Genomic DNA, 70,849 nt, shown 5'->3' with positions numbered 1-70,849 from the left:
GCAGCCCAGATGCTCTGAATCCTGGAGCCCAGTTAAGATGCGGGAAGAAAGGAGCTCCTGCTGTGGCTCAGCAGGTTGGGAACCCAACTGGTATCCATGAGGATGTGGGTTGGATCCCTGGCCTCGCTCAGTGGGTTAAGGATCCAGCGTGGCCGTGAGCTGTGGTGTAGGTTGCAGATAAAACTCCGATCTGGCACTGGTGTAGCGGCTGGCAGCTGCACCTCTGATTCGACCCCTCGTCCAGGGACTTCCATATGCCGCAGGTGTGGCCCTAAAAAAAAAATGTAGGAAGACAGAGGCCCAGCCACAGAGGCTTCCACTGAGTAGACACAAGCCAGAGGGACAGGTGTCCTTAGACCTACTGCTGGGAGTCAGGCCCACTCAAGGCCTTTCTTTCCCTCCCACTTGGCCTAGTTAAGACGTGGGAAGACAGGGGAGTTCCTGTCGTGGCTCAGGGGTTAAAGAACCAGACTAGTATCCATGAGGCCTCGGGTTCAATCCCTTGCCTCACTCAGTGGATCAAGGATCCGGCATTGCCGTGAGCTGTGGTGTAGGTCACAGATGCAGCTCGGAACCTGTGTTGCTGTGGCTGTAGTGTAGGCCAGCAGCTGTAGCTCCAATTCAACCCCTAGCCTGGAAACTTCCATATGCTGCAGGTGCGGCCCTAAAAAGACAAAAGTTCAAAAAAAAAAAAAAAAAGATGTGGGAAGACAGGCAGGGGCCCAGACTCCCTGGGTCTCCCTGCCTCATGTCTGGATCCTGTCCACAGTGAGATATTTCTTGGGTACCATCTCATCACCACTGCTGTCCTAGTTCTGAAATCGTCAACAGAGAGTTCCCTTTGGCTCGGTGGTTAAGAACCAGACTAGGATCCATGAGGATGAGGGTTTGATCCCTGGCCTCACTCAGTGGATTAAGGAGCCAGTGTTGCTGCAAGTTGTGATGAAGGTTGTGGATGTGGCTCGGATCTGGCTTTGCTGTGGCTGTGGTGTAGGCCAGCAGCTACGGCTCTGATTTGAACCCTAGCCTGGGAATCTCCATATGCCATGGGTTTGACCCTAAAAAAAGAAAAGATTGAGGGGCATGCACACAAGGCTCTCAACAGCTCATACAGCAACCTTCAAGATGTGTGCCAACATTTGGCCCATTTTACAGCAGGGGAAACAGAGGCTGTGTAAGAGTGATGGGTGCCATCCAAGCCTGGCCCTTCCCTCTGTGCCTGCTCTGCTCTCTACAGCTAAAGAAGAAAGTCCCCAGGGTTGAATCATCATATTCGTGTGCCCCCCATGCAAGCTCAAGGCTTGGGACTCTGGAGGTGTCGGAAAATGGGTGTTAAACTGGGATGAATGGAGCTTTTTTATTTTAGACTCATTTATACTCCATCCCCGCCCTCTGAGGTCCAGAGGCAGATTTTGGGCAATCAGGGAAGACAAACTCATCTGAAGACCAGTTAAATAAGGTGCAGTTACAATGAAGCAGAAATATGTTGCTCTGGAAGCCCAGTAAGTCAGAAGTTGTATTTATTCTGGAGGCTTCTAGACACCCCAGAATCTTGGGTCATCATGTAGTTATTTTAATTACGTAAACATGTAATGCCCACTCACTGGCTGGACCTGGAACTTGGGGCATTGCATAAGGGGGTGTCAAGTCCTGCAGAGTCAGCTGGGCCCTGGTAACTTCCAGTCCTGGAGACTTCAGATAAGGGCTAAGTTCAACCAACACCTACTGAGAACTTGCACTGTATCAGCTCTGTCTGAGCACTGAGAAGCTGAAGAAGACCCAGCTAATTCCCACCCCCAAGATGCTGATGTTTTCAAGCAAGCCTGGCACCTCCATGTGCCCAGGCCATGCCATGAGATGTCAGCCAGCCAGAGTTAAATGATGCAAATCCCTTCACCATGGGATTTCAAGAAAAACCTCACCTCCTTGCTCTCCAGCTTGTCAGAATATCCTCTTCTTCCACCCAGCTCTCACCAGCCCACTGTGTCTGGTTTGCCTGGTTCTCTATGTCCCCACCATGAACTGGGAGGCTACACTTTTCCATGCCCAGAAGTGGGGCTTCAAACGTCTGGTGAGCAGAGAAGTGCTTTCTTCAGATGAGACCTTAGACAGGAATCAAATTTAGAAGCCAGCAAACAGAGTTTCAGGTACAGCTCCACCACAGAGAAAACTGGGAAGTAAACGCCCTTGCCATTACAGACAGAAAGTCAGCAGTTTTCTGGCAACTGAGATTGCAAGGCAAACTGTCACCCTGCAATCTGGAGAGACAGGGGTGGAATGTGCTCTGGAGAATCACAGCTGAGATCGGTTCATTGGAACAGAGTCGCTGGCACCCCAAACTGTTAGGAACATTGAATTGGTAATTCTGGTCAATTGCTGGAGGCTGAGTGAGAATTGCCAGCAGCATGTGAAACTCCTGGGGTCCCCGCTGCTGGGAAGGCTCACACTTTCATGGTTTTACCTCTAGGAACCCCACCAGCTTTTCCAGGAGAAGACCTGGGAAGACCCCCTAGTGTCCCTGGCAGGGGTTGGGAGAGAAATCCTGGTGAAGTTCACCCAGAGTCTTATCCCACATGGGGGAAGGGAATTCCTCTCCCTCCAGCCCCCTCCTGATATCCTGTCTCGTCCGAGAGAAAGAAACAGACAAGCAAACATAGTCAACTCGGGGACAGTAATTTGCTTGGAATTGCAGTCAAAGGAGGTAGTGGGAGGTGGGGGTGGGGGCATCTCTACTACTGGAGAATCAACCTGAGACACAGGCCAACTAAAAGGCTGACATTTAACTGCAAGATTATAGGATACCTCCCATCCACCCCATGCCCCCCAATGGCACCAGGACCCCAGTACTCTAACGGTGCATCACAGCTAAAAGAGCTGCAGGTCTCAGACTCTATATGAGGAGGAGCACATAGGGAAACCCAAAGTCAAGAGAGTAGACAAAAAAAAAAAAAAAAAAGGCTCAAGAATTTGAAGCTTCTGGCACCTATAGCCACTAAAATGTTACATGGCCCCTAACTCCTAGGTGGATTTTAACACACATCCTCACACTAAAAGCCTATTTATGCCAGTTCCCAATCATCTCTTACAACATATTCAGCTTTCAACCAAAAATTACAAGGCATGCCAAAAGGCAACAAAAAAACATGATCTGAGGAGACCAAGCAGTGGTCAGAACCAGGCTCAGATAGGACACCAAGGCTGGAATGATCAGATAGGGAATTTATTTATTTATTTATTTATTTAGTCTTTTTGCTATTTCTTGGGCCGCTCCTGCGGCATATGGAGGTTCCCAGGCTAGGGGTCTAATCGGAGCTGTAGCTGCCGGCCTACACCAGAGCCACAGCAATGCAGGATCCGAGCCTTGTCTGCAACCTACACCACAGCTCACGGCAACGCCGGATCGTTAACCCACTGAGCAAGGGCAGGGACCGAACCCGCAACCTCATGGTTCCTAGTCGGATTCGTTAACCACTGCGCCACAACGGGAACTCCAGATAGGGAATTTAAAATAACTATGGTTAATATGGGAAGGGCTCTGATAGGAAGAGTTGATGACATTCAAGAACAGAGAGATGGATAATATGGGCAGAGAGGTGGAAACTCAAAGAATCAAAAGGAAATGCTGGAGGAGTTCCCTGGCGCCTCAGCAGGTTAAGGATTCAGCATTATCATTGCTGTGGGGAGGGTTTGAACCCTGGCCCTGGAACTTCCACATGTCTCAAGTGTGGTAAAAAAAAAAAAAAAAAGGACATGCTAGAATAAAAGCAGTACAACAGAGATAAAGGACAACATTGCTGTGCTTATCAATGGACTGGATAAAGGTGAGGAAAGAATCGGCGAGCTTGAATAGATGTCAATAAAAACATCCCAAGCTGAAGTGCCAAGAGGACAAAGAATGAAAGAAACAACAGGACAGGTGCCAAGAGCTGTGGGGCAGTCAAAACATGCAACATCTGTGAAGCAGGACACCACGAGGAGAAGAAAGAGAGAGTAGAGTATTTGAAGTAACGATGGCTGCAAACTTTAAAAAATCAGTGGCAGGCATCTAATTTATTCTTCCTAATGGAGTAGTTGGGATTAACAGAACACACTGCTGTATATAAAACAGGTAAATAGCAAGGTCACACTGTGTCGCACAGGGAACTATACTCAACATCTTGAAACAATCTAAAATGGGAAAGAATCTGAAGTGTTTTATATGTATAACTGAATCCCTTCGCTGTCCACCTGAAACTATCACGACAATATAAATCAATCGTACTTCAGTTAAAAAAAATTAATGACAGGCGGTCAACCACAGATCCAGGAAGCTCAGAGAACACCAAGCAGAATATTAACCATTTTTAAAAAGCCCCCCAGGGGAGTTCCCTGGTGGCCTAGTTGTTAAGGATCACTTCTGTAGCTTAGGTAGCTGCTGTGGTGTGAGTTCAGTCCCTGGCCTGGGAACTTCCTTATGCTGAGGGTACAACCAAAAAAAAAAAAAAAATCTCCCACACCTCAGCATAACATATTCAAACTGCAGAAAATCAAAGAAAACAGATATAAGTGGCATTTAAATAGAAAAGAAGGTTAAGTTCTCATTTAACTATTTGCTTGCTAGTCAGTCCATGACAGCAGTGAGGCTGGTGATAGATTCCAAATAAAGAGTTTGGGGACATTATTTCTGAATTGGTTGCACAGTGTGGGTATGACTCTGATTCGGACAAATAGGCAGTTGTTAATTACAACTGTTTTTGAACTGCTTACCTTGTTATTGTAGATGTATTTTTTTTTTTTTTTGGCCATGCCCATGTCATGTGGAAATTCCCAGGCCAGGGATCGAATTCAAGCCTCAGAAATGACAATATCATAGCCTTAATTGCTAGGGTGCCAGGGAACTCCCTAGATACTTTTAAATAAAATGGATTCATGGAGTTCCCGTTGTGGCTCAGCAGTTAACAAACCCAACTAGTATCCATGAGGATGCAGGTTCCATTCCTGGCCCTGCTCAGTGGGTTAACAATCTGGCATTGCCATGAGCTCTGGTGTGGTTCGCAGACATGGCTCAGATCCCTTGTGGCTGTGGCTGTGGCTGTGGCGGGCAGCTGCTGCTCTGATTTGACCCCTAGCCTGGGAACCTCCACATGCCTCAGGTGCAGCCCTAAAAAGCAAAAAAGATTCAGAAGATTCAAAGAGAAGCTGTAAGAAGACCATTTTGTTTCAGAGTTGAGTTGTTAAGTAACCACCTCCAGGCATGAACCAGCCCCTGTACTGGATGGCATGCTCTGTGAGGTGCGAAGTGGCTTTTCTTTATCCTCTGGGGCCAAGCATAGTGCCTTGAGTATGGCTGGTGCTCTAGTAATATTAGTTATGCCTGTTAACTGCACCATGACTACTAGCCATGGTGAGATGATCTGCTTGCTAGAGTTTTGCCTGGCTTCTAACTGAGCATGGAACTCAGTAATCAACTAATGAAGTTTTGGTGTGGTTTTTTTGCTGGAGCAGATACCTGTAGGCTTGAGTTCAAAGACCAGCCCAGAGTGGGGACATTCCTCATCAGGAATGTGAACTATAGTGTCATCAGCCAGATGGAAGTGAGTTAAGCTAGGAGCATGAATAGGTAAGTTTCTGGTCTTCAGTGGGTTAAATTATGGTATAAATTATAGACAGATTAGTCTCATAAATAGACACACAAAAATCCTGGTCAAAAATATTAGCAAATCAATCCAATGATTGATTGGATACAAGAAAGATAGATACTACTTTGTGACCAAGTGAAGTTTATTCTAGGAATGCAAGGCTGGTTTAACATTTGAAAATCAATCAGTGTGATTCACTAGATCAAAATTAAAAAGGATATAATTCACGTGATCTTGTCTGTAGATGCAGAAAATGCATTTGAAAAATTCCACATCCATTTGTGACAAAACTTTTGGCAAACTAGAAACAGAAGGGAAGTACCTTGCCTGACAAAAGGTATGTACAACAAATGTACAGCAAACATAATTAATGGTGAATTATTGAAAGTGTTTCCTCAGACTGCAAAGACCAAGATGCCCACTCTCACTACTTTCAGTCAACAATATCCTAGCAGTCTTGGTCATGAGCAATTAAAAGAAAACAAATGGTATAAATATTGGAATGCAAAAAATGACACCATTGTAATTTATAAACAACACAATTCTGAACACTGAAAAGACAAATGAATCTACAAATTGTTAGAACTAATATGGAGTTTAAGGAAGGTCATTGGAATCAAAGTCAATGTGTAAAAATAAAATATATTTCTTTCTTTAAAAAAAATTTTTTTGGTCTTTTTAGGTCTGCACCCACAACATACGGAAGTTCCCAGGCTAGGGGTTGAATCGGAGCTGTGGCCACTGGCCTACACCACAGCCACAACAATGCCAGATCCAAGCTGTGTCTGCCAGATACACCACAGCTCACAGCAAGGCTGGATCCTTAACCCACTGAGCAAGGCCAGGGATTGAACTTGCTACTTCATGGATGGTAGTCAGATTCATTTCCTCTGAACCATGACAGGAACTCCTCTTTTTTAAATTTAATTTAATTTTTATTAGAGTTGATTTGCAGTGTTGTGTCTATTTCTGCTGTACAGCATAGTGACCCAGTCATACATGTACATGCATATTTTCTTTTTCTTATGTTATCTTCTATCATGTTCTATCGCAAGAGATTGGGTATAGTTCCTTGTGCTGCACAGTTGGAAATTTTATTTCTATAACCAACAACAAAGCAGTTAAAAATGAAATTGGAAAAAACCCCACCATTTTTGGTAAAAGCAAAACATCAAAAACCCAAATCAATGGAAAAAAAGATGTGCAAGACCTCTGTACTGAAAACTACTAAAGTTATAGAGAGAAATCAAAGAACTAAATGAAAGACGAGGTAAGGATATACCATGTTCATGGAGTCGAAGACTCAATATTGTCAGGTTTTCAGTTCTTCCCGTAGATTCAATGTGAGCCCAGTCAAAATCTCAGCAATTTTTAAGTATATTTTGGGGGGAGTAGGGGACTGATAAACTGATTCTAAAATTTTTATGGACATGCAAAGGGCTGAGAACAGCCAGGGCAATCTTGAAGAACAGGAAAGTTCAAGGGTTCACTGCAGAGATACAGTAGTTGAGATAGGGGTTGATAGATAGACAAGCAGATAGAACAAATGGCAATGCCCCATATAACATACTTGAGTGTGTGGTGTTTAAAAAGCTTATAATGGAAAACATTTAGAGCCGTTTAATGTACTTTATTGGAATTTGAATGAAACAACTGTGGAACCTTACCATAAATAGAAAACCACAGTTCCTGAGGAAGGGCAATTGCCATGAGGAGATGTGATCTGCTCAAGTCACAGAGCAAGACAGCCATCCAAGCAGGAAACAAAAGCCAGGTCTCTGGCTGCCCCAGTTGGTAATTATCTCCCCTTGACTGAGGAAAAGGCAGCTTTGGGGAAGAAACTTTCAGCAGGGACACCCAGACAGGTGACCTAATGGCATGATAGCAAGCCCCAGAATAAAACCATGACCCCTGTCCTGTCTGCACCCCAATCTTGATCACCATCCTTCTCTTAAACACCATCCTTCTCTTAATCACACATCCTTCTCTGTAGCTTCACGAGCTGAGTGCACCCTTGTGAATGAAAATGCGTCATTTTCAGGGGGCTTGGTCTGAATGCAGCAGAGTGTCTGGCAGTGAGTGACAGTTGGGACATGTGGGGGGCGCAGGCCCTTGCTTCCTAGAAAAGTCAAAATTAGATTAGAGAATCCGGGAGTTCCCTGGTAGCCTTGTGGTTAAAGGATCTGATATTGACATGGCTGTGGTAAGGGTTGGATCCCTGGCCCCGGGGATTTCCTCATGCCATGGGTACACTCCCCACAAAAAATTAGAGAATTGGATGCAGGAGACCAAAGGATCACAACACATATTCCTTTCTGATGTGCTTGAAAGGGATTTCCTTAAACATCAGCTCGTGGACAAACTGCCTCGACTCACCCAATGGCTGGCCAGTGCTGTCACCCACACATCTATGCATATTGAGGTTGGTCCTGACTCCTCCCCTGCCCTTTAAGGGCTGCTCTTTCCTAATGGTCTAGCTGCGAGGATTCAAGGGACAAACAAGCTAGACCTGGGATCATGTGTCCTGGGGAGACCAAGAGAGCCCAGGAGAAGCTTTTAAAGGGGCCGTGTGGAAGCTGGAATTTTTTTTTTTTTTTCAGATTCCAGGGTCTCTCCTGGTCTCCTAGGGAAGCAGAAAAACCTTCAAAGCCGTCAGAAGCCCTGGACTCAGTTTTCACTATCAGCTGCCATCATTCTTTTCTTTTCTTTTTTGGCTGCTGGGCTTGATGTGTCTGGGATCTGTTTTCAGACCAGGGACTGAGCCCAGCTGCAGCAGCGAAAGCCCCAAGCCCTAGCCACTATGCCACCAGAGAACTCCTGAGCTGCTGTCTTCCGAGAGCTCATGATAGGCCAGGTGTCAAGGGCTTTCCCTATGTGTGGCTGAAGCCCAGGTCAGCCCTGTCATCAGGGAAGAACCGCTGAGTGGTGGAAAGTGAAGCTTGAGTTTGCACCTTTACACCTTCCACTCTGTGCCCCAGGTGGGCTGAATTCATCGGTTCCCTCTAGAACCAAGTTAGGCATCCCTTGCGTACACGTCCCTTTCTGTCCCCGGGGTGGCAATGTGGGCAGGTGTTGCAGTTGGACTCGGGTGTCACTCACAGAGCCATGGTGTGACTGTTTCCTCAGCTCCAGTTGGGGTCCCCAGAGCAGAGGGGCTCTCATGGGAAAGCTAGGTACAGGCTGTTCTCGTTACACACTTGCAGTGTGATGCTCTGTAAAGTCGCAGAGAACCTGGACCAGCAAATACTGAACTTTTGCTCCTCGGGGAAACACGGGTGCCCACATTTTCGCCAATCCCTCAGCACCTAACTTTGCTTTCTGTGTGTCTCTGTTTAAATACACCTTACTTAATGTCTATTGTTGAGTCATGGAGTTCCCTGGTGGTTCAGCAGGTTAGGGATCCCGTGTTGTCACTGCCGTGGGGCATGGGATTTGATCCCTGGACAGGAACTTCTGCGTGCTATGGGCACAGCCCCCAAAACAGACAGGACTATTGATTCATTAACATTGAACTCATGGCCAAGAGCACCATAACTCAAGCTTGAACAAAGCTTGTCTAACTTACTTGTGTTTTCTCTGTAGAGCCCATCATTAGAGAGCACCGTGCTTTGGGGCCATTTGTATTTTATTTTATTTTGTTATTTTATTTTTTATTCATTTATTTTTTTGCCTTTTCTAGGGCTGCTTCTGCGGCACATGGAGGTTCCCAGGCTAGGGGTCTAATCGGAGCTGTAGCCACTAGCCTACGCCACAGCCACAGCAGCGCCAGATCCCAGCTGCATCTGTGACCGACGCCACAGCTCACGGCAACACAGGATCCTTAACCTACCGAGCAGGGCCAGGGATCAAACGCACATCCTCGTGGATCCTAGTCGGATTCGTTAACCACTGAGCCACGACGGGAACTCCTTAGGGGCCATTTTTCAACGCAGGATCACCAAGAGAAAGCGCAAAAAATGCAAAATCTGTGACGCTAAATGGACTGCCGGCAAGACCCTTGCTTCCTGGCTGAGCTGGATCAGGAAGGCAGACTGCCTGGTTCATCTCGGCTGGGAAAACAAGTGTTGGGCAACTCGATTTTTATTTATTCATTTATTTATTTATTCATTTATTTTTTGGTGGGACTGTCCACAAAAGTGTGGTGAGTATTGCTTTTGAAGGGTACAAATACATTTTGGTGAGGAGATGAATTTGCAAACATGGAATCGGAGATAATGATGGACTGTAATGCCCTGGCAGGGCCTGGCCCAAGGTTGGCATGAAGCGCTAAATTCCAGGGCCGCTTCCTTATCCTGTCAACTCCCTCACTTGGTGGCCACTGCAGTGTCCCCCTACTTGACCACTAGCTCCCTGCGGGCCGCCAGGACGTTCTTGATGGAGGCCCTGCTGAAGTTCAATCACCTAGAGCTTCGTGGAACTTGGCACAGAACAGGCCCCATGCACTTGGGTGGATAAGGGCAGCTGACTTAGCTTCTGACTTGGAGCGCTCATCTGTAAAATGGAAGAATAGACCTGCCTACCTCCTTGGAGTCCCCAGCAAAGGAGAAGCTTGGAAAGGGCCAGAACATCCTTGGTAGATGCTACTCAAAAGCCCTCAAGACAAAGGCCAGCAAAGATTCCCATTGTTTCAGGCCCGTCCTCACTTCCCCTTCCACCCACCCAAGACGTGGTCCCAGGACCAGCGCCCCCCACGGAATTGAGTGTCAAGCCACTTTCTGGCCATTAATCTCGAAGAGTCTATCAGGACCATTTGCATTAGCCCATCTTAAAAACCCCAGCTGGGCCCCAGTGGGCCAGAAGCGGAGCTTGAGAAACAGTGCCTGCAGTCAGCTCTAAGCTGAGGCTCCAGGGTGTCCAACCCACGCCCACCCCCGGACCAAGCCCTGCAACCTGCCATCTGTACCCCAGCCAACCCGAGTGCCAGGGCTGTGGGACATCCTGGATGGTCACCCCTTGAGACAGACTCTGGAAAGACCATGCCTCCTACCTGGGGAGAGCCCCATGGGTATTGACGGAGGCACGCACCCCGCCCCAGGCCAAGCCCTCCACCCCCAGCCCAAACTCTTGGATGGGTTGGAAACAGCCCAGCTGGGTCCCTGGATGCTGAGCTTGGGCAGCTGGCAGAGACCAAGTGTGCATGTGTGCTGGAGTCTGGGAGGTGGGGCAAGAGTTCTGAAGACGGCCTGGGCACCCTGCCCCGCTCCCCCGCCTCCCTCCACACACAGGCTGTCCTCTCAATGATGACCATGCAGCTTTCTTAATGGAACCCAATCGCTGAACTTGGTACATTTCGAGCACTTTAGCCTTCCAGGACACCAGACTGCTGATGAAAGCCATCTTGCGTGGGCGCCATGTTAATGAGAGGCCAAATTTCATATGCTTGCAAACTTTCCCCTGCCTCCTGCTGTCCTGCACTAGCCTCCCCATCCCCCTGCCCCCCATAAAAGGTTGCATCAGAGAGAGAGAGAGAGAGAGAGGGAGAGATTTCCATAATTTATAGTATGGGCATTTCACTGGGGACAAGTGCTAATCTGTACTTACCGATACATTTAAGAAAATGCATATCCTCCTGCAAGCCTGCACCATTTATGACTCTTGGCACAAACCGCAATGCTCAGTCTTCAATTAAGGGACACCTTAGGGTTCATTATCACACAATCGCTCCCTGTGAACCATGCCAAATGCTGTTTTGGCACAGAGCTTGGAAGATGAATTAGAAGGAAGTCTTCTCCTTAATGCCCCCTCGCTAATTCCCATCCCATCATCAGCATTTATGCCCTCCTCTGGCTCGACCCCCTCCTTCTTTCCAAGTGGCTTTTACTCTTCAATTTCTCAACGTCAAACTTGATTCTCTAGAGGTGTAGTTAAAGATGCCACATCTCCTTTTTGTCTTCCGGCTCCCGACAGGCCTCCGAATGGCTGCAGATGGGCTGTGCTCTCCGCATCCCTTTTGGGCCTAAAGGAGCCACAGATGCTTTTTTCCCTCTCCTTAGAGCCCGGGGTAGAGAAAGGGGACCAGAACTGGAAACACACATGAGAATGAGCCACGTGGGGGGTCCTCAACGGGACTGACACTCCCAACAGCACTGTGACGAGGTGACGCGTGGCACAGCTCACAGCCAAGGCCCGGCAGGTTCTGGCCCACAGGGAGAGAGCTGGGTTCAAAGCCAGTTGCTTCCATCAACAGGACCAGAAGCAGGGGAAAAGGAGGCAGATGTTGACCTCTGTTCCTCCCCAGTGACCGCCCCCCCCACCGCCTCCCGGCAGTCCAGGGCCCACACTGGCCCTGTGTGTCCTGCAACTGCGGGACCCTCTGTGGTTTCAACCTATGGGTCAGGGCACTCCCTTTTTGTTCCCTTAATGTAAACAGTGAAACAGAATGAGCACGTCTGCTGGCACTTTCCAGCTCTCCCAGCAACCCAGTGTCCTGCAGCAGGTCCGGGGCGGCGAGAATAAACAGCCCAAACACACAGGGAGGGGGCGGCGAGAATAAACAGCCCAAACACACAGGGAGGGCGCGGCCCTGCAGCTCAGCTGGCGAACGGGGACCTGGCCGCCGTGTCAGGAAGCGGCAGGCAGTGCATCAGGCCAAGGTTTCAGGTGCTTGTAGGCCCAGGGGAGGGAGAGGCGGGCCAGGCGGCCCAGGTGCACGGACCCCCACCTCCTGCTGGGGACTCCCTTCAGTGAAGCCTCCAGCTCCACCTACGAGACAGCACAGCCCCTCCGCAAGCGGCAACGTGTCACTGGCTTCTTGGTGTCATGCTCATATCGAGGGATGCTCAGATGTGACAGGTAAGAGGCGCTGACGGTCAGCAGGGCTCTCAAGTCCAACTGTCAGATTCGACAGAGCCATTAAAATAAAATTCGCTTAATGAAGTAGCTGCGAACGCAGGCTGTGCACCGACGAGGTCGGGTCGCAGGGGCTCAGGACAGTCGGCTAGAACTGCAAGACTCCTCGCCTTGGTCTCAGGTGGCCGCGGGCAGGGGCGGAGGGAGGGACGCGAAGGTCGAAAGCAGACAGACTACAAATACTTTGCCCACAAGAGGTCTTGTGGAAATTTTATTACGTAGAGTGTAAAATGAATTGTCAGTCAAATAAAAAGAACACTTTTTTTTTTTAAAAACAACATGCATAACATCTTCCAATTGCCTTTTTTAATAGTTAGACATTTCAAGCATTGTAAGGAAACTAAAGAAAAAAAACCCCAGAAATTATAACTTCAGTACATCTCAAACGGAATGTCCCTCAGGTCAATTGAAAAATGCAAGAAAAAATAGCTTCAATTCCGTTTTTCTTTCTTTTAAAAATACATGTTATCTGTACAAGATACACTACAGTAAACACTGGAAATCATATTATCCCTTTCATTAAATCAAAATTATTTAATTCATACTGTGGTTAATACTAGATTTATTTATCCATCTAGTTAATTTGACAAATATTAAGAAAATATTTAAAAGAAAAAAGCAAAAAACACCTTGGAATTAAAAAATAGTTAACTACATTTTTATGCGGTTTAATGTTCCACAGTGTTTGTTAAAAGTTATACTGAATTTATTTTTAATATTAAAAATAACAGTATTTATACTTCTGAGAGAACAGAGAAAGGTTTTTTGTTTTGTTTTTAAAACAAGCTTGGAGGTCTTAGATACACAATTGCAACCGGTAGGTAATGGAGACATGAAAAAAACGTCTAAACACATGAACACATTTTTATATTATTACCCCTTTAGAACTCTAGAAATTATACAAACCCTATAAAATGCCCCCTCCCGATCCCTGTTGGACAGCAATACAATTATCTGTCTCAATTCAGAATTCACATCATTAATTACAATACATAATAGTTCAGTTTTTTTAAAAATGCAATAAAACCAGACAGCCAAGGTACAAGAAATTAAAAGTAAAACATTTAATGAATTTACACATTTAAGAATATTTAAATACTGTTTAAAAATTTTTTTAAAGAATTTGTTACAAACCACCTAAGACTTCCAAGCCACTTTCTGTTGCAACAGAAAAAACTGTAAATAAAAAGACACGCAAAAACAAAAAACAAAACAAAACAAAACAAAACACACCATGTTGAAATGTCACTGCTCTGAGGCACATTCTGGTGCCTGAATTTGCAGGTATTGCTCCAAAAGGAATCCCAGAGCTTACACATTTGAAGTAACAAACAAAAATTATCAGCAATTTTTTAGTAACTATTTTTTCCAATTTTTAGAAAAATTCTGTTAATCTAAATATAGTGTTTCACAGAAAACAAAGGTTCTTCATCAAAAGGTTTGCAAATCTAAAAACCTCTGTTACAAATAGGTTTTTGCTCACAATGATTTCGGGGTGGAGGGAGCCGGGGGTCAATGTCCTACTGTTCCTGCGGAAGGAAGGGGGAGAGACGTCAGTCTGACGGCTGCTTCTCAAGTGCTGCTCTTGTGCCTGGGGCTCTGTCTGCAGGGAGGTGACAGGCGTGTGCACACACACGCGCGCACGCGCGCGCACACACACACACACACACACACACACCCCAACCTCTAGTGCTCGTGCTCCCCGGCCTCGCGTCGGGATCTGGCTCAGATAAAACCCCTCTTGCACAGGAGGCCCTGGGCGGGGAAAGAGGGGTGCGCGGGTGACACCCTTTCTTGGCCACCTACTGCCCTGACACCTGCTCCCCCCAGGCCCAGGCCGGAGGCCAAGCTGGCAGTGAGATGACCAACTGGGCTTGGCAACGGAGGTGCTGTCCCCAGGGACCTGACCGGCTCAGGTCGCCTGAAAGACAGCCTGCGGGAGCCCTTGGTCCTCGTCCCTGCGTTTATAAGCAACGGCTTGGGGCCTCTGACTGGACAGAGCCCTCCAGGTTTCCACGCAGGACTCAGCCCCCAGAGGGCGCCCTCCCCCTGCTGCCCCCACCGCTGAATGGGGATGAGGGTGACAGACTGGCTACCCCACCCTCCTCAAGAACAGCGTCAGGGAGTGACCTCCACGGTCCCCAGCCAGTGCTGCGCCTGCCCGGGGGCGGTGAGCTTGGCCCTCTGGTTCCCGGCTGGGGAACCGAGACCCAGGAGAGATCCACACGTAGCCCCGCGGCCGAGGTCCGGCCTGAAGGGGCGAGTGGGCTCGGTCTGTTCTCACAGGCTGCCCAATGCACTCTTTTCTCACTTGGCTCAGACTTGCCCCCCCCCTGGGGCGAGGAGGGGCAGGGCGGCTGCAGGGGGCGCTCCGTGGACGGCGGCCCTGCGGAGCCCTCTCCTGGGGAGCCCGGGATCAGGCGCGCCGGGGACTAGGGTTGGTCTGGATGTGCCGGCGGAGCTGGTGGCGGGCTACAGACCTGGCTGTGGGCCTGAGCTTGCCCTAATGTCTGCCCGTAGAAAGCGACCTGCTGTCTGTAATATTCCGCCCAGGCCATTGTGTAGTCCGGCGGGGAGCTGGCCTGAGGAGCGGCGCTGGCCGCGTGACCTGATGCGCAAAGGAAAGAAGAGGTTATGGTTATGGGGGAGGCGAGGGGCAGGGCCGGCTTTAGAGCTCCCTCCCTCAACTTGGGGGCATCTGGACCAAGGGCCAGAAGCACGCCCCCTCCCCAGGGCGTCGGGAGATGACAGAGGAGTGACCTGCTCAAGCGCTGGCTGCAAACAGCCTGGCTGGCCTCTTGGGGCCTGGTCCCCACGCTGCTCCCACGAGACCTTTGTGCTTCTCCTCTCTGCATCCACCTGCCTGCCCCGTGCTCCCAGTTGGTGCCCGAGTGAGCGGGAGCGGGAGCGCAAGCGGGCTCCCCGGCCCAGGTGTGTCTGCACCTGCGCCGGCCGCCCCGTCCCGGGGAGGGCTGGGGACACGGCCCACGCGTGTCTGGGCCTCCCGGGGACGGTGGCCTTCCGGACCCCCACCCTGGCCCCACAAGGGCTCTTGACCTGCTAATGACCCCAAACAGCAGGGTGGACGCTTCTCTGACAGCCTTTGACCTGAGCTTGTCCAACCAGCAAGTCACGTCTTCCAGGCTCGAGACCGAGGGACAGCTCTTCCAGCGTCAGCTGGACGCACTGGTTCCGCAGCGGTTTAGGGACACACAGGAGGCTTGGTACTAATTTTACATGATTCATTTGGGGTGCTTTTTTTTTTTGGTTTTGTTATTAGGTTTCCTTTTTTTTTTTTTTTTTCTTTTTAGGGCTGCACACATGGCACAGGGAGGTTCCCAGGCTAGGGGTCAAATTAGAGCTACAGCTGCCGGCCTACACCACAGGCACAGCAACGCAGGATCCGAGCCGCATCTGCAAGCTACACCACTGCTCATGGCAATGCCAGATCCTTAAGCCACTGAGTGAGGCCAGGGATTGAACCTGCATCCTCATGGTTCCTAGTCGGATTCGTTCCCACTGCGCCCTAACAGGAACTCCTCCTCCTCCTTGGTTACTAAAATGGCCAGTTAAGAGAAGGAGCTTACTTAAGGGAAAAAACCAAACACTTAGGCTCCCATTCCAACCTTGGCCTCCCCATCCCTCTCCTTTCCACCCATCCTGAGGTGGCCAGAAGGAGCCCGGCGGTGGCGGCGGCGGCAGGAGAGCAGGACAGCAGGAGAGCCAGGACACAGAACTCCCGGCGGTGCCGAGTCCTGCCCAAGTGATTCTAGAGTGGACGGCCAAGGCCAGGGCTGTCCCCGAGTGTAAGAGCCAGGCCCTTCCAGGCCCGGGAGAGGGAGAAGGGCAAGGAGGAGGAGCAGAGACGGCAAGGACGACCGCACTTGCCTGACAGGCACGGGACGGGGGACAGGGGACGGAGGCAGACTCACACTGGGAAAGCGGCAAAGAAGAAAAGGTGACGGGACCCGTGGACGACTAAGTCTAAGGCCCGGGGGCTCTGTGGTGGGGCCCTGCTTGTTAAGAAGGCCAACGCACTCACTCTGCTTTTTGTAATAGTCTTCCCAGGCCTTGCTGTAGTCGGGCTGGCTGCTCTGCGGCTGGCTCTGCTGGCCTGTGCGAAGAACACAAAAGCAGTCAGGCCTTCGGGCTCCCTCGGCCTCAGCCTCAGGCCGCAGGCTCCAGCCCTGCTCTCTGCACTTGCTGGCTCACTCTCTGGCCCCTGGGCCCTTGGCCTGAGGGGCAGCGGCTGGCTCCGCTGGCCTGGCAGATCAACCTCCTCCAGACGGGAGGGGAGTCAGTGAGCTGAGCCCCAAGGGCCAGGGTGTTGCCCGCGGCTGCCCGGATTGGCCTTCAATTGGGACAAGGAATTCAAAGGTGGGGATGGCTCCTGTCACCTGGCCCTTCCGCGCAGGGACTGAGGCTCTGCCTCTGGATAGACAGAACGCAAGGGACGCGCAGGGAGAGTGCTCGAGATGACGACAGAAGACGAGGCACACACAGCGAGGGGCGGACGCCACACACAACCCGACCCCGCCTGGCCTTGAGCCTTGAGCCCGTCAGGGGCGGGGGCCTGTTTGCACCCTCCTCCCTCGGAGCAGAGCACCGAAAGACGCGCCCTCGGGGTGGGTCCTTCTTCTGCTGCCCTGCTGTCCCCCACCCAGGCCCCACCCGTCTTGGGTTAGCAGCACAGGCTCAGCAGGCAGGAAGCACGTGCTCCCAAACACATTCCAAGGCGGAAGGCTTTTCTCAAGCATTCTTCCACCGGAGACCGAGGAGGGGTGTGGGTCCGGGAGAGACCCCTCTTCCCCCGCCGGGGCAGGAAGGGGCTCGGACCTGGACACCGACGGCAGCCAGCCCTGGTCTTGCAGAGCGCAGAGTGGGGCAGCAGGAACTGGCCCCTCAGACACGGAGGGGTGGGCAAGCTGGGTTTCTCTTCCAGACAAGACTTCACTGCCCACACCCCATTCTCAACAGCCTCCAAATGAAGGAAGCTGGACACCCAGACAAGGCTGATCGGAGCAAGAAAGCAGGCGTCTTCCTCGACGAAGCACGTGCCTTCTTTGCCGGCTCCGCGCCCGCCTGCACTTGAGGCAGTGGCAGCAGCGGGGCTCTGCAGACACTCCCGCCCCTGGAGATGGACGTGGCCCCGGGGGCTCCAATGTAAAGCTGCCTCACGGTCTGGGGCTTCTCCCAGTCCTCTGCCCTGGGCCACGGGCACGTGGGAGCCTGACCCGGGTCCCTTCCCACCCTGGGGTGCCCTCAGACCGGGCAGGAGGGAACAAAACACGCCTGGGCTTCAGGATAAGTGAGCACAGGGCCAGGGGGAAGGCAGGTCTAGGGGGCCTGTAGGTGTTCCTGGTGAGGACTTGACAACATTCTGCGTGTTTAAGGTGTTTCATAAGGAAACACCGGGAAAGAAAACACAGCCATAGAGTTTCAGAGCTCACAGGTACTCGAGAAATCAAACCCAGACCCTTTGTCTCACAGAGGACAGAAGGGGAGCCCCAGGGAAGGGGCACCTGCCTGAGGCCGCCCAATACTGGCTCCAGACTCCCGGGGGCTCATCCAGCTGTGCACCTGACAGGCGCCCTGGAGTAGGGGTTCAGAGCCAGCCCTCTGCTCAAGGGGAAAGGGGGGAACCTGAGGCCTGGGCTCAGCCCCTGGTGAGTGAAGCTGTGGCAGCACGCCGGGCCTGGCACGCTCCGAGGGAGGCTGCAGGTGCACCGGAGAGCGCTTCCCAAACAGCTCTGTGCTGGCCCTTCCCATGTTGAAGGAACCCGAGGCAAGGTTTTCGTTTTGTTACTGCTTTTGGAAGGCTGTGCAACGTGGGTTCTCCACCGATAAAACTCAAGAATGATGCCTGAAGCTCATGTGGGGGCCGGAGGGTGGGAGTGGGTTTGATTCCACCCAGACCTTCCTCTTCTAGAGTCAGTTTTCCTGGAGCGGCGCCACTCGGCAGAGGGCATCCTCTAGGGTGCGCTGTCTCCAGGTGCAGGAGACAGGAAGCTCCCTCCCTGGGGTGGTGCTGGACAGAGGAGAGGGAGAAGGCCACCTCGAGGGCACCCAATAGGCGGGGCTGCTTGAGGAGAGGAAGGGGAGGAGGGGAGGGGCTCAGGTCCATCCTCGCCCTCGGGGCCGCAGGCCTCCTGGACCCATCTGTGGGAACAAGGGTGAGGAGGACGGCACAGAAGGAAAGACAGGTCTGAGGAGGCCAGCTGGACACCGCCTGCCCCCCCAGGAGGCGCTGGGGCCCCCCTGGGGATGGGCGCCCATGGCCGGTCTGCGGGGCTGCGGGCCCACACCCCCAGGCACTTACTTGGGACCTGCTGTGCGGGCTGCTGCCATGCCTGGTAGGTGCTGCCCCAGCCCTGGGTCAGAAAGGCTGGAGGACCGCTGCGGAGGACGAGAAGCACTCATTCCCGTGCGGGACACCCCCCCATCCTCTCCTCTCACTCCCTGCGCCCCACTCCCCCCGCCCGGGCCAGCACCACGGTGGGCACCGGCCACGCCAGGTCCCGTGCCCCCCCCCCCCCAGAGAAGCCATGGGCAGAGGAAAGGTAGGCCTCCTACCTCACAGGGGCGCCATGGGGGTTTCCGTTCACTTTAGCAGCAATGTTGGGGAAGCACCCTGAGCTCCTTGGAGGAAAGGTGCTGGAACAAAGTGGAAAACCCAGCCAAGGGCTGAGGACCCCACGAGGTCCCTCTGTAAAAACTGCCTCCCCCAACCCAGCCCCGGGCAGGGAGCGCTCCCTGGGGACGCTGGCTCTGCCCTCGGGGCCGGCTGTCACCCCCACTGGTCCGTGAGCAACGGACAGGCCAGAGGACCCAGGACGGGAGGCAAGCGGCAGAGTCCTGCCCACACCCAGAGCCCCGGAGGCAGCCGGCACGGAGGACGTCTCGGGAGGGAGTGACCGCTGCGGTCAAGGCCGAGGCGAGACTCACTTTTGATGAGGGGTGGCGGGTGGCTGGCTGAAGGGGCTCTGTCCAAAGGCTCCAGGCGCTCCGAGACCGCTACCCTGTCACGGCACAGAGGGAACGCTCAGCCCCTGTGGGCTGCGCCCTGGGCCCAGGCCGCCCGAGGCAAACCACCGCTTCGGGGGAGCCAGACGGGGCGGGACGCTACGCTGGGGCGCTCACGCTAGCCCTGCTTCCCACGGGCTTTCCTGGCAGGAGTGGCTTCTGCCCCCGAGTGACCGATATACCGCACGGCCAATGCGGCACCACCACGAGTGCCTAGCGCGTCACCCTGGGGTAGGGACCAACCTGCTTGACTGGCCCGTCAATTAGGCTGGCCCATGGCTCTTTCTGCCATTCTACGTCCCCTCTGAGGTGAGCAGAGGCCAATCTGTCTCCATCAACACTCCCTCTCTTTATCTGCTTTGAGGCGCCTGAAACTAAAGCCAGAGTCAATGAGCGACGCCTGCAGGGCTGGCCGCCAGGGCGACGCCCGTGGGGGCGCGGGGGGGGCCCCCCCTGCTCATCTACGCCTGTGGGGCCAGGGCTCTGGGGCCTGAGCTGCGGGGCCTGGCCCTGGATCCCTGTGGCCACCCCGCCCCCTTAGCAGAGACGGAGGGGCTGCGGCCCTCCCGGCCCTCGTGTCCCGTCCTGTCCCGTCCCCTGAGGAGCGGAAGGCACAGGAAGTACAGGGTTCCGGGGAGAAGCAGGTGCCTGGGCCACCCCAAAGAAAGGCCCGCCGTCCTCAAGCTGGTGTGGGGGGTTGGGGGAGGGCCGGGTACGTACGCCAACTTTCTCGTCTATGAGATGTCTGGCCACCTCGATCTGCTGCGGGACGCCCCGGATGGTGAATACCCGCAGGCCAGGGTCCGTGTTGGGCGGGGGGTTCCGCTGCAGCTCCACATGCGCTCCCGACTGCTGGTTTATGCTCTTGATGTTCTCGCCCCCTGTGGACACAGAGAGAAGAGCGAGTGGCAGCTGCAGCAAACCCAAAGGCCTCGCTCCGGTCCGGAGGCGGGCGGGCGTATCTTTCGTGCCCTGGCGCTGTCCTCAGAGTAGATGAGCACTTCCCATTTATTTATTTTGGGGGCTGTGCCCGCGGCAGGCAGAAGTTCCTGGGCCAGGGACTGAACCTGTGCCACAGCAGCGACCCAAGCCACGGCCGTAACGAGGCTGGGTCCTTAACCTGCCGAGCCACCAGGGAACTCCTCCATTTACTTTAAAATGGTTCTAACAAAGACCAGGGCTGTCTAGTTTGTAAAACCAAGCCTTTTCTGTCTGAGCTGGGCTGAGGCCACAGAAATCACAGGGCACCAGCTCATCTCCATCTGTGTCCTGTGTAGAGGCCTGGAGTGGCCCAGAAACCAGGTCCGGGCCAAGGCCCCCAGATTTGCACACAATGGAGCTCAGCTCCAGGGCTCCCTCCCCAGCCAGAGGCCTGGCCTGGGGAAGGCGCGCCCTCCATTCTTCTCTGCACAAGAATGGCCACCTGAGGGCCCCTCCACGGGACAGCGGGGGGGGGGGGGCCTTCAGCCTGGGGCGGGGCCACAGCACTGCAGTCCCTCCTCCACAGGTCAGACAGACGGCCACAGGCCCCACCGGTGCCCAGGGCCCACTCGGACCTTTAACACCCATCGTGTCACTTCTCAAGTCCCTGCCTCCTCCGTGGGCAGAGGATGGGGTCACAGGGCCCTGGGTGGAGTGGGGCTAATGAAAATGCAGTTGGACTCTGAAAAACCTGTGAGTCCCAGTCTCTTAATGAAATTTGCGTAACAAAGGCTCCACCCATTTGACAATGGTTTGATTCTTCTTTTCAAATTTCACAGAACTTACAGATCGGCTCTGCTCCACTGGGGTGGGGAGCCAGGATACAAGGCAAACTTGGAGCACAGAGTTTTGCAAAACTGGAAAAAGACCATCGGTAGGAAATCTGGCGCAGGCGACCTGCCTCAAGGGATCAAGGCAGAGACTAAACTCTAAAGGCGCGTCTCTGAGTCACCCCTACCCACCCAGAGTCAAAACTAACCTCCAATGACAGGCCTGTAAATGACATAAATGACAGGCTCCACCTGCCCCCTGCCCGTGCTGCTGGAGAACCACGCCCCAACAAGCGTCAAAGTAAGTTTGGGGCACCAAGAGCAGGCACGGCCTACATCTCATCTCACCCCAAAGCTCAAGGCCGTCCTTCCTGAAGGCAGTGTGAGTGGAAGGAAACCAGGAGACTGTCGCAGTCCCAAAAGCTTGGTTCGAGGTCAATTTGGGTAGCACACTGTAGTTTAGTTTAGCGCAGTTTTAAATTTAAAAGCAAATTAAAAAAAAAAGAAACTCAGCAGACCCAAGTGGTGTGCACGTGACTTCCTTAAAGATGAGCTACGGGAGTTCCCGTCGTGGCGCAGTGGTTAACGAATCCGACTAGGAACCATGAGGTTGCGGGTTCGGTCCCTGCCCTTGCTCAGTGGGTTAACGATCCGGCGTTGCCGTGAGCTGTGGTGTAGGTTGCAGACGCGGCTCGGATCCCGCGTTGCTGTGGCTCTGGCGTAGGCCGGTGGCTACAGCTCCGATTGGACCCCTAGCCTGGGAATCTCCATATGCCGCGGGAGCGGCCCAAGAAATAGCAAAAAGACAAAAAAAAAAAAAAAAAAGAGCTACGGTTTAAGGAGAGTGCCCGTTTCCTACCTGGAGAGAACATGATCTCAGGGGCAGCACCGGCCAAGCAGAAAGTCAGCAGCTTTGCTCTGCTTCCAGGTCGGCGCAAGCCCCTCCCGGCCCTGTAACTACTGCCCTTCACCCACAGATCATGAGTTTTATCTGCTTTGTACCATGAAGAGCAAGCAGCTCTGCTCCTAGGCAGCAGGTTTGGGGGGAGCAACGAGGAGCTAAGAACAAGCGGAGGCCCTTCCTCTCCTCTCACCTGCACCAGCCTCTGCCCGAACCACTGGGTCCTGGAGGCAAGAGGACGAAAGGGCGGCGCGTGTGTCTGGGACAGAGAAGCCCACGGGCCCAGAAGAGCCCCCTCCACTGACAAACTCGCACCGAGGCCCCCCCGGACCCTTTCCCGAGGCCTCGGGCGCATGCTAATGAGACAGGAGGCACCGCCAAACTGAGCGGCGCCGGAAGGAGTTAATTGAAGTTCATCTTCCTTCAAAATGAGGTCACCAGCTTGGCACATGGTGGCTGTCTACAGGCTCATTCGGCAGCCTGCTCCATTCTTCCACCTGATGGGGGGCAGAAGCGACCCACCAGTGGCCCCCTGGCTGGATGTGAAATCGTAAAGTAATTAATCAAACCTGCTAAAAGGCTTGGCTGACAAGAGCAGGGCTGGCCGCACTGTCTGTCACAACTGCTGCATTTATCATGGAAATCCAGCAGGGGCCCAGGGAGGCGCAGCGTCTGTCCAAGGGCTGGAGCAGGGGCGCTGGGCCTGCCTGCGTGTGGCTCCCGCGCCCACGCGCCTTCCCTCACGCCCAGCCCTCGGGGGAGGAGTGCCAGAAAGCCCCCCACCCTCGCCCAACACCACCTGTCCTGGGCTTCCCGAGGCTGCCGCCGCCACCGAAGCCCCAGGACACAATTTCCGTTACTGCTGCATTCTGCTGTGACTTTCCTCTGGAAGACCCTGCAGAGGACACACTACGAGGGGCTGTCCTGCAAGCACCGAGGTGTCACTGACTACGAGGAATTGTCACAGTGAAGACAGCACGGCTCTGCCAGGCCTCGAGGAGACACGTCACAGGAAAACTCCGCTGACAAAACAGTTCTCAAGAAGCACAGGAACCCAGACGTGTTCTCGAGCTACAGGCATCAACCAGATTTCACCTCACGGCAGCAGCCCAGCTGACGGTCTGGGTAGCACGTCTGACTTATCACAGCATCTGGGCAGCTGACAACATCCATGAAACACCTCCCTGCGTGCACTCCCGGCCAGAAAACGACAACAAGCCCACAGTGTTCCCAGCGCCTCCGCGAGGTTGACACTCCCAGAGACAACACCGATTCAGGAGATAAACTCCGTCCGAGAATGGGCCCCGGTGCAGATGCTGGGAGGGCGGGGGAGGGACAGGAGGGATTCCCGCCCCAGGCCAGCGGGGGACGACGGGCACGGCGGCCTCGGCTTTCTGCGGGGCAGACGTTCCCGAATCACGTTCCGCGGAATGCCAGCAGCCCTCCCACAGCTAAGAGGTGCCTGCGGGGCGCAGAACCGGGGGCGACTCCAGGGAGAAAACTGTGTGTCCTCCGTCTGTGGACGGAGACACACGGAGGACGGAGTAGACGGAGAGGCAAACAGACACAAAGCCCAGGGCCAAACGCCAGTTTCCCGCCGGCACAGACGGCACCGCTGAGCGCGCTGCTCTGTGAGCCACAGGCCTGCTCTCAGCCGCCTCTCTCGGTCAAGGCCAGTGCAGCTGGACCGCAGTGGCCTAGAAATCTGCCTGCTCACCCTGCTGCTTTTCACCCAAGGACGAACAGAAGCCACATCAGCCGTGAACGAGGGTTCCTGGCTGATGTGCTCTGAAATGCGCAAAAACAACCAACAGATCGGTTTTTATTTCCCTCCACAGGGTGTCTGCTACTCATGGAAAATGTGTGGAAAAGATAAAAAACCACCCTCACACGTCACGTCAACAAAGACCAAATACCCACGTCCAGTGAGGAAAAGGGGGACGTGCTTGTCAGGAAGCCGTCTTTGCTGGAGGAAACTATCTGGACAGCTCCTCGAAGTTCCTCGGAGGTGAGTTCATCACTAGTTGGTGAAGGGCAAACATTCAGAGGCCCCTCGCCGCGGGCAGGGCAGGCAGCGGGTCCCCACTGACCCCTGTTTACCTGCGGCCGAGCGCTTGCTCTGCCCCGTTCGCCGGAAGACCCCTGAAAAGGAGGTTCCTGCAGGTGGCAGCCGTGCTGCCGCTGGGGCCCCTTCAGTCAAGGGCAGCAAACAGAGAACCTCACGCTTCGGGGGTGGTACACGTGGCCCGACTGCTCCCAGGTCAAACAGCAGGAGGGGGACACCAAACCCCGGCAGCCGCCTCCTACCTTTGCCTATGACGAGGCCACACTTATCGGCTGGCACCGTGTAGGTTATCTCCTGGATGCCCCCAGGGGTTCCCACGCTCCAGTCGCCACGGCCACGGCCTCTTCCTCTGGCTACTGCCAGGCCTCCGAAGCCATCTCTTTCCTGGGAAGGAAGCAAACTCAAGTGACGCTTTCTGCCACGGGCCCCAGCACTGGTTTCCGTCCCCGGGGGAGGAGGTTCAGTGAGAGGATGTAATCAAGGTCACAGGCTGGAACCGGAGCACCTTTCCACCTTCCAGATTCTGAAGAGTTCTTTCAAACCAGATTAACACAAAGGAGGCATGTGCAGATAAACACCTGTGGTTACATGAACAGCACAAACACCCACTAGAACAGGTGGGCAGATACCAGTTTCTAAGTCTGAAGCCCAACGCCCTCATCCGCTGGGTTTTAATCATGGGGCCCCTGTCCACAGGCATCAGGAGCTGGTTCTCTTCTCAAGGCTAGCCTGTCCCTTCCTGTGGCAAACATGGGCTGGACCCACCAGAAGCCAGAAGCCGGATATCAGATGCCCAAGAGCCACGGGCTTTTGAAAGGGACACGTTGTATGGCAGGGACGATCGCTTAGCCTCCCCTACAAGGCCGCCATAAATGTAGCAATTCAGACACGGCTCTTAAGAGTCTGAATATCTTGCAACTCCAAAAGAAAAGGATTTCAGAGAAAAACCACACCGCAAAAGAGGGAGGATCAAGCCAGAAGCTTTGGCCCATGGGCTGGGCCTGGAGAAGTCTCTGACTCATTCTCCTACTGTTTCCCCAGCAGTAAGAGGGAGCAAAACCCACACAACAGGGGAAGATTCCTTTCCTTTGAGGGCAAAACACCCCACTGCAGCCTCTGTGCCTTGAGTCACTTGGGACCTGCAGCAATTACAATCTTTTAAATGTTGAGGCCCAACCTGGTCAAGCTGAGAGCACCTGCAGGCAGGGAGAAGCTGAAAAGATGTTCAACGCAGCAAAGGGCTATTTGGTCGATTCGAACCTGCTTCTGTCGACTGAGAGTGAACTGAACATTTACCCAGAACCTAACCCAGCGGAAAGCAGCTGCTGCGCTCTGCTTTTATGAGAGACAAATGACAAGTAAACAAGGTAATTTTAGGGATTCATGTTAAAATGCACAAAACAGACAACCTTCTGGGTATGCCACACGTTCTCAAAGACATCTCTTCAAACCCTCGCAGCCTCTGCAGTTCTGTGGTCACCAGTTTTTTTTTTTTTTTTTGGTCTTTTCAGAGCCACACCCACAGCATATGGAGGTTCCCAGGCGAGGGGTCTAATTGGAGCTGTAGCCGCCGGCCCACAGCACAGCCATAGCAACGTGGGATCCGAGCCACTCTGTGACTTACACCACAGCTCATAGCAACACGGGATCCTTAACCCACTGAGCAAGGCCAGGGACCGAACCCGCAACCTCATGGTTCCTAGTCGGATTCGTTAACCACTGCGCCACGACGGGAACTCCAGTGTTCACCAGTTCTTGCCACTAGAAAGGATGTTAGAGATCAACTAGTGACTCTTTTCGGAACTTGTCTAACCCTAACTCCTAGGGCTGCAGGTGAAACGCAGGCCACTCTCTTGGATATTGGGATTCAGGGGGCCTGCGGGGGCGGTGTGTAAACCTGAAACTTCAGCAGGTGCCCCCAGATGACTTATGGGATCACGTGGGTGTGTCACCAGGTACAAAGCCCTGGGTCTGCCACTGAGAAAACTGTGCCTGAAACAGGGTTCAAGGTTCACCTAAGGTCTCATGAAAAATGGTAGAGCTGGGATGACAATTTCTGATCAGTGCTTTCTTCAGCTCCCATCGTACTCAGACTGTCCTATAAACCTGTGGGACGTGACATGTCCACCTGCCACCAGCTATGGTGGTTCCCCAGAGCAGTTTACAATGGTGGCAGGTGGACCCTAACAGCGTCCCACAAGCCCATGCACACAGCAGAGCAGATGTGCATGAAAACAGCTTTCACATTCTGGCAGATCGTGAAGTGCTTTCTAAAGCTCAGACTAGATATTGGTTTTTTGTTTGTTCGTTTTTTGGCTTTTTAGGGCTGCACCCTTGGCATATAGAATTTCCCAGGCGAAGGGTCAAATTGGAGCTGTGGCTGCCGGCCTATGGCACAGCCACAGCAACGCAGGATCCAAGCCATGTCTGCAACCTACACTACAGCTCAGGGCAACGCCGGATCCTTAACCCACTGAGCGAGGCCAAGGATTGAACCCGCTTCCTCATGGGTACTAGTCGGATTTGTTTCCACTGAGCCCCGATAGGAATGCCAAGATTTTACTTATCGTTTCGTACTAAGTACCCTCAACTGTTCAAAACCTAGCAATAGGCACTGCAAATCCCCCAAACAGTTTAAATAAACAGGAAATTACTGTGTAAAGAAAATCTAGATCCTAGGGTAATAAAGGGAGAATAATGATAAACTAGCAAGAGAAAGAAAAGAAGGCAGGAAAGAAAGAGATGGATGGAGGCCGCTGGCTGTCGTCCTAGAGGGAGAACTGGTTCCCAAGAATGTGACCGGGGAGGAGTGCCTGCTGCGCGGTGCTGCCCCGAGAGCCAGACCCACCTGGGCGGTAAGAATCAGCTCGCTGATGACGTGGGCTGCATGCTGGCATCGGTCTGGGGGTCCCATGACCTGGGCAGCTCTCTCCGGACTAATGCCATCATCTGTGGAACAAGGTGAGAGACGGAATGAGGAAAAGCCCAAATTCAGAAGGAACCAAGGCCAATCTGATTTGCCAGACAGTCCTACCAGCAGAGGGTAAAAGAGGGACACTAGATTCAGGGACCCTTGGGACAGGGAAGGGTCTGCGGGTGCATCTTTTTGCATGGTCCATGGCGATACTCACTTCTCATGCAGCTACCGCCATTTAAAAAAGACGTCATTATAGAAACTAAAGTGACCTTAAAAAAAAATGTGTCAAAAAAAAAAAGAGTTCCCGTCGTGGCGCAGTGGTTAACGAATCTGACTAGGATCCATGAGGACGCCGGTTCCATCCCTGGCCTCGCTCAGTGGGTTAAGGATCCAGCGTTGCCATGAGCTGTGGTGTAGGTTGCAGATGCGGCTCGGATCCCACATTGCTGTGGCCGTGGCATAGGCCGGCGGCTACAGCTCCGATTAGACCCCTAGCCTGGGAACCTCTGTATGCCTTGGGAGCGGCCCAAGAAATAGCTAAAAAGACAAAAAAAAAAAAAAAAGGGTGTCAAGGAAAACAGAATTGAAACTATTTTCCAAACAGTATTCCATCATGATGTTTTCTCATCTCCAGAGAAATGAGGAAAATACAAACATTGTAGACAATTCTGCTGATAAAAGTAAATTTATAAAATTTAAAGAATTATCCTTTATTCTAAGATTTCTGGAAAATGGCTTTAGGTTATTTTTAATTTTATGAAATCAAAATAGCAGATTTTTTTCTCCTTTTTTTGGGGAGCTGCACCCGCAGCACATGAAGGTTCCCAGAGTAGGGGTCGAATCGGAGCTGTAGCCACTTGCCTACACGAGAGCCACAGCAACATGGGATCTGAGCCTCATCTGCGACTACACCACAGCTCACGGTAACACTGGATCCTTAACCCACTGAGTGAGGCCAGGGATCAAACCCACATCGTCATGGGTGCCAGTTGGGTTTGTTAACCGCTGAGCCATGACGGGAAAGCCCAGTTTTTTGCTTTTTTTTTTTTTTAAACAAGTTCTCAAATGGCAAAATGAAAAACTAGAAATGCTATGATGAGTCCTCCAATCTTACAGCCTAAGGAGGAAAAGGCCTGGAAACTCCTGGGGCTAGAGTGCTCTGGCACAAGAAACGTGATCTGGCCAAGAAATCCACAGACAGAAATGAGGGCCTGGAGGAGACACCTGGATTGGAACTCTGGTAATGGTGTGCTGCTGCAAGAGAGAGCGAGCGAGAGCGCGAGCGAGCACGGAACACACGGTGGGCTAGTTACCACGTGCTTATTCTGTGCGGTGCTCTGTAATTCTTCACAGTGCTGAGGCTTTCCAGAATCACTGAGACCAACCTGGTTTGAACTGAATCCTCACACCGGCATCATTCTGGATCTTTTTGATCATCTCCCCATTTCTTCCTATCACAATCCCCACAGCAAACCTAGGCACAGACACCTAAGCACAGAGAAACAGAACCTCAGCAGAGCATTCCTGCAAACCCGTGCGTGCGCACACACCCACACCCACACCCAATCACAGTGCATTCCTGGAAATGATATCATAAAGCATGTCTTTTAGGAAAAATACCGTGGTTGACGACAACATTCCTATCGATTAAATGCATCTAGTAGGTCTAAGACCTGATCAAAAATAGTTTATAAAAATGAAGTAAAACAAGAATAAACCTGATAGATAAGATGTAATTTTTTTTTTTTTTTTTTTAGGGCTGCGTGCATGGCACATGGAGGTTCCCAGGCTGGGAGTCAAATCGGAGCTGCAGCCGCCGGCCTACACCACAGCCACAGGGATGCAGGATCCGAGCCTCGTCTGTGACCTACACCACAGCTCACGGCAATGCCAGATCCTAACCCACTGAGTAAGGCCAGGGACTGAACTCGCATCCTCATGGATACTAGTTGGATTAGTTTCCTCTGTGCCACAAGGGGAACTCCCTAAAAAAATTTTTTTAATTAAAAATTTATCTTCCAAATTCTATGAACTAAGAAGCATAATATGCCATATACAGTGATTATACTGTGGTCTTTTAAAATGTTGTGTTTTTTTTCCTTCACTTTTTCATGGTGGTAAAATGTAGAAAAGGCAGTATTTATTATCATCTTAGCCATGTGTAAATAAGCCTCTCAGGGGCCTTAAGTACATCTGCGATGTCGTGTAACAATCACCAATATCTATACCCCAATAAAAACTCAGTATCCGTTAAACTGCAAGGCCTCCTTCCGCAGCCCCGGGAACCTCTATTCTACTTTCCGTCTCTAGGAATGTGCCTGTCCTGGGCCCCTCATGTCAGTGGAATCATACAGCGTCTGTCCTTCTGTATCCGGCTCACTTCACCAAGCACGGCGTCTGCCCGGCCCGCCCACGCGGCAGCGTGTGTCGAGGATGTGTTTCCATCCCAGTCCGCCTCATCAATAAAAGCTTCCGAGTTTGATGCAATCACCACCCAGACCGCCCTGAGACCCGGGGCGCTGGGGTGAGCCCTGACGCCTACCCCAAGCAGGGGACGCCCCCAGTCCCGAAGCGCACGCGGCCAGCGCCCCTCGTGGCGGCGGACCGACCCGCTCCTTCCTCACGCCCACCCTGGGGACCTGCGTCCTCGTGGGCCTTGCAGCGGAGACAAGAGTTAAGTAACTTGCTCAAGGTCAAAACGCTAAAAGCACCACGACCTACAACCTGAAACTCGCCTCCTGACCCGTGAAGCGCATACCTCTATGCTGCCTCCTCCCATCCGGGAGCTGAAATCGCCGCGAACGCCTCGGAAGTCGGCTTGGTCTTTTTCTCGGATGATCTCTAACACCATTTCTCGAGCTTGCTGCACAAACACGGAGGGAAGGCGTTATGGAAAACAAAATCCCCCAGAAGACACGACGCCAGGTGAAATTTCACGATCGAACCCTGTTAACCTGGGCTCACAGTCTCGGGAGGTGCTCAGCCGTGGAGACCTCACTACCCTCCCCCGGCAGCATGGTCGTGTGGTGCGGGCAGGCTGCCGCTGAGCACTGTGTCACACGTATCACATCTTAGGTGACATGTTCTTTACACTGTACAAAAATCTGCACGCAGAGAAGGACTCACTGTCCTTTAAGCCCCAGCTGGGTTGGCACATTGGTGCGGGGTCACAACTGGATCATGGCGCCCCCTGACCTATCTCTGACATGCCCTTTCTTTCCAGCGAGGGGAGGGCGTTCTGCGAGCCCTGGCTGTGGGCAGCTTCCGGAGGAAGACGAGATCTCCACGCCACCCCACGGCAGAGGCGCTCCAGGGAGGCCAGGGGACAAGGCCGGCCTGGGAGCCCGAAAATACCTGCCGGCACTCAGAGCTGGACCATCTCAACAACCCCCCCAGCCCCGACCGTCTGCGAGGCACCTTCAGAGTCCTCTCCGCCAAGAATGGCCTTGCGTCCACGCCGCCCACGCCAGCCCCAGCCCCACAGGACTAGGGCTAAGGAGCAGACACGCATGACAGTTCAAGGGCATGTGTGAACCCAGACTGAGTCCCAGTTCTAGAAAAATCAAAACAAGAAAGCCCAGAGCAGCAATGTCTCAGGATATGGGGAGAAATACCCTGAGAGATTCTTAGTTCTGGTCTTAGAGAAGGAAGACATGTGCTGCAGGATTTAGAGGTGGGAAATCAGAGCATCTGCCGTTCACTTAACAAATGGTAAGTAAATACACATGCCTGCATTCAAACAAGATGCTAAGTACGTTGAGGGTATACAGATGTTTGCTGTACCATCTTTTCAACTTTTCTATATATTGGAAGTTTTTCATAATAGAAAGCTGTGAAGAGGAAACAAAACGAAACAAAAACAAAAACGCAAACAACGATTTATCCTAAATATAGCAGATAGCTTCTCCCAAATAAAACATAGAGAATACACACAGTTCCAAAATAAAAAGAATACTAAAACCCTTTTGTGATAATTATTTTCCTGCCAATTCATCAAACAGCGGTGAAACAAGCTCCTTGTCCAGGTCTTTTCCTACAAAAGGCCCCAGAGAGAAGGCAGGGCCCTGCTCTGGGTCAGAGAGCACCACGACCACAGCAGGGGGCCCACACGCTGGGCCGGAGGAGCCGAGGGAGGAAGGAGGAGGTGCGGCCTCACTTTTCTAAAAGCCCAGCTGCTTACACTGAAAGCCCAGACCCTCGGGGGGACCTGCCAGGACAGGAGGGGCATAAGGGCTACGTTGCTGATGGCAAGCCAAGCAGAGCAGCCCCTGGAATCACCAGCCCTCAATCCTGTTTTAAAATCATTTTATATATAGACCTTGATGAAACAAAACAAGAAAACCACCAACGACATTTGAGTTCAGCTGAACAAGAGTGTTAAGACGGGCCGGTAACCTCCACTGGCTCCAAGCCCCAGAGCGGTTACAGAGGGCTGGCTGTCGCTGACGGGCTGGTCACCCAGGTGCATCTCTGGAGCTACTCTAAATGCAGTAAAGGCAAGGCAGGCAGCAGCGAGCAAGAAGAAGAGGACAGAGACAACTCCACACCCAGAGCCCACCCATATCCCTGCCAAGAGCCCAAGAGCTGGAGGGTGGAAGCACCCAGGTGATGGGCACCTGCCGTCCCCTCCCTCCTCAGCTGGAGGTCTTGAAAAATGGGAGAGAGGGAGGGAGAGGGGGGGACAAAGAGATAAAGCCACAGGGAGCCTGCATGTGCGCTGGCCACAGGTCAACAGGGAAAACTGTGTGTGACCAGGGCTGTGCCAGCCAATGTGTTTATGGAAAGGTCTGCAGCGGGCTGTCCCTGACGGCAGCCACCAGCCACCAGCCATGTGCGGCTCTGAGCGCTCAAAACACGGCCGGTGTGACAGAGGAACTCACTTTTTACTCAACCGGATGAGTTCCAGCAGCCCCGTGTGGCCAGCAGTGCTGGTACTGGGGGCACAGCCCTGGTTCCTTTCATCATCGAACTCGGTCTGGGAAGACAGCTTGCCTTAAGCTGAGAAACACCCGGTTCTATAATTTCCTGACGGACATGAAAGCGCTCCAGGTCCCACCCAGTGACGCTGCTGCACCCGCGGCGCGCCCCGCGCACCCCCTGGTTTCTCTCCTACCTGCACTTTAAAGGGGTCTCCGGTGATGCGAAGAGGCTTGTCGGCGCCCGTAGGCAGCGGGCCGTCCTGGATCATGACCATCTTCACGCCCGTCCGCTCCTGTGGGGCACACACACCGTCACCACGAGGGACACGGGATGGCACATGCCACAGGCGGCCGGGCTCCGTCTTGGTGAGACATGTCTCCCTCCCACACCGCCCTGGCCCCTGGCCCCCGAGAAGGCTGTCATACAGGCCATGCTGGAGAGCTTCCCAGCCTGACTCGGAAACCACTCTCCTCCCGTCCGGCCCCTGGAGTGTCCCGGCACGGACGAGCTCTTTCTGCAAAGCGCCAGGCACTGGCCAGCTAGGCGCTCTGCCGGCCGTCGCCTCGTCAGCGCTCCCGCAGGGCAGGGGTGATGCCGTTTCCCCATCTCAGGCGGAGGGGCTCTGGGCAAGCTGCCCAAGGCTCCAGAGCTGAGGCCGGGCACCTCAATCTGGATTCTGGGCTCCTAACGCCTAAACCTTAGGAGCCCACAGTGCAACGCCTTTCGCAATCCAAGGATGGGGCTACGCCACAGAAAACAGGCAGGTCTCAAGCCCAACCTGCAACTTCAAAAACCCAAAAGCTCCGAGATAAAAAAGTCTGACCCTGGATAAATCTGCTTGGTCCAGAACTAACCTGAACCCACGGGAGTGCCTTTCCAGCCCTCCTCGCCCGAGTGCGACTACTGATGCGTTTAGCCGTGCTTACGGGTGCAGCCCCGGGACTTGCCGGGGGTTGAATTCGAAATCACGTTTGGGCCCCTGGGTCTCGGGTGAGGGATTCTGGAGCTCGGCGCGGCACCTGCTCACGGAGCGTTACTTGCTAGTGGGCTCTGTGCTAAGGGCCTCGAGTAAGTGCAAAACGACGGCTGCTATTTCAGCTCATTCCAACAGCGAGGCTGGCACGGCCCCGCTCTCACGGATGAGGCCCTGAGCCCTAGAAAAGCCCACACAGCTCACGAGGGCGAGTGCTGCTGGCTCAGCGCCCCAGGCTCGGGACCCAGTCTTTTTATCTGAGGTGTCGTCACTGGACAGGAAAAGCGGTCCTGAAGGGGCTTCCCTGCCACACTGGCTGCCGCAAGTTCACGGGGACCCGAGGGCCTGGCGTCGGAGCGGCACCGAGCCTGGCCATAGTCACCGTCCAGCAGGGTGGGGGGTGGAGGGCACGGCAGAGCCCAGACCAGGCCCGGGCGCGGGCACGTGGAGGAAGGGGAGGCCGGGTCAGGCGCGGCTCTGCTGGGGCGCACACACACCTGCAGCTGCTTTATCGTCTCCCCTCCTTTGCCGATGACCAGACCCACTTTCGACGCGGGGATGAGGAGCTCCTGGATCGTGCTGCTGCCGTCGACGTCGTTGTGAAAGCCAGGTCCGTTCCGACAGCGATCCACAATCTGCCCCAGGAGCCGCTTGGCTTGTCTTTGGGAGGGAGGAGAACCGGCGCTGAGTGAGTGCTCCGAGCACTGGGGAGCACCGGGGAGACGCACGGAGGCGTCAGGGCCGCCCTCCGTCCAGCTCCAGCTCCCACAGCCCAGAGGCCTCTGCCATCCGCCACACTTCGGGGCTGGAACTTAAAAGCAACACACACCACACCGGCAACCCTCCAACCCAGCCCGTTCAGGTCTGCCTCTGCTTGCGCTCCTACAAACACGGCCCATCTCCTATCAGAACGCCTGCTGCTCCGCCGGCCGAGTCCACCTGCCGTCCCTCTGCTCCCCAGTCCAGCCCAACCCTTCTCACGGAGTATAGACTCGACGGACGCGTGTTAAACAAGGGTAGGAGAGACAGCAAGGAGGAAGACGGAAGAAAGAAAGCGAGGGTTAGTAGCCATCATCATCTGAATCTGCAAACGCCAAATTTCTTCTCCGTAACCAATGGCTCTGCTCGATGACTCTGCAACTAGGGCTGTGCATCACCAGTTTGGTTCCAAGGGGCAGGGAAAAAAAGGAGGCAGGGCCCTGCTGCAGCTGTGCAGTCATACACACCTGCTTTGTGCTTTTCGTGTCAGACTGTCAAGCCCTGCCTTTCACACGGAATCTTGTGCGTATGTATCTGGAGACAGGGCAGGGAAACTACAATGCTGAAATAAGTACAACCCAGCCTATGGAGGCCAATTTCCTTTTCTGCACCAGAATCTCCCGGCTGTTATCTGCAGCATTTATTCTTCAAATCACCATGTACATTCTATTCTGTGGTTCCTGGAATAGGGAAAGATTCAGCTGCTAAACAGGCTGGCTGTACTGCGCACTGAAGGCAACAAAAATCCTTTCCTCCTCAAGTTATAATCCCACTGCCTCGACTGCTCGGGTAGAAAAGGAAGTAAGAATGTTTAGAAGAGGAGGAAGAGAGACGAGAATGGCAGGACACAGATGCCACCTCTGGGAGTCTTGAGCCTTTGTGTATATAAGATGGCCTTGGGTATCTTCTGAGTTACGACAGCTTTTTAATATTTTGCTTGTGTACTAGATTAACCTGCATTGCAAGAAAAATGCCTTGACTCCAGCAAAACCATCCTGCCTGTCCTATAATGCACACCTGCCAGCGATATTTATTCTGGTTCACTGCTTGCAATGTTACAGCAGAATAAGAGAATTTAAACTCATCTAGACTCCCTGAGAAATGGAAACAATAAAACAGCCCTGCCTACTGAGCCAGACATAATCTCAGCACCCCTGTCCCCTGGTGCAGCGCTACTCAGGAGATTGGAAGAGGAGAGCGAGCAGACTCTAAGTTAGCACACCCCCTCTCCCCAGGGGGTTCTTGGGTTCACGCGGCCTGCCTCTAATACAAGGCTCCGAGCATGCGTGCACCAGGGCAGAAGAGCAATGCTAGTCTGCAGGCTGCTGCCAGGGCCCCAAAAGGCAACACACCCTCTGGCTGGTCCATATGGCCCCGAGCGGAGCAATGGCCACAGAGCAGATGCACTTGGCTCACAGACATCAGAGGGGCAATAGGATTGGCCGCAGGCAAAGGACCTGAGGCCTGGATTCTCAATGTTCCACGAAGCGACAGGCTCGCTATTCCAGCCCTGCTCAGGTAAAGGGGGTATTAAGGAAGAATTTGGTTAATGAGAGCACTCAGGCAGGGTGAACACTGGTGAGGACCTGGTTTATGAAGGAGATGTCAGGACAGCCGTGAGAAATTCTGTAGGGTTTGGGGGGTGGGGGGGACTGGTATCTTATGTGTTTAAAGGTAATAGAAAAACTCCCCTGGAGTGGCAACCGCCCAGGTCCTTCCCTGGAGAAGCACCTGCTTTTGTGGCTAGACTGCAGCACAGATCGCAATGTTCAATAATCATTCTGCCCTTCCGTGTCTCCCCGTGCGGGGAAGGAGGAAGAAGAGTGAAAGGAAGAAGTAAACGAAATAAACTTACTCAATACTTTCTGGGGTTCCGGTGAGCACACAGGGCCTCTCTGGAATCCCAGAGCTCTCTATAAGAAGAATCAAGAAGGTGAGGTGTGTGGGTGGCCATCAGGCAACGCGGGCACCCTGCCTCTGGGGACAGACTCTGTCTGGGCTGGTGCCTACACCAGCCCCACAGAAGCCCAGGCTCCCAGGAAAAAAAAAGTTTATTTCCGCTTGCGGAGAGACTAGCTCCACCCTAGAGTCTCAGAATAAAAACAAGTCCTGCAGGGGACACTGGGAAGACACAGCAGAGATTTCTGACTTGGTTCTAGTGAGCAGTCTCGGGCTCATTCCTGACCCACTTGTGTGCTAGCGAGTGCCTGAATCCCGCAGCCTGCGAGTCCTAGGTTTTCTCCGCCTACAGGGCAGTTTAACAGGTTCTTGTCTGCAAACAGCTCCGAGGCCCGCTGGTGAGGAAGGTGACGGGGTGCACGTGAGAGTGATCACCAGTTACGGCAGGAACACACCAAGAGAACAGCGACACCTCTATGGAACTGGTTCCGGGCCATTTGACAAGAGAAGGAAAAAATCTTATTTCCCGACACCACACACAATGCTTCACTTTGTTCAAAAAAAATGTCGCCTCTAAAAATGCTTCCTTGGGGGGAAAAAAAAAAAAAAGAAAAAGAAAGAGAAATCGCTATAACGGCACTAACTGCCTTCAAGATGCTGTTGTACGAAGCATCTTTTTAAATGACAAGCCTTTCTCTGGCCGGATGTCCTCCAAACCTCCTCCCCCCCCATGGAAAGAGGCCAAACAGACGATGAAGCTACAAATAAAGTTAAAACTCTTCTTCCTCAATCCGTCTCTCTGCATATCACATGGTCAAAACGCACCCAGCTGGGAAAGGTCTTGAACTGTGTTTAACATGTGCTACTTTAGCCAGAACCTCCGGCTGCCTCTTTCCACAAAGGGCAGGGACGGTCTAACTCACGGGAGCCATGAGCAGGCCCCAGGAGGAAGCCCAGAGCCACCGGACTGTCCAGGCCCCACTCTGTCTGCCTTAACATTCTGGTGCAGAAAACAGAGGTCCCAGACCGGCAGGTGTTTAGGAGGGGCCGCACAGGGCCCAGAGCTGCAGGGCGCTTCCCCACGGGGCTCGACAGGCAGCATCAGCTCTGGACCTGTGTCTTCTCTGGTTGTTCTGCTTCTCACCTGGGAGGCCAGCCCCAGAAGTGCAAGGAAAACAGCAACCACATATACTTACCCAAGCCCCTAAACTTCTGAGCCACAAGCACAGGTTTTAAATCTGAAAAACTCTTAAAAAAGACTGATTTCTACCAAACTGATGAGCTCGATGAAAAAAAGGAGCGCTTACCTGAAGCAATTTGAATTTTGCAACCAGATTCTGCTTGAATCCGTGAAATCTGCTCACCTCCCCGGCCAATAACTGAAAGAAATTGAACGGGGTCAGAATACTGCGCCCTCCCTCCCATATTCCATATTTAACCATGCATGAATGACTTCATTAATGCTACCAACATTTATACTTGGCTCATGGCACAAGTTGGGTTGGCTTTGGCAAGCCTGCAGAAACTGTACATGAAACACAGCAAACAGCAAAGGGTAATCTCGCCAAAGTGAGAAGAAAGATGGGGCGGGGGGGGGGGGGGGCTTGGCCCAACTTTCTGGCCTCCCCCTCAGCCCAGAGAGTGCTGCACTGCTTTGGGCCTCCAGAGAACACAGTGTGCAAAACATGCTACCACAGGTGACACACTGAAAGAGACTAAAATGAAGGGACCGGGAGTTCCCACTATGACGCAGTGGCTGGGGATCTGGTGTGGTGCGGCTGTGGTGTAGCTTGCAGCTGCAGCTCGGACTCCGTCCCTGGCTGGGGAATTTCCACATGCCACGGGTGCGGCCAAAAACAAGAGAGAGACAGGCATTAGGGAAAAAGTAAATAAGATGGATACTTACTAAATCCAACCATTTTATCAGGCACTTTGAATTCTTCTGTTATTACTGCCCTAAAAAAACAAAAAAAAAATTTGGAAAAATACACGGAATAAAGAAGTCTGCAGTTATTTTGGGTTCCCCCAAATTTCCCACAGCGGCAGTGTTAAACAGACAAAGGCTTAAAATAAATCAGGCCAGTGTGGTCAACAGGTCCAGAAGCATCCACCAAGACTGCCATCGCACGAACCCTTTGGCCAATCTCTCCTTGAAAAGACCCAAGCCTCCCCTCCCTCCTTGTGGCAGAGGAAGAAACCTCTGTTTCTTCATTAAACCATCACCTCCACTAGCAACTGCCTTTTCTTCCTCCAGCAGCGCTTAACACCTGAAGACCTTCTGGGGCCTAGGGAGTGTCTGGACTTCGGTTCTGGTCTCCTCTCTAGAGGCAGAGAGACTCAGCTGTTCTTCAACAGTCCTTGCTTCTCCATCTCCTTATTGCTTTCTGGTCTCCTTCTAATTTTCTGCCTCTTAGGGTGAGATGCCCCCCATGGGACTAGTACCCAACAGGGGTCTAATCAGTGTTGACTGGTACAGAATAATTACCTTACTCACTCTACAAAGTACTCCTGCTAAATGCTATCTGATCCATTATTTGTCTTTTTTCTTTTTCTTTCCTTTTTTTTTTTTTAAAAAAAAACAACAACTATTGCACTGGCTCTTTCAAACAATCTTCACATTTGCCATACAGTATATTGTGGACAATATCCAATTTGCCCAACACCCTAGAAAGCAATTAAATCCAAACATTTACCTTAGGAGGAAGCTAAGTAGTTTAAAAAAAAAAGAAAAGTAAGCGTTTTAAACATCTCTCACACAGCTGGATTTTTACCCATCACGGAAAGGACTGAACAAAGTGCACGTTCTCAGGGACAGTGCGGCACTTTGAGGAAACGCAGGGCATGAGGAGCACGGCCACTGTCACTCTGGCAGGAGCAGGCGGCGCCTTCTGGCGTGTCCATCCTCAGATGGCACAGGCCCCGGGATGCTCTCTACCTCCTGGGATGTCCGAATTCACACCCAAATCAGGCAATTCCCAGCTTCCGCAGCAGCAGCGGTGTGGATGTGGATGCCAAGCCTCGGCTGGCCTAACGGTACGTCCTAGGATAGACGTGGGGTCCCTGTGGGGGTGCTTCTGGACTGAGGCGAAGGGTGACAGTACTCCTGGATGTGTAGCCACTGGGTTGCTGCTCACACGTGCAGCACAAAGCTGCCTACTCCCAGGAAAGAGTGCTGGGGAGCCAACTGGAAGGGGGGCAACACTACCACGACTCCAAGTGTCACAAAACCCAGGCAGGTCCCCAGCCCACGGGAACAATCTCAGCAGACTCTCTTTGAGGAAGAAACATATGAAGATGAACTGCTTTGGGCTTCCTGGAAGCCAAAGCTCTATTTTTGTTGTTGTTGTTATTTTAGGGCCACACCCGTGGCATACAGAAGTTCCCAGGCTAGGGGGTCAAATCGGAGCTGGAGCCGCTGGCCTATATATACCACAGCCTCGGCAACCTGGGATCCAAGCTGTGTCTGCAACCTATACCACAGCTCACGGCAATGCTTAACCACTGAGCAGGGCCAGGGATCGAACCTGCATCCTTATGGATGCTAGTTAGATTCGTTTCCACCAAGCCACGATGGGAACGCCCAACGAAGCTCTATTTTAAACGTAGGGCTGAAGCTGGTCTAATGCGTAAAGTATAAACATTTTGGAAAGTAAAAGCCTGAGTAACCGTGGCATTATAGGAAAGTTACATTTGATACTAACAACCTCATTTAAATGACTCTCTCAATTCATGAAAAAACAAAGCAAACAAAGAAACCAAAACCCCCCCAGGATTAATCTTTCACTTAACCGATGCCTGGTGATTTCTAGAAACCCCCAACATCTGCACAGACTACAGAGGATGGTAACGGTATCCTGGCTGGTGGAGGTCAGGATAACGTGTTACAGCAGCAAATACGCACATAAACTTGCATCCCTTACGGAAGAGTCTTAGCAGAGTTTCCCGTCTATTTCATCCTTTTTGAAGGGATAACGCTGTGACTGCAAACACCCCATCTTACAGACTGGTCTTTTTGGTTTCTGGCTGCACCCATGGCATGTGGACGTTCCTGGGCTGGGGATCAAACCTGCACCACAGCAGCGCCTCAGGCCACTGCAGTGACACGGCCAGATCCTCAACCTGCTGCACCGCAAGAGAACTCCCAGGCTGGTCTCTGTAAAGCCCCGAGGTCTCTGTGTCACCTACATCCTCACGGCTTTGGGGCAGGCTGCGAGGGGAAACTAAGGGAGGGAATCAGCTGAGCACCCATCCAAGGTTCCGTGGCAAGGTCTCTCTCTGCAGCGGGGTCAGGCCAGGGTGTGTGTTGGGGGTGCTGGGGTGCCCCAGGCCTCTGCCTCCTGGGCCCACAAGTTCCATCTCGTGAGAGCCCAACAAGTCACACTTCTTCAGCACATCTTTTGTCACATGAAGAGGCTAAGGATTCATAAAACATTGGGAAAACCATTGCATCAGGAGGCAAACTTTCACACGCTCTCCTTTCAATTCAATATACGTAGGCAGAAAGAGCAGCTTCAACATCCGAGAAGTCTTCTAAGTTGACATATCAACGGCTGAGTTTTAAGACCTTGTATTAGCTGGTCCCTCCAGCTTACATTGTCTTGGGAAAGGGCTACAAAAAAAGTTGAGTCTTAAAGAAAATGAGCCTATGGTTTTTCACACTCTCAACCTCTGACTTTCTAACACTTTAGTACAGATGGTGGATCAATAAACAATTAGAAATGATCAATAAATAATAAAACATAACCCACTGCTTACCTTTGATGTACCAAGGCCCCTAACTGGTTACCTACTGTGGCAAAGAGAAAGAGAAAAGAAAAATCAAAGCATTAGCACGGATAAACTAACTTCATCCTCACATGAGTTCTTAGGTTTGGGGGGCGGCGGGGGGATGGCAGAAAGCAAGCCAACAGTAATTTAGGCTCAGTGGCTGAAATGAATGCGTTACATGATACGGAACAGGAGGGGAGGTCTTGATGAACACACTGGCTCTAACCCGGTGTCCAGCTGAATGCAGGATAAGAAATTGATCTGTGGGTCCACATGCTGAGAGGCCTGGGAGAAAATCCTGCAGCCTAAATCCCTCTCACCTCCTCCCTCCCGCCCGCCCCGCATCCAAACTCAATGTAAAGATGGTGAGGGTTCCTTCTCTTTTTGAAACAAATGAGAAGACTTAACCTCCCAGCTCGCAAGCATTGTTCAGCACGGCTCCGTGGCAGCTGCAGCCACTAAGAACGCACGCCAGTGTTCCCGCCGGCCACGCCGCGGGGCGCCGCCCCCTCCCTACCCTCCCAGGAGGGTAAGCAGCTCGAGGAGGGGATCTGGCCTCCGCCCTCCTCGGGCCTCCTCGCCGACCCACGGCCGCAGACCCACGGCCGCAGTCCGTAGGCGGTGGACGCTAACAGTGAGCAACTCCTCTCAAGCCCATTTCACAGAGACAGCAGTGCCCAGCCTCTTAGGATGAAAACCAACTCTGCAATCACAGCCGAACGGCACCACTTTAGCCACGCTGTTTGTTCATTTTTCCTCTTGCAACCACTGATGAGTGTTTCTGCCAGCCTTCAGCAAGGAATGACTCTGTGGTGTGTCTCTTTCGGAAAACGCAGCCCAGGAAGCACAGGCAGCTGACAACGAAGAAGTACAAATCCTAACTATTACGAGCAGCTGAACGAATCTTACAGCATGCTAAGCGGAGGATCTGAAACTATGTCTCTGGGGAAAGTTATAAGGACAGACAGGAGATAAGTGGAGAAGGATCAATTACATCAGCCTCTGAACAAAGAGTGAAATGGTTTGACGTCTGAAATTAGGACTCCGACAGCTCTTCTTTCCGCGGGAACTTAACCCTGTCATTCTCTGCCCAGAGAGGAGCCGGTTATTAGAAGTCCGAGGAAAAAAAACCAACCAACCAACCAGATCCTGATGTTTTAAAAGGAGAAGAAGAAGCAGAGAGAGGCATGCTAGCAAAGAGGACCCGAAGCTGCTGAGTCAATACCGTCTTTCTTCTGCATCAATAGCAAGATAATGGTCTGCGGCCAAAATATTGACATTATATACTATTAATCTGCTTCTCTCAGGGATAAGTGAATTGCTTTTTGGTTTTTAACTGAATCTTAAAATATTCTTGGCGCACTCCCAGTTTGAACATGACAAATGCCCTTGCTTGGGACAGGCCATGTTCATGATTCCCACCCCACGTGAAAAGTGGACAACCGGCCAGCTTAGGAAAGGCACCCTCGGCGCCCCCTGAGCTCGTGAGGCTGGGAGAGGGGCCACTCCCACCTCAGGCAGCGGGTGTGAAAACCACGTGCTGAAGGAGGGGTCCACGGCAGCGCGCTTGCCAAGTTGTGCTGCCTGTTCCGTCTTGAAGGCCAAGCTTAGCTGCCCTGCTTACTCCCCCGAACTCTCCTCTTAGGGGCAGAGCATCCAGGGAAGACAGAGAAGTAAGTGTCTTGAAGTGACGTGGCCGGACCTTGGCTCTCGGTTTGCTGCGCTGTTTGGTAAGAGACGGCAAGAGGCTGATGATCTTTCAGCCAGAAAAGCCACCAAGACAGAATAAAGGGCAACACGACCAGAAAGAGCTTCGCGAGACTCACGAGAACATTCTTCGGAGGGCTCGTGCTCAAAAGCTATTTGAAATTTTCTGCTCATCACAAAAAAAGGAAATTCCTTTGTGTTGGCAGAGAGTCACAGGTGTCACGCACACCGTATCATTTCTGACAGCCAACTACTTTGTGACAAGTGGAGATGCTTAGACTGAAAATAGAGGTGCACGCACCATCATCCCACAAATAGATGGGGTGCTGTGGGCCACACCACTGAAGAACGAAATCAAAATCAAATCCAGATTCAGCTCTTTGAGGTGGTGCACCCTTCAGGACAAACTGACTCCCTCCTCCACGCAAACGCTGCAGCCCGTGCTGTAACGTTTCATTCCCTCCTGGAACATTCCCATCTGGTGCCTAAAAAGGAAAACCAGCCGTTAGATAAGGGGCACTGGGCACTCACACAGCACACTGGTCACGCCCGGCTCCACCAATGGGGGCCTCCGCCCAGTCTTCAGGATGAAGACGAGCCAGACGAGGGAGGCATGCAGGAACGCCTAGCAAGCTCAATTCAGCGGTAACCACAGTCATTTTACTGTAAGAAAAGGAAAACCGCTGAATAAAACAGTCCTATTTGCCGTTAATGGCAGCGGCCCGTCGACAGCAGCTCATCTTGCCTCCAAAGCTGCCCTCAGCCCCGCAGCCCCCAGCGCAAGTGTGCAAGCAGCACACCTGCATGCTGCTCACTTCTCCCACGCGCACGAGCCATAAAGGGACGGCGCCTGGATGACGGGAAAATGAGCTTCCCAGAGAACACACTCATGCTGCAACGGGAGACACTCTTTCTGAAGAGTAACCCCCAGCCCATTTCAATAGCGATCTTTGAAAAAGATTCAGGCGCTGGACACGTTTTCCCTGTTTTTGAGGCAGAAAATAAGTCTCCATTTCCTTTCCCCAAAGACATGCTGACAAAACATCACTGAAGAACATACCCAACTTTATAACACGCAACCATCTTAATGGTTAACCCCCCCCCCAAAAAAAAGCCCAGGGGACAAAAGCACCTGTCGTCCCTTGTAGCAATGCAGACAGCACCTGCCAGCCTCATACACGGGGAGCAGCAGGCCCCCCGCAGGTGGGCGGGCAGGTCAGGAGTGAAAACGGCAGTTTTTATATGACTGGCAAAACAAACAAATCCATCAAGCCTTCCTCTTCAGCCTCCGCAAACAATGCTCCTGCGCTCGGATTCCCGTCTCCTCCACTCGGACCAGCGCCTTTCCAGCCCCAGTTAAGGTCCGTCATACTTACAGCTGGCTGTGGGGACCACTGCAGTTTTCAAGGCATTTTTGAAAAGCTTTTCTCCCGAGGACAAGACAAAGGCTTCCTGTGTTTGAATGGCAGCAACTCTCGCCCCAGGGCCACAAAACACTGACTTGCTAAATTCGGCTCAAAAGTCCTTAGATGAGTAATCTGTTACTAATTTTGCAAATTACTATTTTTCTTTAAAGTGAGAGTACCTTCAAGTTTCTCTCAATCACATTGCTCTCGCTTGCAGTGGGATATGCTCTGTGAGTGGAAATGAACAAACGCCAGCCCCAGCTTCAAAGGCTGCGCTTCTGGATAGCTCACCCATCGGAACCCCGTCGGAACCCACGTAGTCCGACGAAAGCCCTGCGAGGTGGAGGCGGTTATTCTCAGTCCCCGTTACTGACAAAGGCGGGGTCGCAGGCCAGCCTCCAGGAAAGGGCAAAGTGCCTGCGTGAGCCCGGGCCCATCAGGCCTTTTAGGTGCTGGGCGCTGGGCCGGGTCCTGGGCATAAAATGGTGAGCAAGGCCATCTTTGCCTTCGGGAAGTTTAGGGCCTGGTGGCAAAGGCAGAAGGCTCTGGGATGAGCAGCAAGCTACCCGCGTCTCCAGGAAGCCCACCTGCTCCCCTCCCCAGGAAGTGTCTACCCAGGGACCTCTGGGGGAAAAGAAAGAGGAAAAATAAAGGCTACAAGACTGACTTACAGCGTGTGCCTTATTTTCACTTCATCCAGTGGTTATGAAGTCGATTTAGGGGGTTGTGACCCACTTTATTAAAAAGTGAAATAAGAGGAGGTCCTGCTGTGGCTCAGAGGGTTAAGCACCTGACATTGTCTCTATGAGGAGGCGGATTCGATCCCTGGCCTCGCTCCCTCGCTCAGTGGCTTAAGGAACGGTGTTGCCATGAGCTGCGGCATAGGTCGCCGATGCAGCTCAGATCCCGCATTGCTGTGGCTGTGGGGTAGACTTCAGCTATAGCTCTGATCCGACCCGTAGCCCGGGAACCTCCATAAGCCACAGGCGCAGCTGTTTAAAAAAAAAAAAAAAAAAAAGTCTGAAAATAACCTGTTACAATTCTGATGATAATATCAGGAGGTAAGTATTATCTCCATTTTACAGGTGAGGAAATAGACTTACAGAAGTTAAGCAGCCCGCCCAAAGCCACACAATTATCAACAAGCAGGGCTGGGATTCAAACCCTAACCTATGAGACACCGGCAACTACGTGTTCAAGCATATACAATTATGGCACATGAGACAGAGACCAGGTTCAAGTCTTCCTTCCGCCACTTTTCAGGTTATGTGCCCTTGGTCAAACCACTTCTCAAGACCCTCTACAATAAGGAGTTCAGGCTCCAGGGCTCCTTCCAGCAGTGACCTTGTCTTGGTCTATGCAGGGCCCATCATCCTCTGCAAAGCCAGGGCATCTCTCATCTGCTCTCCATCCCAGGATGTCACATAAGTGGGACCAGACAGTCTGTAACCTTTCGGGGCTGGCTTGTTCGCTCAGCACAATTCCCTGGAGATCCACCTAGGCCGCTGCAGGTATCAACAGTCTGTTCCTTTATGCTACTGAGCGGTATTCCATGGAGACCACGGAGGTACCAGCTTGTTGGTAAAGAGCCCCTCTGGGTCACATCCTCCCTAAGAGGGTTTCAGAACACTAAGAATCCCTTTTGACTTGACGATTAAATTTTCCCCCTATGTTCACAGGAGCAAATAACATAACGGGTATTGAATATGGCTTCTGTTCTATCTCTGTTGCAACACCGATACTACAGGTTTTAGCTCATGTATTTTCATGGAAAATGTCTATTATTTCCTCTACTTGGCTAAGCCAATTGTCAAACCAACCAGTCAGATCATACTATGCCTGGGAAAAGAAAACTCACTTCCTTTTTCGCTGCCTTTAACTACTTTAATATGCACCCACGTGACCACCACTCACTTCTGAATTTTAATCCTAAAACTGGTGGATGGGAAGAAGGGGAGGAGGGAACAGCAGGAGCCTCCGCCATGAGTCTTCTCTGTGCAATGAAAATGAGACCCCGACTCCTCAATTTCTCATCTTGGGGCTCCCCATTCAGAATCCTGGACTCACCCCTTTAGAGGGGTTTGAGGACGTGGACACTTCCGGTGAGAACCACCATAACCCAAAGAAGGGGGATGTGGCAACGGGCTCGGAAAGGAGAGGGTGCCGTGTGGCATCCCCAGCACAGACACACCTCCCGAAGAAATGAGATTTCAAGGAGCGGTGCTCAGAAGTACAAGAGCTGGGGAAGGATTCCGGGAAACGTGCGCGCACCCACCTAACCCCAGGAGGACTATTCAGTGAAGCGTGAAGACGGCTGCTTGACAGCACCCCAACTTACTTTCCCTATTTATAAAAGGCAGGCCTTCGCCTGTCCCCTCCAACTCTCAGGAACAGACCTTTATTTTATTTTATACATTTTTTGCTTTTCAGGGCTGTACCCTCGGCATATAGAAGTTCCCAGGCTAGGGGTTGAGTCAGAGCTGCAGCTGCCGGCCTACACCACAGCCACAGCAACGTAGGATCCTTAACCCGCTGAGCGAGGCCAGGGATCGAACCCGCATCCTCACGATACTAGTTGGGTTTGCGACCCACTGAGCCACAGCGGGAACTCCAGCAGCGGAGCTCGTCTCAGCTCTTCACCCCTGCAGCAGCCGCCGTTACCCTCCATGCAGGGACAGCATCAACCTCTCTGAGACGCCTCTTCCTCTCTTTCCAAAGTAGAGGCTCTGCCCTTGAAGGCTCCTGCTCGAGGTGGTGTGGGTACAGGCGGTGGGCCGAACGCCCCTCTCCCCCGTGAGCACGGGCAACTCTCATCCCTGAACCTGGAACAGTCTTTCCTCCTCACTCTCCCCCACCTCCTTCTTGCCCTAAGCCTCGAGGGCTGAAACACACCTGGAAAGGAGCGGGAAACGTTCTACTCCGATCTCCCCGTAAAGAACTCGGCAGCCCACGGAGCACCTCGCCCTCCTGCCCTCCGCAGAAAGGCCGTCGACATAAACATCCACACGGAATGAGAAAGCGCGCAAGTCCAGAAAGCTCCCGCCTCCGTGTCCAAGGCAAGTCTTTGGCAGAAAAGGCAGGTACGTTTTCAAAATCACCCGTGAACCACCACTCCCCGCCCACCGCCGCCGCCCCCCAGCAAGGGCAGGAACAAGGCTTCATGCACCCAAAGGTCTCATTCTGGTGCCCCCCTTTACAGAGAGGACAGGAGGCGATGCGGTCTGTTTGGTTCAGCTATAAAAGCTCCAGGGGACGTGATTCCCTAAAACTCTCGAAGGGTGAAGAACTGGAGAAAATGCTGTCACTGACCCTAGACATACGGAGGGGACAGCGGGAAGAATTCCTTTTCCATCTGTCACCAGCCCTGCGGGACACATTAGAACTTGCTCGTCTTCTCAGGCGGGCGAGGCAGGAGACAGTGGAAGCTGAGACAGGGAGAGCTGTTGAAGGAAATTAGGGGATCGGTACGGGGTGGCGTCGGTCCACCTTCCTCACTGAAGATCATGCCAGAGTTAGAGTTAATCATTTGACAAAGTGGATTTCAGATCAGAGGTTGGAAAATTCCGAGGCCCAGCTGCCCGCCTTTGTAAACAAGCTGCTGGGACACGGCCTGCGAAATTCGTGAAATTCACGCCCGCAGGCACTGTCTGTGGCTCCTTCCCAGCCCTGGTGGCAGAGCTGAGTGGGTGGGACAGAGACCCTGCGCCCCGAAAGCCTCAAATATTTACTACCCGGTCTCTTATAAGGAAAAGCTTGTCAACCTCCGATTGAGATTAAACCTAAATTTGCACTTCTTAAACCACTCAGCTAATACTCTTCTCTTAAATCTGGAGCTTCCTTTTCACACCCTATCCTAAGTGCTAAGCAGAGGCTAAGCAGAGGGAGGACTTGAGTATCAAGCATTTATTCACTGGCTAGAGAGGCCGGTAGGGCAACTGAGAAACTGCCTCTGTGATCACAGCGTGGGCATCCACAGGAGAGGGACGTGTGCCCTCTGACCTGCGGAACAGAGCAGACGTTCCGGGACGAGGGAAGCGCCGTAGAAGCTCAGAGCGAGTGCACTGCCTCACTCCCGGTGAGGCGGGCACGTGAAAAACAGGAGCGGGAGGAGGGACGAAAGGGCCGAGAGAAACTGAGGGCCTGGAGAAAATCAAGAGGAAGATCCCGACAGGTCCCGGGAGGAAGTCCTCTCTGTTCTGAGACCAAGGGTGCTCGGGAGTCAGCTAGGGAAAGCGCCGGGATGGGGGGGCTTCTGGAAGAACAGAGACAGGTCCATGACCAGGCTGCTGCCGAGGGCGAGGTGGGGAGCAGGACTGGAAGGACGGGGAGGCGATGGCCACGTCAGGAAGGCCCGGCCCCCCAACCCCTGCCCCCCACCCCGTTACCGGACGCGGCCACAAGTCATAGCGCATAAGGATGGACCCGGATGGATTGAAGGAAGTATGGACGGAGATGTCATCACACCAAGACCAGCAGGGAGCTTCCTGCATCGATTGGGAGCCCCTCTAAGACGGTCAGGCCGGAGCTGAAGATGCTGCCGGGTAAAATGACCTGACCAGAAGCCAGAGGGTGGCAGAATGACTGCTCTTCCCAGGTCTGGGCACCCGGTGCGGTTTGCAAGCTGAGCTCTACTCTTGCTGGGTCCCAGGTGGGCTCACGAACCAGGAGTCTGACAGGCAACTGAAAACTGCCTTGGGGTACAACTAACCCAAAGCGCCTCCTGCACTGGGAACAAACTTGTCCCTGTTTTACTGCCCAGCACTTTAAAAACTCTTATTCAGGGAGTTCCGTCATGGCTCAGCGGTATCAAGCCCTACTAGTATCCACGAGGATGCAGGTTCAGTCTTGGCCTCGCTCAGTGGGTTAAGGATCCTGCATTGCCGTGAGCTGTGGTGTAGGTTGCAGACGTGACTCAGATCTGGTGTTGCTGTGTCTGTGGCGAAAGCCGGCTGCTGCAGCTCCGATTCGACCCCTAGCCTGGGAACCTCCATATGCCACAGGTGCAGCCCTAAAAAGGCAAAAAGCTTAAAAAAAAAAAATCCTATTCACAGCCCCGTTTGCAAACCTCAATGTCCTGAATAAGCCTTGTGTTAAGGTTCTTTCTGGTTGACTGAAGAGTTGCGGTACTCTTAAATAGACCCAAATAACACCTCTGCAAACTTCTAGGGGGCTGCACTTTAACCTCCTAAAGGTTAAAGAACCTGGCTCTACAGGAAAGTTAGAAAGTTCACATTGCTAAAGAAGTGATCTGGTGAACTTCCGTCAAAAAACCCCAAGCCAAACCAAACAAACAAAAAACTGCAAAGCCTTCGGAAATCTTTATTGCTAAGAAAAAAGTGCTGGGACTCCTGCTTGCTGTTGGTCTCTGCTTTTCCAGACTCTCACCTCACAAACAGCAAGGCTATGACCCTGAAAAAGCTGTGGGGTCAGCATAGACTTCATTTTCCTTGACAGGAGAACAGAACTGGCCACTGACCTCACTACCGTCAGGAGACAACCGACCAAAGAGGCCGGGGCAGGGCCAGACGCCCAGCTCTCTCCAAGCCCAAGAGCCAACCTCAAACTCTTGCACACCGTAGAGACCAACTCAGAGGAAAACAAACCATTTGCGTAATTCCGTGATTTAACCAGGAGAGAGGATGAACTCTATCCTACTATCATGCAGAATGTAGAAAGCCTGAGGAAAAGTGATGGCAGCTGCTCTCATACGGGACGACACAGGCCTGGGGACCACCTGGCCGAGGCAGAAAGAGTCGCTCTCAGCTCCTTCCTGCTGTAAAGCAGACTTAAGGTTTCGGAGGAAGAAAGAAGCTGTGCTCTGTCTCGGACCAGAAGGACTTAGTCCCCCCGAGGCAGACACTCAGAAAATTACAGGTCTCAAAAAAAGGTGACACTATGTGTACGATAATGGCATTGCAAGTGAGAGGCTAGACTTACTGGTGACTACATCCTTTCAAGTGGGTGTGCAAAGGATTAATGGAAGAAAAAAGCCTGCGAGATGCCAGAGGCTCATCTGCAAATTTTTAGGCATTCATTATGCAAAGGGCATAGTGATACTATCCACTGCGGGCACAGGTTTGACACTCAAACCCCACGCGCTGCGGTGGGTGAAAATAAGGCTGAGGGCTGGAGAATGCATTGATCTCAGTTCCTGGAAACCGTGGGCCAGAGAGACACTGTCCATTAATGAGACAGCTGCTCAAAGCCAGAGAACATAGTGTTATTTTTATATTGATGCCCCATAAGAGGAACTGAAACATGATGGCCCCAAAGAAATAAAAAAAGATTCTCTGCATGACAGCTGTTTGCTAAGGCAAAAATGCAGATAATGCAATCATTCACATTTGGGCTAAGGAATCACTCATACCGATCAAATAAAAGACGATGGCCAGTACCATTTCAGAGCGGCAGTGTAAATGGTCACCGGAGTTCCACCGGCCCCAGGGCAGACGTCCTGCGTGTGAACATAAACATCGAGACTCTTTCTAATAACAGACAAGCGCTTGTACACCCAAATGAGGGCTGGTCCCTTAAAACCTGCACTGTCAGTCTATGCAAGTATTCCAAAAACGGAGCCATCAGTCATGCCAAATTACATATTTTTCCACGAACATAAAATATCCCAGTTTTCTCTGGAAAAAGAGATTACAGAATACATACTGCTGTATATACTGTATCACAGAAATGTGAGCGTGCGTGCGCGCACACACACACACACACACACACACACACACGGCTGAGTACGTGGGCAGAGAACAGGAGAGCGAGCAGCCCCCCCAGCTATGTGCATGTTCACGTGCAACCTAGTACATTTCAGGGTCCCTTTTACTGTCACACTCTGCAGGGGATGAAGTAGGGATAAAGGAAGTGCAAGTTCTCTGTGTCAACGCATCAGAAACGCTTTGCCCCAGCGCTGGTAACAGACAGTTCTAAGGCGTCTCAAACGCTTTTGGGGGCGAGCAGGGCATATAAACACACCCACGAAATCATCGAAAGTGTGAATGAAAGAAAAATGGCTGCTTCTCGAAAGAGCTTGTCATAAAGTGGAATGGTGAACAAAACCAAGAGACAGCCTGGAGAAAGGCCAGCCCGGCCCGCTCCTTTCTTTAAGGTCGGGGGAACCTGGCACCACGTCTCGGCGCTGCTTTGGAGAAAGGGGCGCGCTGAGTAACCGGGGGGGGGGGGGGGGGGGGGGGGCGAAATCAGGCACGGCTCGCGCATCGGCCAAACCACGGGCCAAGCGGATGCTCGAAGACGAAGTCGCTTCCCTTCCAGCGCAGCTGAAGAGATTCCTGTGTTATCAAGGCAAGGGAGGACTCAAAGGCTGGAGAGCGGCTGAGCTAAGGCATCCTCGAGAGCCCCTCCACCGTTCTTCGGAGGGAGGCGCGGGAGAAAGCGGATGGGGCAACGGCTGACACAGACGCCAGCTGAACTGGCGGGGGCGCCACCGCCTGAAAGGCAAAGGGATTTACAGCAACTTACCTCCGTCATCCAAGGGCCGTTTTTGAACTCCATAGCCATACACTGAGGGGTCCACTAGAGGTGTGGAATTATTCAAGTGAGGAATGGAATCAATTTTAGCAGCAATCTACAGAGAGAACCAGATTTAAATACTCAGTAACAACGCATGGCTCCCTTGAGGGGAAAGCTAAGAGGGGCTGCTTCCCACTTCTCCCCACCGGCGGAGACCACGGTAAACAGTGTCGCGGCAGGTCCGGGACTTCGCACGAGGGACTGAGGTTCCCTCTGGCCTCGTGGGTCTTTGGACATGGTACGACCCCAACCCCATCATCTTCCACGAGCAAATTTTTAAGTCACCACTTCACATACAAGTGCGCCACGTGCTAAGGCAGAGGCCAGGCCCCAAGAAACAAAGTTCCCGGCAGTACCCGAAAGGCCATGTGTGGGCAAACGCGACATCTCGTTGGGAACACATTCGTCCCATCAACTTTAACCCCTCTAAAGTGATGATACAAGTTACAGGAACATAAAACAAAAAGCTGCTCTTTCCCGGAGTCCAAGCGACAGGCGGAGGAGGCCCATCTGCCCCGACTAGTTCACCAGATTCCTGCCCTGGGGAAATCGAGATAACCTCTGACAGCTATTTTAACTTTTTTTTTTTTTTTGGCTTTTTAGGCCTGCAGCCGAGGCATATGGACGTTCCCAGGCTAGGGGTCCAATCAGAGCTGTAGCTGCCGGCCTACACCACAGCCACAGCAACGAAGGATCTAAGCCGTGTCTGCAACCTACACCACAGCTCCCAGCAACGCCAGGTCCCCGACCCACTGCGTGAGGCCAGGGATGGAATCCACATCCTCAGGGATACTAGTCGGATTCGCTTCCCCTGCGCCACAATGAGGCTCCCTATTTTAACTTTTAACATTTATTATCCGTAAAAGAACAGAACATAGCTATTAAATTCTTTTCCCTCAGAAACGAATGCTATATAGAGCTTCTTAAACATCTCTCCTTTGTTTTCATTAGGCATTAAATGTGATTTTCACAATAAATCAACGCTTTCATTTAATCAAAGGAATGTTTACAACAACTGCCCTGAAATTATCTGAATGTGCCCAGAAGTCTGAGATCTTCATAAATTACTTTAAACAAACAACCAAAGACAATCATGATATGGGGAATCTAAGGCAGCAGTTAAAAGTGAGGTACCCTGGGGTCAGGTCTTGCCCCTTCCATTACCAGTTCTGGGATGCTGGGCAAGTCCCTTTCTTCTCTGCACAAGATCCTCCGGGTATCATACCACCTGCTTCATCGTTTTTGAAAAGATAACGGCAGACTCTGAATACAAAGGAGCTTTGTACACCAGAAAGCACTTCACAAATGCCAGGGCTGTAAAACAAGGCAATTCACCCAACAGAAGCTGAGTGCCTACTACGTGCTGGGCTCTGTGCTGAACAAGAACAGGCAGGCTCCTCTTCTCAGCCGTCAGTGCGGAGTCAGAGGCATACAGGCTACTCAATAAACGGACCATTTCGGCTGGTGACAAGCGTGAAGCTAGTGAGAGAAGACAACAACACAGTCCTCGGAAGAGCTCCTTTGGACAGGGTGACCAGAGAAGGCTGCTGTGAGGCAACATGTGATGTGAGACCTACGTGATGAGGAACAGCATTCCAGGCAGAGGGAACAGCATGGACAAAGGCCTTGAGGCAGGAGCAAGCTTGGTAGCTACGAGTCTGAATGAGAAGTCTGTGTCACTAGAATAGAAAGAACTAGATGTGTTCCAAGAAGTGGGCAAGGGCTTTGTAGGTCATGGGAAGGGGCTTAGATCTTATATGAAGGGTAATAGGAAGCAACTTCAAGGCTTAGCAACCTGCTGATTTGTGATTTTTAAAACATGCCCTTGGGAGTTCCCTGGTAGCTCAGCAGGTTAAGGCTCTGGCATTGTCACTGCAGTGGCTCTAGTCATGGCTATGGTGTGGGTTCAACCCCTGGCCCAGTAACTTCCATATGCAGTGAGTGCAGACCAAATAAATAAATAAAATAAAACAAAATAAAATTTAGATGCCCCTGGACAAGGATAATTATATAAGTCTAAGGGGACAGAGTAGGAAGATCATTTAGGAGGTATTCTAGGCCAGCAAACGGTGGCAGGAGAACTAGCTGCTTCTGTAAACAGTTTTATTAGAACCCAGTTATACTCATTTCTCAGAGGCCATATGGAGTGCAGCCTATATGTATGTATAGTAATTATATATATTACTAAGTATACATAAGTTACATTACATACTCTATAAATAGACATAAAAATAATTTGGACCTTTAGAGAAAAAGTTTGCCCTGTCTACACGACAGGTGATGGCAGCCTGGATAAGTGCTTCTTAAAAAACAAGTTAAATAATTAAACTACTAAGACTGTTGACAGAAATCCCATCTTTGATATTCAAATCTCGAGGCCAGTGGCCATTTGCTCTAACACCAAACACTGCATAAATCTTGCCTTACAGCAGTCCACGGCCAACTTGCAATCCTGCTCTCCATATTTGTTTTGGGATAAGCTTGCGGAGGTTGGCTGCTTACTTAAGTTGCAAAATTATCTTGAAGGACTCAGCTGGGAAAGCAGGTGGATTAAAAGGTGAGAACACTGCAGTGGCTCATGCCCCACGGAGACCCTTTCATCTGCCACAATAAACTGAGCGGTTAATGGCTGATGGGGCTTTTTCAAGATTAATGGCCCAGTTGTGTGGTTAAAGACAGACCAAAACACTGGCAGCAGTGAGGATGACCCCCAACACATTAAAGAAAAGGGTATGCTTATCAGGAGTCCCCCAACAGCGCGCATGTCAAACGACAAAGACGGGACCCCAAACACAAGCTCCGCACGTCAGGCAGTGTCTTGGCACTCTTCCGATAACGCCCCTTGGCTTCCAAATCTCTTCCCTTCCTTTCAAAGTGGCTAAGTTGTTATTCCGGAGGCCTTGGCCTTCCTTGTCATTTACGTGATACATTTCACATGTTGCTGGAATGTAATTTTTTTTTCCCCAAAGCTGATACGCTAAAAAAGCTACAAGAGCTTTCTGTTCCTAATTTTGATTCAATCAACAAGCATCCTTCTGAAATGTGACTGAGGATTTTCAGATTTGTTCTTAAATCAATGTTTGCTTCTCGTATCTATAACTTGAGAAACTTCCACTAAGAGAAAAACAATGTACAATAATGGTTAAGAGGTGTAGCTCTAAAGTCAATAACTGCATTTGAAACCTGGCTAAATAAATGTTAGAGGTGAGTTTAAAATTTACAATTACACAATTGTAAATTTACAATTATAGCATAATTTACACTGGTATTATATATAAAATATACTAAAAAGAAACACTGTGTTCCCTTAATGATACAAATGCAACGTTGTGCTAAGAATGATTTTATTTATTTGGCTTATTTACTTATTTATTTACTTTGCTTTTTAAGGCCATAGGCGCAGCATGTGGAGGTTCCCAGGCTAGGTGTCGAATCAGAGCTATAGCCGCTGGCCTACACTACAGCCACAGCAACGTGGGATCCAAGCCGTGTCTGTGACCTACCCCATAGCTCACAGCAATCCTGGATCCTTAACCCATTGAACAAGGCCAGGGCTCGAACCCGCATCCTCAGCGATACTAGTCGGGTTCGTTTCTGCTGAGCCATGACAGGAACTCCCTAAGAATGATTTTAAATGCCCACTAAGATAATGAGTTAAAATTTAATGAGTGCCTACTATGCCTAGGCACTCCGAGAGCATGTTAAAGATGCTCTTATTTATTCCTCGTGATGGTTCTTTAGGAGGTTAGTATTATTATTTCCATCTTAAGACAAGGAAAATGAGGCTCAGGGCAGCTGAGTGACCTGCCCACAGTCACACATCTTTTTAGTGGCAGAAACAGCATGGAAGCCCAGGCCTGTCTGACCCCAGAGTCTATGCTATTAACCACTGGACTGAGCTAACTCCCCTTCCCCCAGCTTCTTAAACAGAGTCACTTCCCAAGGACTTAAAACCTAATGATTTCTAGTGCACAGAACTCATGCAATGCTTCCACGTGCAGTAACTCATCATTCCGAACAGGAGCTGCTTAAGGGACGCGAGGTACATTTTCAGTTAATAATGGTGCAGGCCAGAAAATAAAAAGAAGTCACAGAAGCCGAGATATTCCAAGAAAGCCAAGGCCACTGCAGCGCTTATCTGCAAGTGTGACCTTGAGGGCACTCTGCTACTGATTTTCTACTACTTGATCCACTTTCCCCCCTTTTCTGGGGGGAGGCAGCGAGAATCCGTTATCTCACTACCTGTGCTATTTTAAACACAGTAAGGGATGAAATACAAATCAACGCCATACCTATTTAACCTCTATTGCCAGCAGTTAGCGGAAATGTGGAGGAGGGGAGCACGTGTCCAGGAGTCAGTCAGGAGTTCTGCTTTTCCAGCTAGTTCTCCTGGGGTATAACCTTGGGCAAGACCTTCAGGGGTCTTGCTCCCTGGAAAGCCCAGGGATGAACTAAACCAGTGCTTCCCAAAGAATACATAGGGCAATTCTGGGAGGTGCATGGAAGACTATTTTTTAGGTATTTTAAGTAAATCTAAATTTTAATGTGATTTAAAAATAGGAAGTAAATAGACTATCGAGGGTTCACTGGTACATCGAAAATCATAAAGCTGGTACACGAATCACTGAAGTTAGGAAACGTGGCAATTATATTATTCCTAGCTTACATCTTCAGGTTTTACACTCAAAGCAGCTCACGCTCTAGATCCAAACAGGAAGCTGTGACTACTTCCCCAGCTTCACAGTTACTGCATCTTTTTTTTTTTGTCTTTTTTGCTATTTCTTGGGCTGCTCATGCAGCATATGGAGGTCCCCAGGCTAGGGGTCGAATCGGAGCTGTAGCCACCGGCCTACGCCAGAGCCACAGCAACGCGGGATCCGAGCCGCGTCTGCAACCTACACCACAGCTCACAGCAACGCCGGATCGTCAACCCACTGAGCAAGGGCAGGGACTGAACCCGCAACCTCATGGTTCCTAGTCGGATTCGTCAACCACTGCGCCACCACGGGAACTCCTACTGCATCTTTATACCAACTGGAAATAGGCAAAGTCACCCGCATACTAGGTCCGTGTTACTCGATACAGTTACTGCCGATTCTCACGAATCCAGCAAGATGTGAGACAGAGGTGACAGCTCACACCCCCACTCCGGGAGGAGGAACTCAGCTTGCTCCTCTGGAGCCTCTGCTCCATGGTCGCCCAAAGTGGCCCTGCCCTGGCCCTAGAGAACTCACAGGCTAGGCTGAAAGTCTGGACTCCCCGCAGCAGGAAGAAACAGTATGTGGCCAGAGCAGTTGAGCGCGGGGGCTAAGGGTGAGCCAGTCCCGGAGGGCAGGGTCTGAAGTCATGGTCACAGAGGCAGGTCCTTGTTAGGCATCCACTCCTGAGGAGGCTACAATGAAGACAGGGGTGTATCGGATTGACTGTGCACTTAGTAAGCGCCTGAGGGGACCCTCATTCAATCTTCACAGTGACCGCAAAAAGGAGCTACGAGTTTCAATTCTGTGGGATCGGGAGCCAGGCTGTGCGGAATTGTATCCAGTAAGGATACCACGGTAACAACGTAAAGCACCCAGAAAGGTGCTGGGCATAGCATAAGGAACAAGAAATGTTTGCTCTTTTAACCTCTTATTTATTAGTAACAATAATACAGAAAAAAAAGTACACAGGTAAGTTTATAGCTTGAATGTTCATGTACTAAAATTAAAATGCCTGTGTAACTAGCATCCAGATCAAGAAACAGAATACGACCAGCACCCCAGAAGCTGGTCCCATGCCTTCTTCAGCTGCTACCCACCCCATCTCCCAAGAGTAAACCTCCTAACTTCTAGTATTAGTCATTAAACACACCCACCCACCATCAATGGTCTTCATTCTACAGATGAGGAAACTGAGCCTTAAAGATATTAGACAACTTGTCCAAAGTCACTAAGCTAGTAAGTAGCAGAACCAGAACTTGACCACAACTTTGAATTCAAAGTCTTAATAACCACTTCACTATACCACCTCCTGGGTATGCAGCAACCATGAAATGAAAAAAACTTACAGGAAAGTCCTTGCCTGGCACCCAGCGAAACACAACCTCAATGAATGGTAGCTACTGTCATCAGAGATGGGCCCTGGCTGACCCTGCCCTATTAACTGGCGTTAACCAAAACAAGGAATTCTATGTGCCAATCAAATAAGATACCTACTCTTCCTGGTAGCTTTTCCTGACAACTTCATGCCACCCACATTTGGGTGGAATTAAATACTCCCTTGTCTGTGTTTGCAAAGCACTTTATAAACTACCTTTAAGTAGCGTGACCTCACTCAGGTTATTGGTTATACTGGCTCCCCAACTACAGGGAGCTCTTTGAGTAGACCTGTTTCAATCATATTGGTAGTTCCTGAACTAGCTCCAGGGATTAGCTTTAGAGAATTAATGAACCTCCTGAAATTACATACAAAGCTATTTCGATATTTCTGAGGAAAGGTTCTAAGTTTTCAAGTCTGAAAAAGGTTCATGCTTCAAAAAAGTTAAAGAATTTCCCTCATACACAGCAACGGTCTTGGTACATGGACGTGCTCGTGAAACATTTGCTATATTTAAGGCAGATGTGGAGAAGCCTCTCTGTAGGCAAAATACTAAGACAACCTGCAGAGGCTCTAAGCTGAGAATCCCCATACTAAAGGCCCTAAAGAAGACGTAACCTTTAGTTTTCTCCCCTATGTCCCATCTAATGGCACCAGCATCCCTTCAATGCTCTGTTCAAAGATTCTGCTGCAGATACCTCATCGAGATGGGAAACTACCCAACCACCTCTGCAAAGGAACCCAGTCCCTCTTAGAATGCAGAAGACATGGGTCTAAGAACTCTTACATATGTTAACTATTTGCATGCCTCTGAGAAAATGGCTTTATCTTCCTTTGGTTTATTATTTTCAAATATAAAATGAGAATCATAACCCTTGCCTATTTCACTTGGTTGTTGTGTGAGGATCTAATTGCATGGTAAGAGAAAACCAGCAGCAACCTTGTCTTGTTTAGCTTTACACTGGCCCAGCATCCAGCAAGAGGCCACGGACTCAGCAGGTCCTCAAATAATGGCAGGTAATCCGAATCCCATCACAATTCTCAACGCTCTTAGTCTTGTAAGTGATTTGCTATCATTTGATATTAGGATAAAAAAAAGGAGTTTGTGCCTCCAAAAGTTGTGGCTGTTCTTTCCCAAGTGTCTCTGTAACAAAACTCCAAACAGGCAGTATGAGACAAAAGCAACATGGTGGCCACAAAGGCCACCAGGGACGTCGAGGCCTGTGCAGAGGGGCAGCCGCTCCCCAGTCGTCCTGAATAAGGTCCCTGCAGAGTGTAGGAGCAGTGTGGCCGGGTCCCAGCTAGAAATCTCAAATTTTAATGCGAAATTGTTCTAGTTTCTAAGTGTTGCCACTGTGTGGTCAAACAAAGCCTGCCTGCAGGCCCACCGGGAGCCTTCTCCAGCCCATGGACCCTAGTTTGAGAACTCTGGTCTAGGCAACTTTGTACCTACAAACTAATCGGGAATTAAGAAACCTTAGTTTGAGGATACACACGGGCTATTAAGTCTTAGCTAAAAACGAGAATAAAAGGCAAACAGAGGAGCATATGTTCATGTACCATCCACTTTTCAATACCAAACATGAAGTTCAGTGCTTCCATTAAAGTGCAGTGACCCAAATGGGCTCAGTCACGTCCCCCAAACCCTTTTATGAGAACTTGCTCTTGCAGGGTCCTCTACTGGGTTCCATCAGAGATACAGGGCAGCCCACAGATGTCCTGCAGGCACCGGGTTCTCCAAGGGTCTGAGACAGTTAAAAGGAACGTACATGCAGGAGTTAGTCCCTTGTCAACTGTGGGCTGAGCTCCTCAACCCCTGGGCATGGCTGGGGCAGTCTCCGCGGTGTGAACGGAGAGCGACCGCGCATTCAGCACACGTGCCTTTGTCGTGAGGCACAAACGCCACCTACGAGGGGAGAACGGGCAGTCCCTCTCGAGGAGCACCCGACGGCCTTTTCTTTAAACGGTGGCCACACGTTCTCTCACAGGAAATGTGAGTGCCTGTACACAGCACACGAGCCGAACCCCTCACGGCTCGGGCGCCAAGGGTGAAACGGCAGCACCGGGGAGTATCTTCTGGAGGAGGCCTGTGGAACGTCTGCGTCCCCAGACCAATGAAGAAATCAATAATCCCCCCCCCCCCAAAAAAAAAAGGCGCGGGTAAAGAATAGGTTCGCGATTTCTAAAAAGTCTGTCCCAAGGTTACTTTCCATGGACTTGCTTGGTCACAAACGCTTGGGTGCAGAATCAACACGATGCCCAGCTTTAGGAAGCTCCAATTACACTGTATTTATGGGAATGGAACATTCTGGAGTTATGCAATGCAGAGGCACTGACTGGACAAAATAGGAGCTTAGAGTTCTAAAAAGCCCTAGCTGTGTGGCAAGAGAACTTCTATTTGGGTGATGACTGGCACACGCTGGCCCAGCTTGCGGAAGGCTGGCGGGACTCTGCATCCACTGCGGCGGCGGGACGCTGTGCTGTTAACATGCAAACGAGCCACTTGATGATGGATGCTACTACACTAGCAGCGTGGGCTTTCTGAGAACACTTTCGTATTTTTAGAAAAACTAGACAAAACAATCATCTGTATCATCAACTCATCCAGGATCCCCATGAAGTCTCCCTGTAAGCTGGACGGATAATAGGGTAGAGGGCAGAGTGGCCACAGAACAGGATGACCTAACCTGGTTTTGAGTCCATATCCCACTCTTGTTAGGATCCTGCCCTCTCTAAACCATAAGCTGAAGAGACACTTTACTTTTGCTAACCAGCCACTAAGTTCAGAGAACTGGACATGATGTTTGTTTCCTTTTTTAAAATACACAGTTTTATTTATTTTTGTCTTTTTTTGGGGGGGGGGTGGCTGCACCAGTAGCATATGGAGGTTCCCAGGCTAGGGGGTTGAATCGGGGCTGTAGCTGCCCGCCTACACCACAGCCACAGCAACGCAGGATCCGAGCCGCATCTGTGACCTACACCACAGCTCACGGCAACACCGGATCCTTGACCCACTGAGCAAGGCCTGGGAACAAAGCTGCATCCTCATGGATGCTAGTCAGATTCGCTTCCGCTGAGCCGTGACGGGAACTCCTACCCAGCAGTTTTAGATCTTTACCACTAAGACTGAATCAGATCACATTTCTACATTTGTGCAATTCCCTACAAAAATGGTTACATTATCTGTTTGGCCAAACACTATTATCTCATTGAACTTCACTTGGCTACAGAAATTTTAAATTTCATATGACATCTTCAGAGACTCCCTTCAGATCTTGGAATACCACCCCCACCCCAGTGAACTAACAGCAACAATTGGTTCCCTTTGTTGGAAAGGGTCCACGGGAAACACAAGGAGGCTTCAAGATGCCAGGAGGGAAGCTTAGTGAATTAGGGGCTGGACTCCACACACCAGACTAAAGAGACTCTGCAGGTTTAAATCCCAGCAGGCTCAACTCAAGCTCTGTTGTGATCTTCTGGAGAAAGTGAGCACCAGACAGCTTACTGCTCCCTGACAAACTTGTGAGGCCTCACAGACTGCCGCTGGTGTTTACGAGGACACATATGAGAAAGGAAAGCTTTGTAATCATTTTAAATAAACAAATATACTGTCTTTTATCTCCAGTTCTGGGTGTGTGGGTGGGTGTGTGTGGAGATGACGTCTCTGCAGCAAGCTGTGTACACCACGGTGAAGCAAAACCATCATCAGATGCGCACATGAGTTCCTTTGAAGTAAACTTTACTATACGCACATAATACTTTAGATTTCTAACATTCCATTCTTGCCCAACGCAAATCTATAAACGAACCTAAAATTACCCACAAACCTGTTTTTTTCTTTAGCTTTTAAAGGCCATCAAATCCTTGGAGATAGTATCGACCTCCAGCTGTTAATATTCAGAAGTAATACACTGACAGCACTGTCTCCATGGGACTTATTACTGCTCCAGTCAATGGTGCATTTCAGAGCTGGGAACATTTCCAGTGACGTTTCCTCTGCTAGCAGTAAACACACTGCTTCAACAATCCACATTAGGTCAGCATTTAACGGAGGGTCTCCCTCCCTCTTGAGCAGGTTGTCCAAGAATACGAGTTCAACCACTGGCTCAAGAGAAGCAGAAAGTCTTCTCAATGGTTCAAAATTCATTTTAGGTTCAACTACAGGCCTTCTGCAAACTGAGGATCTGAGCTCTTTAGGGCAGTGACTATAATTCTTCCTGGATACAGAGGCCAACAAGGTGATTGTCACACGTCAGCACAGAGTGAAAGCCATTACATATTAGTAGCCAGTGAGAAACAAGGTTCAGGACCCTGTACTGTAGAGGAGAGCAGGGCAACACGCCGGCAAGCAGACTGGCGGAAGGGGAGCGGGATGGCATGTTCATCCATTATAGCCACTGGTTGGCTCTGAAGTCTAAGGAAGATGGAGACTCACTATTGTACTGGTTGGTGCCTAGGCAGTAAGTGACAAGTCATCAGACAGAATTTTAGGCGGAACCACAGGTTTGGAAACTTCTGGGATCCAATGTAAGGTCTATAGGAGCATCAGTATTAAAATGAAAAGTCAGTATCTGGGAAACAGGTAGGGTTCCCTCCCCTGGAATACTGGAAAGAGGTGTAAAGATCGTATCTTCAAGCGACCGAGTGGAGACTTTCTTCTAATACAATGAGTCCTGGGGCTTTCTGTTAGGAATCAAGCAGTAATTAGTTACAGCCCAACTTGTAAAGTATCAGTTAGTATGCCTACAATTAAACAGGAAGAGATGATGAGCATAAGACACTCAGCAGACGTTTAAATGTTAGAGCTAACTCGTCAGGACGTTTCATGCACCATACGAGGACATGTCCGGCTCTAAGCATCATACCAGAAACCAGAGTATTTCTGGCAGGTCCCATATTCATTCTCCAGAGAAGTTTGCAACCTCTTAAAAATCAGTTTATTTAACTGACAAAATGCACGACATTGTCAGATGGTCAAATTTCACTGTTGGAATGACTCCATATCATATGCTCCCTGAAAGAGGAAAAACTATTGCCCATAAGGAATTTTTACTTCTCGTGGACCACCCACACCTATGTAACATCTCCCTTTTCCCCTCTTCCCGAGCACCTTCAAAGGTGCTCAATTCCCAACACCCAATTCCTTACATTCCACCCTCGAAATATAGCAAGTCTGAAGAGGATATTTCCCAAGTTTTAAGAAACTACTGGGCCTGAAAGAGCCACCTGCTGTCTAGACCCAGGTCCTCACCGTGAGCTCCCCAGCCCCTTACTCTAGTGAACCTCAGAACCCCACGCTGGCTGCCCTGCTGGTCCAGCCCCAGAGCAGGGGCACGACAGGGCCAGGCGTCCTGGGTAAATCTTTTCCCAGCGTCTGTAGGCACCTGGGAGACCCGCCCGACAGGCTGGGCCTGGGCCTCGCGGTAGAGCCTCATCCCTCAGCCCCTCCCGGCTGCAGGAGCCCCAAGGAACGGCTGAACCCAGGTGAGGCGTCAACCCAGGCTACCTCCTGCCCCCAGGCCGGACCCCCCTCTTCCCCATCAGGCCCGACCCTGCCCCGCCTTGGGCTCCAGTGCTCCCGCCAGCTGGCCGCGCCCGTACCTGCCGGACACGGTGCAGGGCGTCCACGAAGCCCTCGGCCTTCATCCCCACCGGAGCGCTCTGCCCCTGCACCAGCTCCGCCATTACCGCCCCCACTGCCGCCGCCGCCGCAGCCACCGCCGCCACCGGGCTCCCCTGTCCGGCCTCCCGCTCCGCTTGGGGACCCGTAGCCGGAAAGGGAAAGTCGCCCCACTTCCGGCGGAAGGGAAGCCAGGAGGCTCGCCGACGCGAGAGGAGCCGCGTCTGCTGGGCTGGGGTCCGGGCACGTGACCGCGGTCCGGCCGGAAGTGGGGGCGGGGCCGCGGGCGCGTGGGCGGGTCCAGCGCGTGAGGCTGCCGTCCCGTCTCTGTGGACGCGTCGAAACCCCGCCATTCCCAGATGCGGTTTGGTCCAGGGCCGTCGGCGAGGTCATGACGGGCCCTTGAGGTGTGTGTGTGTGTGTGCGCGTGGCTCGAGGTGTCCTGCTGTTGGTCGTTGGGAAATTCCGAGAGAGAGTGACGTGGCCTTGCCCAGACGGCACCCTGGCCAGTCCTGGTTCACCAAAAGCGTGACCCTGGCTGCCTATCTCAGAAAAGACCATTGACTAGGCGTGTTGGGACCGAGCGCTTTGAAGTGGCACCATGAGGACCCAAAGGGAGGCTGGAGGGCAAGGAACAGCACTACAAAATGTCAGTGCCCGACGTTTGCAGAGTTCTGGGCCCAAGTTCTTGCACCGTAATCAGTTTGCACGAGGATGGGCTAATGCCACACCTGGGGTTGCCTAGCGACAAGGCTCAGGAGGGACGCTCCTACTGGAAAGCCAGCGTGGTGTCTTTTTACACATTCCTTCATGAACTTGGACTCAGGGGAAACAGGAAATACCATGAGACCATCATCGCTTCCCTGCTTGCCGAGTCCAAACAGTATATTGCAAGAGGGCTTCTTGGAAGGCTTAATTAATTTTTTACAGTGATAGTAACTAGATATAGATATTTCAAAGCAAAGGAAGGAGTCTTAATGCGGGAACGCATTTGAGTTTTGAAGTGGATTTTACAAATGAGCAAACTCTTCCCCCCCCCCGCCAAAGACACAAGGCTTAGAGGCTTGGCACACATCTTATTAGTGGTAGGTCCAAATTGGACTCACAAGATGGCTCTCATGATGAATATTTCCAAGTCCTATGTTGCCAATTGGATATTAACGGGGAGTTATGGTGTCAAACATTTTACGCCCATCTTCAAGTTTTGAAGGAAGATGAGTGCTGAGAAAGGGGAAATGAAGTAAAATCCACCGTGCCTTTGTGTCAGCATACTAGGAGAGTTTAAGTTTTGGAAAGCATTATGAAGGATAACTGGCCAGTAATCAAAGAGCAATTCCTCATTTGTTAATGACTTCACTACTGGACCGTGAGTTCCTTTATTTATTTATTTATTTATTTATTTTATTGCTATGAAATGGTTTTTAAAAACATACGTACATTCTTTTTTAAATATTTCCCATCATAGCTCATCCTAGGAGACTGGATACAGTTCCCTGTGCTACGTAACAGGTCCCTATCATCCATCCATTCTAAACCTAATAGTTTGCATCTACTAACCCCAAACTCCCAGTCCCTCCCAGCCCCTCCCCTCTCCACTGGGCAACCACAAGTCCTCTCCAGTGAGTTCCTTTAGAACAGAGACTTGAGTCTTATCTTTCCCTGTACCCCTAGGTGCTTAGGGAACTTATTTTGAGTTGAATCAAGCCAAAGTGGATTCACTCCTCAGTTATAGTAAAATAAAAGAATTCGGCAAAATTGCAGTATTGGAGATTATCATTTCCGGACAAAACGTTTGCCCCATGCAGGAAAGCACGTAGTTCGCTGGCTGTTGTTAAAATGCCATCATGAAGCAGGACTGACATGCCAACACACTTGTGGTCCAGCCTGCATGTGTTGAATGTTTTAACTCTGCTGTTCTTGTAAAAATCAAGGATATGCCATCAGCCTTCCCAAACAGGAATAGTTTTATTGACCCCATATCATTGATACTTGTGTTTTGAGTCTTTTAAAAAATCTGAGGTCAGTATGAGTATGTCATTCCAGCTGGCTCTCCCGTGAGTATAAATAGTGAAAACAGGGTTATTGGCTCAAATATGAGGCACAGTTTCAAGGCTTTGTCCAAAGACCACAGAATGCCTAAGTAGGAGGACAAGGGTCTGATTCTTCCCCCTTTTAGTGTTTGAGTAACTTGGGGCAACTCATTTATTTCTGGGGGCACCCAAGAGGAAGTTGACCCAGACCCAGTCAGGTCCATGGTCATATGTTCTGCTGACACCCTAGGTGTCGTCATCTTAGCGTTGATCACAACTGCTTTGAAATCATCGTGCAATTATGTATCATCTGTCTCTGCCATTAGAATAAAACCTCTGCTGAGACAGGGACTGTGCTTGCCTTGCTCATTACTCTACCCTCTACCTAACACGATGCCTGGAATTTTGTTGGCTCTCAGTATTTCTGAAATGCATGAATGAGAACGCTTTCACCCAAATTGGATAGGAAAAGATTCTCAGAGATTTTAAAAGAAAAAAAAAAAAACAAAAAAACACCACACCATGTACTCTGGTTGTGACTACTTTGCATATGAGACTGTCACCTAAATCAGCCATCCTCCCCTAGGTTTTAGAGGTGCATTACTGATGACACTGAAATGCTTCCTTAGTTATCACCAACTATAAGCCACTCTAAAATGAAATTGTACCACTAAGGAGAGTCTAGGTTATGCTTCATTAACAAACCTCACCATTTCAGTGGCTTATAAGGAGTTCCCTTCATGGCTCAGCAGTTAACAAACCTGACCAGGATCCATGAGGATGCAGGTTCGATCCCTGGCCTTGCTCGGTGGGTTGAGGATCCAGTGTTGCCATGAGCTGTGGTGTAGGTCGCAGACTGCAGCTTGGATCCTGCGTTACTGTGGCCATGGTGTAGGCTGGCAACTGTAGCTCTGATCTGACCCCTAGCCTGGGAACTTCCATATGCCCCAGGTGCAGCCCTAAAAAGACAAAAAAGAGAGAGAGAGAGAATCTCCAGCACTGATGGGGAATAAGGACATTCCTTGGAGCAATGTAAAGTGATCTGGTGTTAGAATGGTACCCTGTATCTTACCACCAGAGTATGAGTACCAGTCTCACTGTCCCATCACCCTACTCGCTATAGAATAGTACTACACCCTCAAATAAGTTGAGAGTACTCGCAGGTAAATTTTTGGAGACCATGCTTGTCCAAAACAGTCTTTATCCTGCCCTCTCAATGAACAGTTTGGACAGTTGTAGAGGTCGAGAGTGTAAATAATTCTCCTTTAGAACGCTGAAGGTGTCACTCATTGTCTTCTAACATCCAGTGTGTTTTTTTTTTCAAGTTTTATTGATAAAATTTGATACACAACAAACTGTACATATTCAAGGTGTTTACTTTGATACAGTTTTACCTGTATGTAAATCTGTGTAGCCATCGTTACTGTCGTCATGAACATGTACACCCCCTTGCAAAGTTTCTTCAGGCTCCCCTGTAATTTTTCCATCCCACTCCCCACCCAGTTCTCCCAGTAGCCCCTCCTCTAGCCCCCTCAGCCACAAACAATCACCAATCTGTTTTTTTTGTCAGTATAGATTATATTTTCTAGGATGTTATCTAAAAGCACCCAGTATGTGCTCTTTTGTCTGAGTTTCTTTCACACAGCGTAATTATTTTGAGATTCATCTGTGTTGTATGTATATCAATAGCTCATTCCTTTTTAATTGCTGAATCATGTTCAATTGAATGGGTACATGCCATAATTCATTTATTCATGAAACTTCTGGTGGCTATTTGGCCAGTTTCCAATTTGGGACTGTTATAAATAACATTGAATATCAGTCTTTATAAGGATACCTACTATTATTTCTCTTGAGTAAATACCTAGGAGTGTCTGGATCACATGGTAAGTATACGTTTATTGTGATTTATTATTTAATGGGTACGGTTTCAGTTTGGAGTGATGCAAGAGTTCTGGAGATGGATGGTGGTGATGGTTGCACGACACTGACAATGTTCCTAATGCTATTATTGAATTGTACTTAAAATGGGTACAACAGTAAATTTTATGTTATATATGTTTTACCATGACAAAAAAAATCACCCTGGGAAATAAAATTTCGAGGTGTCAAAAGTGGGGGAATCCGTTGGAATGCTGCTGTGGACGCTTATGAAGTGCATGCCGTGAAAGGAGTGGGCTGGCAATGGAGCAAGGCTGGCAAGTCAGGAAGGGCTGTCTTTTCATCTCTCACCTTAGTAACTGTCTCGTGCCTTTTGGGGCTTCTTCCTTTCTGTGGCCAACTTGCAATTTCTGCTCCTCAGACTGGAATATGGAAGCAAACAGCCCTGGAGTTTACATGACACCATTTCCAGCCACCTGAAGAGAAAAGCTGACTTCGTAATCTTCATTCCAGTTTTTTATTTCCAGGGCAAGATTCTGATTGGCTCAGAAAGGTCAGGTGTCCACTCTAAACCAATCAGCTGCGGCCAGGAGTGGAGCTCCCCATCACCTTCTGAATGGGAGTGAAAGAGAGGGAATCCTTCTGTTCCAGATGGACTCGGTGGCTGGAAATGTTTACTGGGTAGACAAAAGTCAGTGCTGATAACGGAGTTTATATTCCTTCATAGCTTCCTTTTGAGGAGTCGGAATTACTCTCTCATTCTCTTGTCCTTTCCATCACCTTTATGAGACAAAGTCAGCAAACACCAGATATATTCCCTGAGTGGAGGAAGTAAAACAGTGATGTCAAGTGACATATCTAATAGAAATCACACTGCTATTAATTTCTGTATCCTGACACCAAGTATCTGGTCCATAGTGCCACTAAATTATGTTAAGTAGATGAATCCCAATTTACCAAATCCCAGAGTATTATCAGTTGGGTAGAGTTTCCCGCAGATGAGCTGCTAGAATTGAAGTGATAGCAGCAGTTCCATCCAGAGGAACTCCTGGCTGACTGTAGGAAAATGGCTATAGATCATTGTTTGGTCCTCACCCTTGATGGATAGATTGGCTGGGTATAGAATTTTAGATTGAGGTAATAATTTCCAGGACACTCCTTCATTATCTTCTAGCAAGCATTGTTGCTGTTAATAAGCCCGATGCGATTCTGATTTATGATCCTTTTTGACTTTTTTCCCCTTTTCTTTGGAAATTGAATAGAGTCTTCTTTTCCACCCCCAGTATTCTGAAATTCCCCAGTGATGTGTCTTGAAGTGGGTCTTTTTTTTTCAGTCCCGTTGTGTTGGCCACTCAGTTACCCTTTTGATGTGGAAATTAATGCCCTTCAATTCTGGGGTATTATCTTTAACTGCTTAATTGAGCATTTCCCCCATTATTTTCTCTACTCATCTTTCTAGAGTTTCTGTTATTCTGATACTAGACTCTCTTTACTGGTCCTCTAATTGTCCTGTCTTTTGTTTGTCATCTCGTGTTTTGCTCTTCTTTCTGGAGGTAGCCTCAATTTGATCTTCCCGTTGTTCTGTAGGGTTCCTCCCCCCTTTGGGTACATCTGCAGCATGTGGAAGTTCCTGGGCCAGGGAAACCCCCTGAGCCACAAGAAGACTCCTAGAGTTTTTCATTTATGCTATTGTGTTTTTAATTCCTGAGAGCTCTTCTTTGCTCTTCCAACAGACCTTTCTTTAAAAAGTAGCCCTCTATTCTTGTTTTGTGAATAGAATACCTTCCCCTATCTTTCTGAGGATTGTAAAGATAGGGTTTTTTTTTTTAAGATAGTTTTTTAAATAAAAGTTTCTTCTCCCTGCACAGTTCATGTTGCTTGCAGTTCAGTGTTGTCAGTTATCTTATGGATGGATGGATGCATGGATGGATGGATGGATGGATCTAAGTACGTAGGCTTTATGGTCCCCATCTTTCCTGTTACAGACTTTCCTTAGATGTTTGGGAATACGTGGTGTCCTGTTCATCCTTGTCAGAATCTTTAAATTGTTCCTCTTGTACCAATTAGAGTCCCCATAGAAAACTCTCCCAGTCTCCTTCCTGGAAAGCAGAGCACCAATTTTAGTTTAAATTATACATTCATTCACCTGATTATCTGATTAATACAGATGGGTCTCTCCAACAAGACTATCAGCTTCAGAGGCAGCAGCAGTGTGTCCATGTTGTTTGTCATTGTGTCTCCAGCAGTAAGCCTGTAGAATGTGTTCAGTGAACAATGATTTCTATAAACTAATGAGTAGACCCTTTTGGCAATGTCCGATCATATTCTTTTAATCTCTGCTTTATTGATTTTTATTGCGATATATTTCAGGCATACAAAAAAGTATACAGAATAGCATAATGAATAGCCCTATACCCGATGCCAGTATGAGAGATCAGCCCTGCAGTCACCAGTGAAGATCCCTGTGTAACCCTCCATGGTCCTGGCCCACTCCTTCCCTTTCTAGTGGTGGCTGCCTTCCTAAACTTGGTGATCTGTGTTCTGATGGGTGCTGCATTCTCGTGTGTGTGTGTGTGTGGCGGGGGGGGGTCATGCTTTCAAACATGATATATAAATGGTATCATGCTCTATGTATCCTTCTGTCGTTTCTATCTTTTTAATTTTTTTGGCCCCGCATGTATTTTTGAGATTTATACAGGTTCACATATGTAGTCGTATTTCAGTGACTTTCCCTCTGTTGTTCCACTAAACGAATACACTAAAAATTATGTAGTTTTTCTCCTGAGGTTCCCCATTTAGATCGTCTCCGTGGTCGGCTCTGTTACAAAATGATATTGCAACAAGCTTTCTTGAACTTAGGTACCTGTGTCGTGTTTGGCAGGTTCTCTTGGATAGAGACCCCGGAGTGAAGTCACTGGGTGGGGGTGGGGAGGGTGATGGGGATTATGCCACCTCTGCTTTGCTAGATAGAGCCCCGTTGCTCTCCAGTGTGGACACCATCTCCCGTCTCCAGAGTGGGACGCGCATCCCACCAGCTGCAGAGGAGTTCTTGTTACTCCTCATCCTGGCCCACACTTATTATTATCACAGTTGTTATTTTTTGAAATTGCATGAGTTAATTTTTTTTTTCTTTTCTCTTCTTTGTTTAGGACTGTGCCTGTGGCACATGAGAGTTCCCAGGCTAGCGGGGGAATTGGACCTGCAGGTGCCGGCGTGCACCACAGCCACAGCAGCCCCAGATCTGAGCTGCCTCTGAGACCTATGCAGCAGCTTTTGGCCATGCTGGATCCTTAACCCACTGAGTGAGGCCAGGGATCAAACTTGCATCCTCATGAATCCTAGTCAGGTTCTTAGCCCACTGAGCCACAGTGGGAACTCCAAAATTGCATGCATTAAAAATTTTAAATAAATATTTAAAAATTAATTTTTTTTTTGTCTTATTGCCATTTCTTGGGCCGCTCCTGCGGCATATGGAAGTTCCCAGGCTAGGGGTCTCATCAGAGCTGGCCACGGCCACAGCAACGCGAGATCCAAGCCGTGTCTGCAGCCTACACCACAGCTCATGGCAACACTGGATCCTTAACCCACTGAGCGAGGCCAGGGATTGAACCCTCAACCTCATGGATCCTAGTAGGATTCGTTAACCACTGAGCCACGACAGGAACTCCTAAAAATTAATTTTTATACTGTGGTAAAATATATATATACATTACCACTTAAACCTTTTTTTTTTGGGGGGGGGGCACATCCAAAACATGTGGAAGTTCCTGGGCCCAGTGATTGAACCTGAGCCACAGCAGTGACAACACTGAATCCTTAAGCAGGGAACTCCTAAAACATTTTTAAGAGTCCGGTTCAGTGGCACTAAGTACGTTGTTTGTAATCATCACCACCATCCTTTTCTAGAACATCTCTCCTTGTCTCTCCTCTTCTCATAATGAAACTCCGTATGCATTGTACCTGGGTTCCTTGCTTCTTCCTCTTCCAGGCCCTGGAAACCACCAATTTACTGTCTGTCTATGAATCTGACTCCTCTAGGCGCCTCGTGTGCGTGAACTCATGCACTAGCAATACCTGTCCTCTTGTGGCTGGCTTATTTCACTCAGCAGCATGTCGTAAAGATTCATTCGTGTTGTAGCCTGCGTCAGAATTTCC

At 50.7% G+C, this 70,849-nt stretch overlaps 1 protein-coding gene across 9 annotated transcripts; it reads right to left on the bottom strand.

Moving 5' to 3' along the window:
* Positions 1-12,647: 12,647 nt before the first annotated feature.
* Positions 12,648-62,941, bottom strand: FUBP3 (far upstream element binding protein 3). 9 transcript variants are annotated; one of them, XM_047768702.1, is made up of 19 exons: positions 62,765-62,941; positions 51,038-51,143; positions 40,431-40,464; positions 37,582-37,631; positions 36,983-37,054; positions 35,632-35,689; positions 33,515-33,677; positions 32,238-32,336; positions 29,883-29,987; positions 28,510-28,612; positions 27,056-27,156; positions 24,450-24,591; positions 20,211-20,371; positions 19,413-19,486; positions 19,041-19,121; positions 18,787-18,863; positions 16,510-16,581; positions 14,948-15,075; positions 12,648-13,996 (listed from the first exon to the last, which is right to left on the bottom strand). In XM_047768702.1, exons 1-19 carry the CDS (start codon positions 62,846-62,848, stop codon positions 13,988-13,990), a joined length of 1,719 nt encoding a protein of 572 aa, XP_047624658.1. In that variant the 5' UTR covers positions 62,849-62,941; the 3' UTR covers positions 12,648-13,987. The 9 variants fall into 9 exon arrangements, with proteins under 9 accessions (XP_047624658.1, XP_047624657.1, XP_047624659.1 ...); XM_047768701.1 differs by having other exon boundaries at positions 19,041-19,151; positions 62,765-62,919; XM_047768703.1 differs by lacking the exon at positions 16,510-16,581 and having other exon boundaries at positions 19,041-19,151; positions 62,765-62,919.
* Positions 62,942-70,849: the final 7,908 nt, after the last annotated feature.

This window comes from Phacochoerus africanus, chromosome 2 (genome assembly GCF_016906955.1).
Source record: "Phacochoerus africanus isolate WHEZ1 chromosome 2, ROS_Pafr_v1, whole genome shotgun sequence".
NCBI lineage: Eukaryota > Metazoa > Chordata > Mammalia > Artiodactyla > Suidae > Phacochoerus > Phacochoerus africanus.
The sequence above is the reverse complement of the archived record's forward strand: the minus strand, read 5'-3'. Positions and strand labels throughout refer to the sequence as shown.

Excerpts from the sequence above, each read along its gene's own strand:
- FUBP3 (XM_047768696.1), bottom strand. The coding sequence starts at position 62,848 with ATGGCGGAGCTGGTGCAGGGGCAGAGCGCTCCGGTGGGGATGAAGGCC. Across the intron at positions 40,465-51,037 it reads ACGGCCCTTGGATGACGGAG|TAGGTAACCAGTTAGGGGCC; the intron begins GTAAGTTGCTGT and ends TCTTTGCCACAG. Across the intron at positions 19,152-19,412 it reads CCCGCCACCCCTCATCAAAA|CCCTTGGCTGGGTTTTCCAC; the intron begins GTGAGTCTCGCC and ends TGGGGTCCTCAG.